The following is a 72089-nucleotide window of genomic DNA, read 5'->3' on the forward strand; positions in this document are numbered from 1 at the left end:
AAGAAAGTGATATCCCAAAAAAAGAGATTGAGTATGACATGATAAGTTGGAATTGATATTGATGGTACCTTTAGCCTTATAAAAGTAATCAATAAACTAATCAAAACAATATTACAGTACAAAGCAAAGTTACCTAGGTGCTGTATATGTTTTAAGTGTAACTGGTATTCCATAACAAAACCCTTATCGCATTATGCTTTTAAGGTGATATTGGTGAGCAACTTCCTATCATCAGAATATTAAATTATTTTCTGGAAAATTGCTTAAGCTATAAAACTGACATTTTTACAACACATGGGCACGTATCTTTTGCTTATGATGTAACAGTATTTGCTTTGTTAATTCATTTCCTTACAAACAATTTCCATGCGAATATTTTCAAAATTTTCAATACACTATCTTCAGTAATACGTATATACGGTATATTAGATTTACGAAAACATTCTGTAAGGCCACTAAATAAATAGGCCTATACCTGAAAATTTCACTTTTCTATGCGAAAAGTTGAGAAAATATTTCTTTTGAATAAAAAATGAAACTTGTGAAAAATGAGCATTAAAATTAAAACTTACATTCTTATAATGCACTTATACTTCTCAGACAAATCTAAAAATTAACATGGATACAATTTTAATAAGTTCTCTTCTCTTTATCTATTGAACCAGTGCTGGCCATCCCTGGATATAGCTCGACCAAGCGGCATATACTACCTCTTTCGTCTGTCTCTTTCCTTTCCGCTGTAAAGCGCTCAGTGTCTCCTGAGCTCTAAAGCGCGCGTTTGTCCCTTTGGGCAAAAATTGACATGACTGCCATAGCAGATGCTCAACTAGCGCATGCGCATAAGATGGTACAGGAACCATACACGAACTGATCCATGAACTGCTTGTTGGAACGAACCTTATAGAACGGCGAAGAAAACATTTATCTTCTGCTCTCAATAGCATTTTAATGTGCCAGTTGATTATAAACAGCAATAAAACGAAATATTAACGCTTAGTATAGACTTTCGAAATATAGATTATCGGTAAACATTTTCAATTACTTATGAGTTAGGTTGAATTAGTATAGTTGTATTTACTAAAAAGTGAAAATGGTTTGAACGATAAGAAACAAAACATCGAGATTATATTTCCTGCAGATAACACATACTCTTTCCCTTCTTTCGGCCTTTCAGTCATTGTCTAACTTTTATTATTGGGACTAAGCTTTAACAAATTCACACAATGATAACTTGTAAAATATTTTAAATAGAACTCCGGAGTTCTCATATATTTCTTCATCATGTGGCTGCTATCATAATTAATTTGTCGATCTATTTCTGAGCCGCCCTGTATTACACCTAGGCTTTAACAAATTCACAAATTGACAACTTGAAAATTATTTGAAATAGAATTCCGGAAATCTCATGTATTCCTTTTGAGTTTATCTTATGGCTGCTATCACAATTAATTTGTCGGTCTATTTTTAGCCGCCCTATATTACACCTGTGTTGTTGAGCACTACAGTAGTAAAAGCAATACTTTCTTTGTGTAAAAGTTTTTATTATTATTATTATTATTATTATTATTATTATTATTACTACTATTATTATTACTAGGCCTCTATTATTACTACTTTGTTAAACGTTCGCGACGATAAATTAATTAAGATTGTCAGTTTATATCTCTATTTTAATTGTGATTAATTGATACCACTCTTTCTATCAGACACTGATTGTATTAGGTTTCACACACTTGATTTATTTCAAATTACATTTTATATTTTTTAAGCAAATAGTCGTGTAAAAAAATTTTGTACATTAAGTTGTGTCTCACCCTGTATAATTAGCGACGGTTTAGTACGGCTCTATTTATAAGGATTTCCTTTTATTTAGTTTTATAATACTTCAAACATTTCAAATTGTAGTCGTTTCTTTGAAGCAGATTCTCTTCATGTGAATAAATATTGAAAATTAAGTTTTGTCACATCCGGTACAGTAGACCTAAAGGTCTAATGGATTAGTATGACTCTGTGTATAAGAATTCCCTTGTACAGTATGTAGACCTCATACACTTTTACTTCTTCAAATAGCATTTATAGCACGAACACTCTATGCGACTGAATTTTGTAAATTAAATTTTGCCTCACCCGTTATAATGATTGATTAGTACGAGTCTGTGTGTAGGGTTCTACACATTCGTGTATTAACTCCAACTAGACTAGAGTAACCTCTTTGAAGCAGGTGTTCGGACTTTTTGAAATGTCGGTGATGTTGGCATCACTGATAATGTCAATTAATTTGATGATTTTAGCTCACAGAGAGAGACTTAGCGTGGATCACATTTGTGTAGTGGTAGTACTGGATATCTTCAAAGGCAGGGCTGCTTTAATCATATCCGTATGCAGTATACACCGTTCCGACTTAATTTGCAGACCTCGTAATGAAGTAGTGTTGCGGATGGATCACAGTGTCCCAGCCTCCACTGCAAGGTGCTCTTCTACGTTTCTCTGTTTCTGTTTCATATGCTTTGAGGTTTATGTTTAATCCACATGTCAGCCAAACTACTGTCTGTCACAGAGTTGGAACGAAGTTCGATTTCTGGCGTTTCTTTGGGTTGCTACGGTATCTCGGAAGGTAATTCCTTCTATTTTGTAAATTAATTGCCTGATGACCAGGCTTCGAGACTTTGGACCGATACAATAAGTTTACTGTGCTTGCACTATAGGTTGTTGACTCGCTGCAGGTAGTGAAAGGTAGAGATGTGTTGAGGTAACAACGTTGCTGTTTAGAGTAGAGTACGGTAGTATGGGGAAACACACACACATGCACATTCTGAAAGTAAATATGTACATTACACAATGATAATGTCAAAAGAATGTGAAAAGCATTTATTCTCCTGTCTTTTATAAGCATTTGTGTTTAATTATACACAGTGTTAATGGTGAAAATAAACATGTATCAATTTTAATATCTTCATCTATCCTATTGGTCGTATTTAGAAAGTGCAGTTACAGTACCGAATTGCAATGTACTACAAAATGCACTTTCAGTGTCTCAAACGTAAATCTTTTTCGATTATCTGCCAAATACAGTTTGTACTGTGAAAAGTTGCGCATGACGTGATAGGAGCAAAACGAAAGAACCTGACATCATTGCAGTCTCTAAGAGACAGTCCTTTATTCTCGGGTGACCCTATGCCCACTAATTTGCTGTTTATGTTACACAATGTTCCATATCCGTTATTTTTTACATAAAATTGATTTCCACTCATGTTTTACACGTTCAGTAACCCATGTACTTGGTGTCTCATTAATTCTCTGCGTCATTTCCTCAATTAATTTGAGGGCTTCCGGCTCTCTTGCTCTGACTTTTCTAACCATGTAATAATTTCAGACAGTTTGGAAATGGGTTTGTATGAAAATCAAATTATTCGTCAGAACCTTCAAATCCAGAGCGTTTTTCTTTGCGTATTTGTTGGCATTCATTCTACAGTACCCCCACCTACTATATGCTTTACCATTATACTCAGTACGCCGTTATGCGAATTTCCCACTGAACTGCTCTATCGGGTCCGAAGTCTCGAAGCTTACTGATGATTATTAGTCTGAAGTGAAATAAATAAACAGATGTTTGGATATAGAAAGAGGTCTAATTATAATTATTTGAGAACAGTTACAAAACACTAGGATACAATAAATTACTGCCACTTACGCTATCTATTCTCATATCAGCTGAGTCAACCTTTCGGGGAGACAGTGCATAACCGTTCATTCATTGTAATGTAATAGTTCGGTACAGTATTAGGTAGAGTATTTTTAGTGGAAATTTATCTACAGAGTAAAAACTCTTTAAAATGTGTTGAAGGATGAGTAGGGCGGAGAAAAATTCTCTCCGACACCGGGACTCGAATCTGGGTTTTCAGCTCTACGAGCTGATGCTTTATCCACTAAGCCACACCGGATTTCAATTCCGATGCCGGATTGAATCCTCTCAGTTTAAGTTACACCTCTTAGTTTTCCCTTTAGTGGCCAACCCTGTGTCACAGATGTGAAACGAAGAGGTGGAACATAAACTGAGAGGATGAAGCAGAACGACTGATACAAGACTTTATTCAAGACGAATTCGCTCTGATGATGAATAGTTCACCAAATGAATCAACAAGATGAACTATGAAAGCTGTTATAGGTTTGTTTCTTCAGCAGTTTCCAACGGTTTGAAACCGTCATGAGCATGCGCACTTCAATTTTACACATAGTAAATTCGATGTGCGCATGATCATGACGTTTGCAAACTAAGAAACTGCTGCAGAAACAAACCTTATGTCACGTAATTTGGAAAAATATTGCAGAGTAGAATTTTCGTATCATATTTCAGTAATCATAAACCAATTACTTCATTTTTAAATTCTGAAGAGTATTGAGTGTAAGTGTTAAATTGAATCCTAATGTATCGTCTCTCGTAACACAAATATTTCACGAACATTTAAAAAGGTTTAAATTGAATTTAGGGAGGGGGGGGCACTGCGACCCAGCACTGCAACATTTCAAGATCTGTTCTCTACGCTAACCCTCCAGCTAGGCATATTTCCAAACTGATTCGGGCTAACTAAGATATGCTGCGTACCCAGGTTTCGAGTAGGCAATCCCAGTCGTTTCTAGGCCAGTCTCCTAAGTGCGTCGCCAGCCAGCGTTGGGTAATGCTATGGAATAGAGAGATATTGACGGAGTCTAATATGGGAAAGTGGGAGAACCCCGACAAAAACCTCAACTGCGACCTTGCCCGCCACAAAAATTCCAGGTCTGACAGGGACTCCAACCCGGACCGCCTACGTAACGGGCTGGAGGTGTGACCACTGGGCCACCGCAGAGGTTGTTTGGAAAGGTTACTAACATTTGCTGTTTAAGAAGTCTTCACTTCTGTACCGCGTAGAGGCTACACTATATATATATACATATATATATATATATATATATATATATATATATATATATATATATTCCCCACATTTAATAGTGAGTCAAGAAAAGCCATGCTTCTAAAATATACCTCAGACCTTAAAATATTCCTAAATTATCAAAAATATTACGTCAAATTTTGATTGTAACTTTTATATAGTTGCAGTTTGTTAGAAAATTCATAGTTTATCTTTCCATAAGTTAATGTATAAGCCTCTTAAGTTTCCATGGAAACATTTACAGTTTAGGGCGTAGCAGTAGAGAGACATCTTAACAATTTCTAAAGGTTGGTCGTAGAAACAGTTGAAGTTGTGCCGTTATTCAACTGTTTAGTGTTTATTAATGTAACACTTTGAAGGAAACGCACTCTAACTGTAATGTTATTGCGTATTCTACGCCGTACATCCCATTTTGTTCAGTAACATAAAACTGAACACCTCGGTAAAGTTCAGATCGTGAAAAACAATTTGCATTTCCAAACCATTGCTCTAACATGAGTTTATTTTCTTTTCTTTATCCGCTTTTATTGGATATAAAGGAAAGCTGGTTATTTACTCCATTTTACCGGAATAGAAGGAAGGTTAATAAAGACTCCACCATGATTGCTAATAACAGTGGGGTATTACTGCATCCCCTGATATAAGTGCCACTCTAAAAACTATCCCAAAACACTTTTATATAGCATTCCGCCTGCAAAAATCATAAAAGCAGCAGAAATAGGACAGTAAAGGCGATCAAAAAGACTTGGCAGTAAAACTCCTATTTCTTTTTACCTCCTTCAAAAAGAAGTAAACGTATTATTCTTTCACAGCCTTCTTGATAACAGGAAAGAGAGACATTTTTCTGCGACAATGAGGGGGAATTTTACGGACCCAAATTGTAGTCAGCACAAGGTTCAAAAGAGGAGGATATTGGAGAAGGAGGGGGGAGGGAGAAAGGAAAGGGATTCCATTGCCCTGTAATATTTTTGTCTGGACGCGAATTGAGCGACATCCCAGAAGATCGTTAGTCTTTGGACGTCTTTGTTGTCCCACATTCCTCTGAAAAAGCGTTCGATAGCTGAGCCTAGCCCTAGAGGGAATGGATCGCTTGTGCACAACAAGAGCCATCCAGGAATTCATACATAATCCTGCTACCTTCATAAACTATCAGCTGAGAGATGGCTCTCCGTTCCGAAGATGTTATGCAGGTCTTTTTCTCCAGGAACTGGAACGAAAATAAGTCCTCTTACGACTTGTGAATCAACGAGCCAAGAGTTCGATAACCGGTGTGATTTTTATGAAATCCTGTGACGACAGCGTTGGTTTCCAGTGTCATCGGCTCTTTCCTCTGATCTTCGATTATTTTGTACAGTAGAACGCCTCGTTTAGACACAGTGAAAAATGTAAACAAAGTGTAGGTGACGTGAGGGGGGGGGGGATGACGAGCCGTACGATAAACACGAGAGATGCACAAGGTTTTAGTAGTTACAACATTTATGGCGGAGCATTAATTGAAATTGTATTTTCCAAAAACACACAAAATAAAAGAACACAAATTGCATAACGTCATCATATACACATTTTAACAAACAAGCAATTATAACATTGAAATAATTCAATGTAACAAATAACATTTTGCTACTTATATGATGTTGCTTTCAAGCAGCATTTTTACGGTCATGAATTTCATTCTCTGTATGACTAACATAATATCATCGTCTGTTTTGGCCGAATTAACAAATGTACAGTATAGGCCTATTGGTCTGAAATGACAACACTATTTCCTAAACATAATTGCAGTATTGTTGTTTTGTTAATTCAGCCACAGAAGACGGTGATATTATGTTAGTCCTACAGAGAATGAAATTCATGATAGTAAAAAATGCTGCTTGAAAGCAACATCATATAGGCCCTAAGTAATAAAATTTGATTTGTTACATTGAATTATTTCAGCGTTAGAATTGCTTGTTTGTTAAAATATGTATATGGTAACGTTATGCAATTTCTGTTCTTTTGTTTTGTGTGTTTTTGGAAAATATGATTTCAATTAATATTCCGTCATAAATGTTGTAACTAAAACCTTGTGCATCCCTCGTGTTTATCGTACAGCTCGTCCTCCCCCACACGTTACCTGCACTTTGTTTGTGTTCACTATGCCTAAACGAGACGGTCTACTGTACTTATTTTCAGTTTCTTTCCCTTATATACAGCGAGTCGAACCGAAGGCTTGTTTTGACTTTCGAATGATGGATCCTCTATCTTACAAGCAAACATTCTCATGGAGACAGATAAAAAAGTTAAACGTTTTTCTTCCGCTATGCTAATAATGTCGAAACAAATGCTTATACAAATTTTGGCCACTTGAACGTAATTACAAGGACCATATAGGAAGTTTCCCTGGGGCCGTTTACAGAAAGAAAACAATTTCATGGAAGGATTTATTAGAACAGATGCAACAATATTGTTCAGCTATTTTTCAACATATAGACCTACCCCACCGGAGGTGCAGACAGCTGTCACACACTGGTTGGAGTTCCAGGCGGCAGACTTCTACGACACAGATACAACATTTGATCCCATGGTGTGACATATCTCAATTCCTTGGGAAATGTGTTGAAAAATAGCTCAACAATTATTGCTGTATCTGTTCCAATAAATCTTTCCATGAAATTGTGTTTTTTTCCGTAAACGGCTCCAGGGAAACTTACTTTCTGGTAGGCTCTCGTAATTGCTCTCGACTGGGCAAAATTTTGTATAAGCATTTGTTTTGACATTATTAACATGGCTGAAGGAAAAAAAAAACTTTATCTGCCCCCATGAGAATGTTTGCTTGTTAGATTTACATTGGTCCATTGTGCACCTTAAATATATATTTGCGATGATTGTCCAAGTTGTGGTAGCATTCGTGACTCCGACGCTGACTGGTGGGCCATCCTCCTTCAACCCTAACACAGAAAGGTCCCCTTCACGAACTAGTACTAATAAGCTCCAGGGCCCGAGGTCCCAAGCTGTTCTTGTATCAGCAACGAAAACTCTTACTACCCCCCAGAGTTCACTCCATTCTACTTTGCTATTGCATATGATGAAACGACGGGGGGTAGAGTGTGTTGGTGGGACGATAGAACGGAAGTACCTCGAGAAAAACCTCTACAACGTCTGCTTTGTCCATCACAAATTCTATCACAACCTGGCCGGGGATCGAACGCGAGCCGTCTCGATAGAAGAGCAGAGCGCTAGAACTTTACCCACAAATATCGCAGTCTATCAAGAGGCTTTCCTGCTAGAACGCCTCAACAAAACGTTATTGAAACATTGTCTAATTTTCATTGATAATACCCTTGTCCTCTATCCGCGACCCTTGATCCACGATGGGCTAGTGCAGGGTGCTCACTGTTGACGCGATTGAGTCACAAACACCACTCCGCCTTTTCTCCTACCCTTTCTCAGCGCAGCCAGTGCAGTTGTTTGTAGCGAACCGTAGGAGAACATCATAAACATTCAGTGCTGGATTCATCATGGCAAGTCGATGTGGGCACAATTTCCGTAATGAGTGGAAAGTGCAATATGTTTTTGTGTACAGGAAGGATTGTATGGGACCAGATGCCTAATATGTAAGACATTAATTAAATCGTTCTCCAGTTTCAACATTAAAAGGCATTTTAGACAGCATGATCGTGATTACGGAAGTTGCGTTTCGCCTGGTAAGTGTAGTCATATTATGTGCAATAATTTATTATCTCTGAACGTTATTAATATTATTGTAATTTATCAGTTTGCTACTGCTGTTGTTAATGTTATGTCGTAAATCGAGTAATAATTATATTGTTATTATCGTATTTTATGTACATTTATAGCGATTATTATCAGCACTTAGTCATCAGTGTTCGATAATAATAATAATAATAATAATAATAATAATAATTATTATTATTATTATTATTATTATTATTATTATTATTTATTTTCTTTAGGAGAAGCGAGGACAGCGAAACTAGAAGATCTGAAATCAGAGAATGCTGACACCTGTTCTGATACAGTGCCGATAGAAAACATTGCCAGAGCTAGTTGTCGTATATCGGAGGTAATTGCCAAACATATGAAACCGTTGTCTGAGGGCGAATTTATTAAGAAGTGTCTCATTGTTGCAGCGAAAGAAATTTGCCCCGAAAAGTTAGTCATTTGAAAATATATGTCTCTCTCGATGTAGTGTCACAAGGAGAGTAGAAAAAATGGGGGGGGGGGGAGCGTGTCTCTCTCGATGTAGTGTCACAAGGAGAGTAGAAAAAATGGGGGGGGGAGCGATATTGAAAACCCGCTATAAAATTGGAACATTTTCGTCTCGTTTTTCTCCGTCTTTCCTTATCAATATATGAACCTAACATCAACAAACTTATAAATATGAAAAAGTGGCGTCTATGTTCCAGTGAGTGTCAGGAAGATTAATTTATTTTATAAACAAATTTAACGTATACAATTTGATACAGTTAATTACGAGAGAAAAAAAAAATAGTTCATTTTCGTTATATAGGCATACCTTGTTATCTAACTGGAACACCATCTGTTTGAGTTTGAAAGATTTAAACTATTATTTGTTTGCCTTGAAGTTATTTATACTTACGTTCCTTAAAAGAAGAATTGTGCATGTTAAACCTATAGCCAAAGTTTCGCCACTGATAGCTACGTCGTCTCGTTCAAGTAATAAGCGGTTGCTTTGCTACGTATAAGAGGGGTTGGGGACACCAGATACTTCCCCTATCGTCTGCTTGTGAGCGTGCCTGCCCTTGAGTTATATAATGTAATTGTGAATGTCTTAAGGTAAAAAATGTGTTTATCTAAAGTGGTGAATGAGCACAATATTTTATGGAAGAGTAATAGGCCTACAGATCAAATAATTTTAATTGGACATTTTTTGCTCAAAGAGAAGTTTTAACTAGAGATGTTATTGTGTAAATCGGGGTGTGGAAGAAGTTGTCGATGTATCCACAGATTCGTAAATCCTCGTTAACACTGTGATAGTAATGACTTTGTATTATTTATATATTCCGGAAAACGAACAGCCATTTAGAATATACATACATTCACTATTACATCACAACAACAGTGTCCGCAAACGTGACACTCTCTGAACCGTAAATAAATATTAGGCCTATAGAGAATTTGAGCTGCCTAATTATCTTTCTAATTTTTTTAAGCCAATCATTCTTCATGAACGCAACAAAGTAAGCCATTCCTTCAAATGTCGAGCCATCCGAGTCTGATGGCTGAACCGTAACTACACTGCTTCCCGGGTTTAACATCAGCGTTTACTCATATCGCGGGTTTAGCTAGGCAGGGCTGGGCACCAAGAGCGCATTCTACTCTCTCACGGGGAGCCATATGACTTCTCTTCAACCCCTTTCTTCCCCGCCGAACACCGTGCAGCGTTGATGCCGTAACGGATGAATATTAAGCTTCCCCGTTTAGAGTTTGGATATTTTGTTAATTTGTCCTACGGAATAACATCTGTAATATTGACAATTAATATTTGAGGAGAAAAATTGTCAATATTACAGATGTTATTCTGTAGGACAACTTATAAAATCTTAATATTCTCATATCTAGCAGTGCATATTTCTGTACAGATTACTGTGCACTTAACTGCGGAATCCCGGCCAAACAAGTCACTCAGCTGAGTGCGCCCCTTGCATAATGACAGTTGATTTGGCCATAATGTCAACACATATGCCTAACTTGGAGTGAGGCCACAAAGGGAAACATGGAAGGAGGAAGGTTCGATCCGGTGCTGTGGATGGAATTCGGCGTAGCTCAGTGGTAAGAGCGCTTGGTACGTAGAATCAAGGACCCAGTTCGATCTCCGGCGCCGGAGCGAATTTTTCTCCTATTTAACTATCGAGTAGGCCTAATGTTGGTCTTACTACATGCCCAAGGATTTTTTTGTCTCCAGTTGCTTAAAAGATTTAATGCACGGAATTGAACGATAACCATTGAAAACACGATCGAATTTCACATTCATTTAAGTATATTTGTATTGCTTTCGGAGGTCGAATCAGTGTACTATTAGAGAAAATTTGTAGGCACTGATTTTAGCGCGGTTGTCTTAATAACGCTGGTCACATTGCTCTCTCCCTTCACCTGGGGCTCCTAGTACAATTGAAGAGCGATTAGTTCGGAATATAATAAAGCTAAATACACGGTTCAGACCCCAAAATCTGCTTAAACTATTTTATTCTGATGGGAGGAATCAAGAGTCAGAATAATATAAGAAGCTCTAAACATTAAGAGATATCTGAGGTCTGTGGTCCTGATATCGTCTCCTAAAGGCTCCCCTTTAAGAGCAGGGTGTGTCCAGTACAAACACCAGCGCTCCAGTGATATGACGGCTGCATAAGCAAATATAAAGCATGTGGATGGCATTCCATTTGCTTAATTAACAAACAACAATTTTGTTTGTTAGAGAATCTGGGGCACTTTGAGCACTTTTAATGCAATCACGAGACGGAAAATGACGTCATTTCCGTAGTCTACGAACGTCGTCATTCTCTGATACTGATACTGTGTCTGTATACTGATATCTTGACGTCACTGATTTGTTGATACAATAAATTTTGTACAACAGGTGTCTTAAGTGTTCCTGTATCAGGAAGTCGAATGTTCAATTGCAGACTCTTAGATATTCTGACTGAATTTCCTGTTGTTCGCGCCCACCCGAACTCTAATATTTCTCTTCCCCTTTCTTATCTTTCTTTACGTATTTCTTAGGCTCTTCATTGTTATTCATCCTTCTCTACTTTCCTCTACTATGAGTCGCGTTTTTTCACCTTTTGTTTAAAAAGAATTGAAGATCGTGAACTAAGTTCGCATTAAAATCACACTAAAACAGCTACATAATATCCTGTATCACATCGTAATCTCCATTTTCTTCTTCTTCTTCTTCATCATCATCATCATCATTTACGTCGTTTAGCTTATTGCAGACTGTTTCATCTGCAAGAAGTTGTCCCCATTAAATGTTACACGATCTGAAATTGGCCATTTCGATATTTTCGTGATTTTTTTTCAGTTCGTTTCTCTTCGGATTTGTATTTGCTATCTTCTTGCTATTGTTTCCGCTTCTTTCAGCTGTTTGAATATCTTACCAATCAGACGAATTGGTATTAGTTTGTTTTTATTTACTGATTTTCAAATGACACTGTTATTGATCTTAGGAATTTCATTTCTGTAACTTATAGTGGGTTAGGGTGACCAGATCAAGAAGTTCAAAAGCAGGTCATTTGAAGGAAAATCCACGCCTTGTATAATGGCAGTTGACTTAATATATGTCACCATAGCTTATATGTCGAACTTGGAGTCAGGCCACAAAAGGAAAAACACTAGAGAAGAGGGGTTCGATCCGGTGCTGTGGATTGAATTTCGGCATAGCTCAGTGGTTAGAACAGTTGGTACGTAGAACCAAGGACCCGGGTTCGATCCCAGGCGCTGGAGTGAATTTTTCTCCTCTAATAATCATTGTTACCATAACAGATATATTCTGTAGGACCAAAAATTAATCTCTACGTAGTGCTACTAGACCTAATGCCAATTTGATTTTTTTTATTTTGAGCTTATACGTATTTAATATACATAGTTTGCATCCAAAAGAGCAAATCCTCGTGCTTGGGGCAGTCCTAGTTTTGTAATATAGTGCTCTAAGTTAATTGATATAATTGAAAATTTTAAGTAGAAATTAAAAAAAAATATTAGTTGAAAAAAATAATAAAATAAAAAATGTCTGTACGAAAAAGGTTAAATAATGGACAGTTTCAATTTAAAGAAATGATATATTTAATTCTCTTACTGAAAATATAATTAATATTACTTAATTCTGGATTTATTTTAATAAACTGATTGTATAATCGTAATATCTTTATATCTTCTGTATTCTAGCAGCGAACTAAAGAATGAAATATTACCAGTACAGAAAACATACGTATACTATAGGTATTGTACCTTGACAAAAAAAAGAAAACATACGTACGAAACATAAGAGTATTCTGTGGACCTCCAGGGTTAGTAATAGGGATAACTTTACTATTACAGAAAATGAAACTATGTATATATTGCATCCCCGCAACCATCTAGCGAACAGACATTATCGAATATAAATAAAATATGAATAAAGTTACAGTATTCTGTAGTTTGGTATCGAACTGGAGATCAAAAATAGTAAGAAGACTAGAAAAGAATGAAACGGTATACTGTATCTTAGAAACGAATTAAAGTATGTGAAGGATGCTACAATACAATTAAACAATATTTTATGTGCTAATAAGGAATCAGAAAGCAAAAAAATATGAAGAACATAATAAGTGAGAACTTGTCAGCAGCATGGACCACCATGTAGATATTTGGTGTGACCGTATTTGCGTCGTTTGCTGTAGTTAAGTGACATTTTTTCTGTGTATCAGCAATGAGCGAGAGAATGGAACTGCTGTGAGGAAGGAAAACAAAGTAATAATTGTGTATTCTAACAACAGGCTCGAAAATAAATATGAAAAGCAAATAAAGGAGGGAAATATTTTCTATCTTGGCAATCAACTAGACGAACTAGAGAAAAAAAATACAGAGGCACATAAAGCAATGAAACAGCATTCTGTATCAAAGCTATGCGTATAATAAAGTAATGAATCGAAATATCGATGACTAAGAAGATATAGGGTAAAGGTTGGTAATACTGTGATAGAGTAATATTGTGATAGTTCTTTTTGAGAATTTATTATAATTGTACTGAACAAGAAAAGGACCGGTTTTATGCAGCAACTTGTCCACGAACATTGTCTTAATACGTTGACACAAAAAACCGATCTTCCTCTCGCTCAGTAAATTTGTAATAAATTCTCAAAAAGAACTATCACAATATTACTCATATCACAGTACTACTAACCTTTACCCTACCTCATATCTACAAAAATGGTCATTGAATTTAACTGCACTATTATTTAGATTAACTGCATTATTATTATTATTATTATTATTATTATTATTATTATTATTATTATGCTCACAAAATTGGACAGTTGACTAATATTTTGTTGTCGAGAAGAAGATCTTGCAAAGCAGGAACATAAGTTATACAAAAGTTTGTATAGTTTGAGATACTAATTTTTGAAACAGTTCTTTGATTCAGCTTCAGATTTACACATACAAGGTATCACTTCTTAGTAATCGATATGAAACATTTAATGTGTAACCTAACACCGCATGTTGAAATGTTGAAAAGAAAGAACGTACACTACCAGAAAAAGGTAATGCACCAATTCTTGATGGCAGTTCTCCTGTATGTAGGCAACAAGTTTCGCAAGTCTGTACACAAGTACCATATATACAGACGCTCTTGTTTACTGCACATACTAACATACTTTCTGTGTGTGGAGTTTTAGCACACTGTTCTATCAGCACTATATAATTGAACAACGATCGAGAAAGCAAGACTAACAGCGCCTGCAATACCGAAAACCCGCACGACAATGTTGTATACGTCGCGTCGTTAACGTAAAGACTGCTTATGAGTGTTTCAAGATTCGGAACTTCGGGAGTGATCAACTCTCGAACGTCAAGCAGCCTTGAATCGCCACAGTTGTTTATACTTGACTGAACTTTTATCTACTTTGGCAACTGTTATATATGTATAAACAATCAAGTAGCCTATTTGAACATCATCTCTACCTTTCAGTGTATAATTACCCGTTCCCCAATCTATATAATTACTATGCCCTAATTAAAAGGCTAGGAAATTTCTTTTCGTATCTTTGAGATCAAGTGTACAATCTCAAGTAAAAAAATATTAACGTTTTATTTAACGTTTTTTTATATTTCTTGAAAATGCAAATTTATTTGAGAATTGTTTTTCTTCTGTTTATATAACCGTAAGTAATATCATATAATACAACCAGTACATTTTTATTAGTATGATACTGTTTTATTTTGTCTTTTTGTATTAAATAAACATCTATAATGTTATTTATTTCAATAATGTATGCTATTCAAAGTTACGAAATATTTCCACGCCGACCAAATGCTATTTCGAGAATGATGAGCAAGACTCGAAGCGCACGAGAGTTACGAGACGAGACTCGAGACAAGTGTAACGAACAGAGCTAGCGAGAGCGGCAGTTAGTTTTGTTCATCTCAACAGTACTCGTATTTGAGTTGCTGCGAGAGAGGAGTATTATGTATTCTAGGAACGAATAAAAATATATTATGGGCGCCACTATGGAATGAAACATTGTGTTGTGTTCTAATAACGAATCACAAAACAAACGAGTAAAGGACAAAAAATATATTTTTTTTATGCCCCAGCAAGAAACCAGAGACTGGAACTACTGTAAGTAAGGAAAACAAAATAATAATTGTGTATTCTATCAAGAGACTCGGATATAAATGTGAAAGGCAAATAAAGAAGGGAAATATGTTTTTTTTTTCTCTTAGCAACAGACTAGGGGGAAAAAAAGAGACATACATGAAGCAATGAAACAATATTCTCTATCAGAGCTGTAACAAAATAATGGATATAAATATGAAACACTTAATTTGTATCCTACCACCGTATGTCGAAATGTTCAAATGAAAGGGCTTAACGTGCGTCCTAAAATCTAGACTAACGTGGGATGTGAGCAGTGTTTTAGCACTCCGTTCTGCGTCAGTATTTGAGCTGCTGCGAGAGGATGGTACAGTACGTACAATTTGGTTTGCAAGGCGTGTAAATAAGTGATCATAGAGTGCTGATTCTGTGTAGCACGGCGATGGCGCGTAGCTTCGTTCTGAAATTTTAATCCTTTCCAACCACACCAAGTCCTCGTTACAAGTAGAAATGTTTGTATAAGAGTGAGTATTCTGCAGAAAAATTTCCACCGCATGTTTCAGTAATGGACTGTTATTGCAGAATAAATGACTTAATTTAATTGGTAATTGTAATAATTCATTTCAGAGCACTTTTCAACTGCAAGACTCTTCACAGACGACAGGATGCTGTAATGTAGCAGGGACATGTTAAAATCTGCAGCGTAACTAAATGATTTAGTGACCCTGTTTTTTTTTTCCCCGCAGTGAAATTTAAGCGTGCCCCCGACCTCTATACACTGTGTGTGTGGTAAGTATGTTGGAAAACTTCCTGTGCGTGTTTCTGAATACAAAAGAAGAAAATATACTTCTATGACCCTGGGGTTACAGTTACTAGTTTATTTGTAGAATGATGGCCACAAGTTACTTTCAATTAATAGCTGTTTCGAAGTGTGCCGTCAAGTTTCATTTCTGTGTATAAAAGATTCTCGAAGTAACCTTCTTTATTCTTCACGTGGCTAACGAGAAAGACACGCTTCGGCAGGAATCGAAGTCACGTGATTATCATGGTCTGATCATAGCCATCTTGACAATCGCCTAATATACATGCATGTTCAAAGTTCTATAAAACAAAGGAAGATAATTTGTAGAAACAAAAGCCGCCCTAAATAAGGGTTCGATAGATCGGCCTACTAGTCAATTCATAAAGAATAATAAGTAAACAAAACAATTCTGTGACACTTGGAAAGAAAAAGAAAAAACATTAAGATAAGAAAACGTAGGAAATCATTTACAATAAAAATTTTGTTGGGTACAAATGATTACTAATTATAGCTAAGGATGATTTTAACACGTGAGATCCTATGGCATCAATCGTTGCATCAGAAATTTTATATTGTTTAAGTTGATTTAAAGTTTCACGTGGGATCGTGCCACGGGCACCGAACATGAGCCCAAAAATTGTCCAATGTGTAATGTGGTATTGTGCTCCAAGATGCTGACAACAAGGCTCATATATGACTTGTTTTTCACGACACACCTCTTATGGCTGTTGCTCATGCATCTCAAAACGGATTGTGGGATCAAGAATGACACCCTTATCCTTCTGCCGATCAATTATGATGATATCAGCCCGTCTAGTAGAGCCATCAGAAGAGACGCAACCAACCCCCTCATAAACCTCATAAGAAGCATTCTGACGGATTGAAGCTGCGATGAGAGAACAAACCGTATTATGTCTGTTGATTCGGAGCAATTCTCCATGATGGCAGAAACCCAAGACGTGAGGAAGCGTTTCTTGCTCGTCGCATCTTCTGCAACGGGTTGAGTCAAGAGTTCTACCAGGGAGAGTACGTACAGGTATTGTATTACAGTTCATCTTAATGGCTTGCGTCCACTGACTGCTCGAAAGTCCCTTTTTGGTTGAGATCCACGAATTACCTTTCTTCCAGTGAGAATAGAAAACAACTCCCAAACCTTTACTTTTCAATTTGCTCCATTGATGAAAAGAATCTTCACGCAAAAACTCATGTTAAACGTGCATTTTTATACACACTTGTTCAATGTTGGCCATGTTATGACTAAGAATGTGACGTCGCTCCGTAGTCTGTATTTCTCGTTAGCCATGATTCTTGACATGTGACGCACGCAGAAATTACGAGGGTTGTTTCAAAAGCTCATAGCGTGACATAAATTAAACTAGGATTATTCTGAAACAATCTTTATTTCTCAACATAATTCCTCCCGAGATTAACACACTTGATCAACCATTGCTGCAATACTGCTGTACCCTCGTACATAGATTCTTCGAGGTCTGCAAAAAAAAAAAAACCTCTGCTTTGCGATAACCTATTCATTTGATGAAAATTTCTTCCCAACCAAGTGAGTTTCGAGCTGCAGATTGAATGTTTCTCCTTTCTTTCTTTCTTTCTTTCTTTCTTTCTTTCTTTCTTTCTTTCTTCGTTATAAATTCGTCGCACTGATTTTCGAGAAACGCCAGACCTTTGAGATTTATTTGAGTTCCGAATTCAGTTTCTTTCTTCACAAAAGGATACAGATTGGCTATCCCCTCTTGTGTTAGCTAAAGATTGCTTTCGCTTACGGGGTTAGATACTGCTTACAGCAGTAAAATGTTTGGAAATATTCAACATTTTTTTCCTCCACTACTGTATCTTGTCAAAAATGAAAATTGGTATGTGTGAAACAGTGTCCTGCTATTACTCAGTTACATACAAATGTCTTTTAAGGAATCCGCAAGTTCATTGTCGCCTATATATAAGCCAGCCATCTGTCCCTATTCTGTGCAAGATTAATCCATTCCCTATCATATCCCACCTTCCCCAAATCCATTTTAATATTATCCTCACATCTGCGTCTCGGCCTCCCCAAAGGTGTCCTGCTATATGAAAAATATATTTAAGATTAAAGAAAATATTTATATATTATATCTTTTTTCAAAATTCAAAACGATGGCAGTCCACTGTGTAGTGATGAAGTGTTTCCCTCATAACTTCTAACCTTGTTAACTTTTTCATGTTCTCTCTCTTTATTGCTGAAACGCATGTTTACAATATCATGCTCTTCCAACTACATTGCTAATAAATATATATTTTTTATTTTGTGTTAGAAGAAAGTACTGATATTTGACTATTTTAAATGAATTCATTTTCTATCAGACAATCTATCAAAGGTAGAGAAGTGATCTTGCATCATATTGTAGATATGACATACATAAATAGGCCTACACACAAAAAATTTCATCACAGAATGTTGGATATATTTTGAGTTATGTGGGAAACGCTTCATCACTGCACAGTGAAATGAATTAAAAAAATGTATATAATGTTTTTTAAATCTTAAAAATATTGTTTTCGTATAGCAGAAAGACAGTGTTTTACACATACTAATTTTCATTATTGTACAGGTTACAGTAATGGAGGAAAAAAATGTTGAATATTTCCAAAATTTTACTGCAGTAAGCTGTACCTAACCCCTTAAACTTATTTCGAGTTTTGCAGTATAACTAACACCCCTATTTTCCTTATCAATGTTAAATGAATTCGTCCATGAACCAATGCGCAACGTGTCATAGACCAAGCTAAAAAAATACACCTGTTCGTTAAATATATCATTTGTGTGCATGCTGAAGCCGTATCTGTGACCCAGTGCTAGGACGCTGAGTTCCTCCCCAACCTGGTCGTGATAGAATTTTCGGTAGACAAAGCAGATATGTAGGATATTCCCGTTTCTAACTTCTATTTCAACAACACACTTCAACTTTCCCCAATTTAATTTATCGTCTGCAATAGTTAATAATTTGGGATAAAATTTTGGGTTTAGTACGGATTTCCGGTAAGTTATAAAAGACTAAAGGCCGTATTCATAGACATTCTTAGCGCGGGCTTCCGGTAGATGATCAGTGAACTAACGTTTTTCGTATTCATAAACCAGTGCTAGCGATATGATATGATATGAATCCCGTACAAGTAACCAGTCGATAGCCGGGGCTATTTTAGCACGCTCATAGCGCGGGCTAGCGAAATGTCCATGAATGTCACCCTTAGGGTTCAAGACACTGGAGCTCTAAGGTCTCATTTAGGAATAGGACCTTGCCCTACGAGGCTGATGAAGGATGGCCCGCCTACTAGAGTCATCTTCATGACCGTCTAATTTGGGAAACTCGTCGCATATAAGGCGCACAATGACTGATGTGGATTTGTTCTTAATCGGGACCTCTTTGAAGAAAATATATGATGGATTTATGTTTAAGAGGATATGGAATTGCCTAGCTTGACAATATTAAATTATGTCTTATGTATTATAATGAACTTTTTTTTTTCTAAAAAACTATTGAAATTAAACAACTATTTTTTTTATAGTTTATGTACATATAATTTGACTTCATGCTGAAACAGTAGTTTTGTTTTAATTTATTTCTTTACTGAGAAATAACTTTTCCCCAAATCGTAATTTCTTCCGAAGATTTTCAGTGCATTACCCCCTGTAACATCTCCGAAATTTAACAAATTTGAAGAACATTGTTTCAGTTAACGTGAAAGATACATATAGATAATTCCTGAAAACGTCAGATTTCTAGGCTAAATAGAAGCTGAGAAAAGATTCCTTTCGTGTGAAAAAAACAAATTTACTGAAAGTGAGCGTTAAAATAAGGCATCCTCATATATACATAGACTACGCGTACTTCTCAGAGAAACGAAAAATTAATATGAATATAATTTTAGTATAATTACATTATGTGATGTACAGTAGTGGCAAAAAAATCGGAATAATCAGTCCCCGAAATGAGCCACTGCGCATGCCACGCCCGCATTCACAAGATAGCGAGTAATCTATTGAAATTGTTGTAGTTTCGACTGTTGACGTAGCCCATTTCGAATACCGTTAGAAAATAAGCTTGTAAAATTCATGTTGTGAGAATAGTAAGTTAATTAAGTAGTAAAATATCGCTGCAATCGAAAAATATTGGGAATAAATTTGAATAAGGAACAAAACAAAGTTTCCTTCCCAGGCAGGATTTGAACCACGAAAGTCTTAGTTACCAGTCTATCGTGCTCTGGAGTGAATAAGGCTCTGAAATCGGCTACAAGGATAGGACCGGTTCTTTTTCTTTTTTGCCACTACTGTACCATTTTAAAGAGGAAAATCCAAGGAACAAATTTGAAACATAAAAAAAAAAAAAAATCATAATGTTCCGCTCGAAATTTATAATTTAAAAAATTGAGCATTGGAATTAAAACTTCTATATGTTAAAAAAACACTAGGAAGCATAATGAATGGGAGAAAAGTTCGGGGCAAAGAAAATATCAGATGATAGACGATATTAAGATATATGGATCATATTCGGAGACTAAAAGGAAGGCAGAAAATAGAAAAGACTAGAGAATGTTGGGTTTGCAGTGAAAGATCTGCTCTTGGGCAGAACACTACGCATGAATAAATGTTTCAGTTCCATATCTCTTCTCAGAAAATCGAAAAATTAAAATGATACAATTTTAGTATAGTCATATTTGATATAAGTTGCAGCTTTAAAGAGGAAAAACCGAGTAATAAATTGGAAAAATAAATAAAAATTTTCACTCAAAATCCAATTTCATTCCCCCTTAATCATGCTGGATGTAGGTGAAAGGTATAGTCACATAAGAAATACATTTTCGGTGCAAATTTTCATTGACATATTCATTGCCGGCGGCGAACATTGATTTATACTTTTAATTAGAGCTTTTCTTGCAATTGGAAACTCTGCTTAGCTGTTCAAAATACGTGGTATAAATAAAAATTGATATTAATTGAGAAATCATTCACATGTTTGGTAGGCTTATACAATTTCATAAAATATTTCCTCATCCTTTCTTTAGCATAGTGGAATCTCTTTTGAGTGTGTTTGTATTTTGTACATGTTTGAAAATATTCTACACGTTTTTATGATAATTATGTCTTTCTTATTCACATTATGCATCCTTTTTTTTCCGATACAAAACAATTTTCATTGACTAGTTGTCTAAAAAACTATTAATTCATATGTTGCTCTTTGGGATAGTACGTTAATTTTCCCTTTGTGATCACTTAAAGTTGTGTTATAACTAGACCTCGAATTTTTAGGCTCGTTTAGCGTAGACTGTAACATACGTTCATTAATGCACATAGTTTAGGCAATATCATCGCTCGAGAGTTTCTCGTGTTGCATTCATTTAGGGATTTTTACATAAAATTGTTGCAATCTATCCTATTCGAGACTAAAAATCCGAGATCCAGTTATTACATAGTTATATATATGTATGCTAAACAGAGGCGGTGGGAGCTGAATATGAGGTGTTCTACTGAGCGAGTCACCGTGTACATGGCGTGCAGAGTGGCGGGGCATAATCCTCCGGATTACCGCATCCATCAGCATTTTTGTGATCAGGGTTGCGGGTGTTTGTTTGTTGATTGTTAGCGGTTGCAGATTAGTGTAGTGAGTGGTGAGGGTATGCAAGCTCGCCCTGCACTATGGCATTTAACTGCCACGACTTCAGCTAGAGCTATGCCAACATAAAGCAGCATAACATAAATTCACGTGGTTATTCGTTCATGCTGGTCTAATGGTTACAGTACTTGCCACAGATCCGACGCTCGCTGGTTCAAACCCGGCCGAGTGCGATGGACTTTTACGTAGAACTACGCCCTTTACCGAGTGTAGGTGAGTGGTGTATGTACGGAGTTTCGGATGTCCCAAATAGATCGCGTTTTGAAACGCTTACTGCATAGAAACTATAAGAGCTATAAGTGGTTTGTTTAGAGTTGGATAGGAGCGTATTCCGAATCTCAGCGCTGAGCAATCTGATGGCGTCACGGTGTTCCGAATTTCAACGATGACGTCACTGGTGCACCACCGGTGTCGCACCGGTTTCATCAGCTTGCAGAGGGGTGGCAGTATCCATCAGCCGCCATCAGTGAATCTGATTGGTTCTTGTATAGGGCGGGAATTGGCAGACGAATGACATCGTGCACTGTTGTGTCATTGCTGTGTGTTCTGCTGTGTTGTTTGTAATGAGCACAACGTAAAAACAATATGTTAATGGATTATGAGCGAACATGTCAACGGACCAGTTATTACTACTGATTCAAGAAATAATTTATGTTCTCTTTTCTTTGAACGAGATGACAGTACGGAAATTTCGCAAAATCTTGCTAGCGTAGCACAGACAATAACTTGTACAGCCGCCATGTTAGCCATCGAACCTTCCAGCAGTTTTGTTCCTATCTCGCTGCAGCGTGACGTCATTGTTGTCCACCGGTCCGATGAGATTCGGAATACGCTGTAGAGGACAGATACCCTTTTTTAACAATATGTAAGCCGGTTGTTCGAGACGCTTGAAGGGAGCGCAGCGAAAATGGTCTTCTGTAGCTACCTCGGCGGTACTCCGCGGTGTGACTCAAGGCCGATAGCGTCAAGGTGACTTGACATAAGGAAGCGATCAGTATCTCGTTCTATATCGTAAAGACAACGCTATCAGTGGATGAAAATATTTTATCTGCGAGTTAATTTACAAGAGTTATGAGATCCAATTTGTGAGAGTAGTGGTGTAAATTTAAAAAATACCCAAGAAAATTGGGGCATAATATCATCGCCACCGGCGAATTGCACTAAAGAGAGATGGCTGAGGGTTCAGAAAAGAAAACACATAGCCGGAAGAGAAGAGACAAAAGGAGTATAAAGGGCCATTTTGTAGGCCGTGAGCGAGAGTGGAAATTCGCATCATTGTGTGTTGAAAACAGAGCTACTGTAAATACATATAGCTTTGACATGAAGTGATATTCAGATGTTTCTGTGATTAAGATTTTTGTAGTTCTTGATTTCTTTTATTATCAACAGAGAAATTAAATAGAGAACAGAGTATTCCATTACTTTCGGCATCACATAGTAGCTCTACGTTTAATAGCTCGCAGCATATGACAACTATGAAGCGAAATCCTAAGAATTACAAAACTCCCTAGCCTTGCTTTTATGCAAGAAGGGTAAAGTAGGTATCTCCTAAGCTAAATTTAAGAGTCGTAAAAGTCATATGTGAAATGAGAGGTTTTCTGTCAAAATTTGCCGGATAAGTGCTTCCATTGTTTTCGAAGTTCACTTATTCAAACCTGACAGAAGGCAATGGATTTTTTAATTGTGGTCAAATTACTTAGCTTAAGGGGAGAGGATGGTATTTTTTAAAACTTTTTTCCTATTTGGTTTAAATTATTAATTTTTTGTATGTAGAGAGCTCATAGCTGTAGCAACTCAACCAAATAAAAATATTAAAAAGAAATATATATATATATATATATATATTTGGGGGCCCAAATTTGAAAAAAAAATATACCCAATGCAGGATTGTACTAAAACCGATATATCTAAACCGTTTTTAAAGATAGATTCAAACAGTTTTTGAAATCTATTTGCAAAAGTATGTTCTACAAACTGTCTGTAACAGAATTTTGATATTCGTCCCTACGTTTGTAAAATAAACAATTAAAATTTAGTAACAATTTTCTGATTTCCTTTCTTGCAAACAAACGGACGTATTTTTAAAATGAAATCAATTAACAAAATTCTGTTACAGAGAAAAGTTTCCTAATAGTCTAAGGAATGTGTGTTCTAAATTTCATGCATGTATCTTTAATAGTTCAGAAATTATATCCATTTCTGTCTCGCAATGTAGCAAAAAAAATGAAGTTACTGGAAACCGATAAAAGCGGGCGTGTGATTTAAAAATCCATAGCGCAGGAAATTTAAAAATGACGTCTCAACATTCGATAAGGGCACAAATACCCACAAAATGTTATGCAATGCATTCCACACATATCAAAGGGTATTTTAAAATTGAAAATTTAATTTACCGGAAACAACAATAAAAGTGGCCGAGTGATTTAAAAGTCCATAATGCAGGAAGTTTAAAAATGGCGATCCACACATATCACATGGTATTTTAATGAATATTTCTTTTTTGAAAATTTAGTCATTTTTCATCAAAAATACCATCCTCTCCCCTTAACTTCAGAATTGTGTGAAGCTGAGCTGGACTATGTGTTGTGTTGTACAGCAAAACAGCCTTGTTTTGCGACACTGGACTTGGTCTGCTGAATACACAAGGCTGAATGTAATCCGAGGAGGAGGATGATATGTCGTGCCTTGAAACTGTAGCAGAGTCCGCCACGCTCCATGCTCGGCAGCAAGGCCAGCAACCATCACTAATATAATAATAATAATAATAATAATAATAATAATAATAATAATAATAATAATAAAGACTAGATTCCCATGCAAATGCATGTTTTATATAAACTTGCTACACTTCACAAACTTTGTAAATATCCGTTTCATGGCTTATTGAGTCGAAATAAGTAGATACACTTTTCCCGTGCATTTTTGCATGTTTTGGTCTTTTTAAGGATGAATTCATGCATAATGAATGCTTTTTTTAGGTTTTACCTTTAACAGAGCATATTTAGAAGTTTATCTAATATTTCATCCATTTAGTTTCTGCTCAAGGGCAGATCTTTTACAGCAAATCCAGCTTTCTCCAATCTTTCCAATTTTCTGTCTTCCTTTTCATTTCTCATATGATCCATATATCTTAATGTCGTCTACGATCTAATATCTTCTTATACCCCGAACTCTTCTCCCGTTCACCATTCCTTCCAGTGCATCCTTCAGTAGGCAGTTTCTTCTCAGCCATTGACCCAACTAATTCCTTTTCCTCTACTTCATCAGTTCCAGCATCATTCTTTCTTCACCCACTCTTTCCAACACAGCTTCATTTCTTACCCTCTCTGTCCACTTCACACGTTCCATTCTTCTCCATATCCACATTTCAAATGCTTCTATTCGCTTCTCTTCACTTCGTCCATATTCCTGCCCCATACAATGCCACACTCCATACAGAGCACTTCATTATTGTCTCCCTTAGTTCTTTTTTCAGAGGTCCGCAGAAAACGCTCTTTTTTCTATGAAAAACTTCCTTGGCCATTGCTGTCCTTTTGACTTCCTGGCAGCAGCTCATATTACTGCTTATAGTACATCCCAAGTATTTGAAGCTGTTCACTTGCTCCATTGCCCATTTAAAATTCGCAAGTTTACCTTCTTTACTTTTCTCCCTATGACCATGCTCTTCGTCTTATTTGCATTTATTTTCATCACACACAGCTATCATTTAGCTCCAGTAGCATATCGTTTACTATCATTTCTATTACGTTATTTTTTTATTTTAGAGCATATACAGGGTGTTCTGGAAAAAGGTTCTAATATTTAGAGAGGAGGTAGCTAGTATGCATCAAAACAAGAAATAACAGTCCTACAAACATGGGTCATAAAATTAATATCTGCTGAGAAATGAGCAAATGTTCACCATCACTATAAGAGCAGCATATCTTCCATTGTGAGCTCTTTGGCAAGAGGCAACAATGTAATTATTTGTCGCTACGTATTACACAGAATACCTTTGTTTGTGTTTGTATGAAGGGCATGCTTAAGTAGACGGAGTACGTTAGAGTACGTAATCGTATTACTGCAGAAGTATTATTGTACCAATCAGGTGGGCCTAAGTTAGTTTTGTATGTGTTAAATATGAGCATGTTTTGTTTCTTGCCCAAGAGCTCTCAGTACGTAAAAGATACATCGCTCTTGAAGTGATGGTAATATGCTTCTATTCAACAGATACCAAACTAACTTACCTGACTGGTACAGTAATACTACTGCAGTATGCTCTAACGTATTACTCGTTGCACGAATGATTGCCGGCGGCCAGTAGGCGAACTAAAGCATAAACACTGGTTCGTATCGTATAACGCAGCGCCAATGCCTCTCTCTAAATCGGCAATCATTCGTGCAACGAGTGATACTGCTGTGTGCTTGTGTCCTCTAGATAGAATCACAAACAAAGGTGTGCTGTGTAATATGTAGGGCGGGTAAAACCCGCCCTTGTATAACGATGCAAACATCTCTGATATTTCTCATTTTCGGTTTGTACATTGTGATACATTTTTGAACTCGTCTTAATATGTGTAATCAATGTAACATGATTAAAGTATATAGTGCTATTTGAGAAAATGATGACGTCACGTGTATCTCGTACCATAATGTAGTTATATGCACCAAATCTCTACACTCATGTTAGCCCCTCGTTCTAGCATAACGCTCAAAAACAAAAATTCCTATACCTATCCAAACAAAAAAGTTATAATAGGTGCACAAGATAAATGGGTCACCCTGTATAGGCTATATGTATATATGTATATTTGTAAATCCAAGAATGCGTTCTGTATTATACGTCGCTTTTCCCGTCACTGCTAACTTAAAAAAACAAAAAACAGGAGTCATCAGACTTACACAAATTAAGCACTCAGAAATCAAATTACTAATATTTTTAGAGAGAAGGAAGCTAGCAATAGTGTGTAACGGAACTCATTTGTACAATGACACAGGTCTCATGTGTCGTAAATCCAGAAATAGATTGAACAGTATGGACATAGTGACGCAAGATATCTTGGAAATGGCGGAATAGTGATAAATATTATTGTATCACATAAAACTGAGACGAGGTCTTCCGTCATAAAAGTCTGTTTATATCCTTCCACTTGACCCAACGAATGTAGAAATCGCATATGACCACTCAAAGTATGGAACTCACAAACACCATAAGGTATTTTACCTTCGCCAAATTTCCTACTACGTTTTATAGACCCTGAAAGTATTTTGGAATTTTATTGATTGAAACGTTTCTATATTGATATTGCTTTCAATTTAATAATCAGGTTTATGGTAGATATTTAAGAACATCTTTTATTCTTTTGGAAACACATTCTGATTTCTGGTTATGATACACTTCGAACAAACATTCCCGGCTCTGCCTTAAAATTGCTTCTATTTGGTAGAAATTGACTAGAAGATTAGAAACGACATATGAAATTTAAGAACTGAGAAGATTTGTGTCTTTTTTCATTTTTATTCCTTCTTGATTTAATGTTTAAATCAAGGGTGGAGAATGTGGGCTACCTAGGGCTGAAGACAGAAGCTTCGCTTATACTTTCGTACATTTAACGAGGTAGAGTCAAAAAGTAACCTTAATAATTGTTTTATTAATTGAATATGTAGAATAAGACTACAAACACTTAATCACTTTTCAATATAGTATAGGAACACTTGCATTGAACGTAGTGCGGATAGTGCGGTCTATGTTGAAAAGTGATGAAGTGTTTGTAATCTTATTGTACATATTCAATTAATAAAACAATTATTACGATTACTTTATGACTCTCCCTTGTATATTGTAATGCTTCTATTCATTACAAAAATACTTCTTTTTATTCTGCTGAGGTATGTGGGGTAGCTCAATTGACAGAGCTTACGATGACTGCGTGTTCGAATCCCCACGATCGCGGTGCAGTATTTGTGGCGGACGAATCCAAGGTTCCTGAGGGATTTTATCGGGTTTCTCCCGTTTTATTTCATTCCACCGTCACTCAACTTGTGTCCATTATCAATTATAATTGCAATAGCATTACTCGAAACGGTGTCGTCAATATGTTGTAGTGCGACTGCGTGCAGGTGGCTTCAGTTTGAAAAGGCTGTACTACGCTTTCGGGGATGTGAAGGGCACTGTAGTGAGACTCCGTCGAAACGTGTAAGAGAAAATGAATAGATGGAACCACACAATTCACAATACCTATAAGAGCGCGACCGTTCGGATTTCAAACATTATTCTTACGATAAGACACAGATTATTGCAATGCCTTCGGGACCATCATTCGTACATGAGAGGCGGGGGAAGGTTCAAGGTTTATATGAAATGAACATATATGGCTTTATTAACCGGTATAATCCACCTGAGTAGCTCTACGATATTGTGCTCGGATATGTGTTCAAATTTAGCATCTGAGATTAATATCAGGTAATCTCATGGCGTATCCTCGGTATTATTTCGACAGAATATGATCTATCACCAGTTCTGGATAATATCGTAATTGATACAGCATCCTCAGATAAATGGTTAAATATTAACAGTTTTAATTAAAGTGCGAGAAAAGATTGTTGTTGAAGTGAATAATAATAATAATAATAATAATAATAATAATAATAATAATAATAATAATAATAATAATAATAATAATCTTTCGGCTTTTAAGGAACCCGGAGTTTCATTACCGCCATCACATAAACCCGCCATCGGTTCCTTTCCTGAGCAAAATGAATCCAGTCCATAGCATCATATCCCACCTCCCTCAAATCAATTTTAATATTATCCTCCCATCTACGCGAATTCGATTATGCGCAATGTTCAAAACATACAGAGGTGAGCCTGCCTGGAGCGAAATAAAAAATAGGTTGTAGCTGCCAAATTACTCTTCAAGGAACGACCACTCATATAAATTGAGGGAAAGAAGACAGAGGACGGACACTGGAAAGTTTTCTTTTCTCAATCGTACTATCAAGGACTGGAATGCTTTACCCGCATACTTACTAAAGGCTTTACCAATAACCAAAAATGTATTTAAAAATAGGCTTAAGGACTTTACTAATAGACGGTAGTATATTATATACACTAGTTAAAGGGTGTAATTCATATCTTGTTATTTGAAGTGTCCTATCAGTGAGTGAGTGTGTTGTGTCAGTGAAGTGTGTAGTGTCAGTGAAGTGTGTAGTGTCAGTGAAGTGTGTAGTGTCAGTGAAGTCTATTGTGTAAGTGAAGTGTGTTTGTGTCAGTTAAGTGGCTGTGCAAAGTATTCGAACAGTGAAATGGTTAGAAGTGTTAGTGAAATCAGGTAGAATCAGTGCAGTGAGTGAGTTGACAGCGAAATAAGTGTAGTGCCGAAAGGTATTTGTGCATATATGAACCTGTCAGACTCGTGGGTCTTGGTTCGAGCTTAGGGTTAAGATGCAAATTAGATTTACTTTAAATGTTATTTTAAGTGTTTAGAATGCTCCTTGTTAATATTATTACTTTATTATTATTATTATTATTATTATTATTATTATTATTATTATTATTATTATTAATTATTGTTTTTTATTAGTTGTTTATTATTCATTGTCATTATTGACTGTAATTAGTTACCACTGCCACCGGGTATATACCCATTTGCAGTGTGAATAAATACATACACATACATACACGTCTCGGCCTCCCCAAAGGTCTTTTTCCCCAACTAACACTCTATATGCATTTCTTGATTCTCCCAAGGGCTAACAACCCATCACCATAAAACACAGCTTGTTACGAAATCCCAAAATAAGCCTCGGAATGGGACTGATTCTCTTGCACGACCACAGCAAAGGAATAAGTTTATGAGATTTGGTACTTAGAATGTTACAAGTCTATATAAAGCAGGAAGGGTAACATTAGTAGCAAAAGAACTAGCTGTAGAATAGACTTTGTGGGAGTACAGGAGGTTAGATTACATGGGAATGGCATGTCACAAATAGGAGATCACTTGTATTATAGGGAAGGAAACAATAATCATCAATTAAGAATAGGATTCTTTATCCGTAAAAGAATAAAATCAGCAGTAAAAAAAGATTGAATTTATCAGGTATCGTATTTAGTACTTAAGGGTAGATGGTGTTATATCGTAGTTATAAATAGTAATAATAATAATAATAATAATAATAATAATAATAATAATAATAATAATAATAATAATAATAATAATAATAGTAGTAGTAGTAGTAATAGTAATAATAATATCATCAGTCTTCAATAGGATTTCCGGGTTTTCGAAATGCAAACAAGGGACAAGATGCAACATTCAACTGGAGTGATATACAAGGAACTTTTAAGACAGACAGAAATCTTTGAGCACCAATATTTCAGAGGATAAACTAGCATATTAGTGCAGAGTATACAAGGAACTACCTTAGTCGAAAATTTAAAAGGCATGTAAACTACATCTGGAATTTAGGTCGGTTATATTTTATATTATGTTATTGTAACGGCTCTGTTAACAAATTATTCTTAAAATACATGCCATATTTTTCTAAACACACGTTTTCTTTGTTTCATTCGGAGTGGAATCACTCATTTTGATTTCAGATACTTTCCACGTTTTCACATACACTACACCAATCCAACAGCGAATGATTAAATTATAGCGATAATTGGTGTGTAACTGAATCTAGAGAGTTAAATTTATTTGCTTCGTTTGTCAAGTTTCTAATAGACTTTGTCATTAATGAGATAGTGATTACTGTGTTATTTCTACATAACGATATCCATAAAAAAAAAAAAAAGCAATTGTCGTCTACGACAGAGTGTCCGTACATATGGAATTTTTGGTGTTCCATAATTTTCTCTGGCCACAAATACGGGATATTCCGTACAATACGGGACACCCGGCATTCTTGCTTTTCAATGTTTTGACACTTCTGCCTGTTCCTTCCCCACTCCAATAGAGATCGCGAACAAGCATTAACATATTTTACTCCGAGGTCTTGTGATGAGATTGTACCAAGGTTACTCAGAATAGAATACGATAACCGCTTGACAAGGAACACGTAACAAGTCGCTGTGGGTGGGAGATAATTCTCTACTTTCATATCGGAAATCAAACTTTGGTATTGGGTTTGTGGGCAAGAAGCTATGGAGTTCACGATAGGCTACATTGTATGAAAATGTTTTTTTTTGTCCATGTACAAAAATTATTAAATATATGTCATATGGCTTCAACGTATTTTCTCGCATCTCGAATAGCGCTTGTATTGTATTTGAGAAAAAAAAACACACACACACCACAGGGAGAGATACGTTTCAATTTGAATAAAATATATAGGTGAAAACTACATCAGAAGGTGAAAGAAAAGTCATTTTAGTAACAATGCGATGATATTGTAGTGGAGTTTTGTATGGATTTGTGGTTAAAACAGGGATTTCGTTTAGAATATTCTATCATATCATAATGCTAGGGAGAAAAAATATTTATTTTGTTTGTCTATTTAGTTTTTTCGATGTGTTTGTACATTGAAATAAAGTATACTTATAGTTTTCATAGCTGATCGAAAACTTTTCACCGGTAGTGTATGTGTGTGTCATTTAGACCTCGGATTTTTAGGCTCGTTTAGGGTAGGCTGAAACATAAGTTCTTTAATACACCTATTTTTAGGCAATATCATCGCTTGAGAGTTTGTCCTGTTGCATACATTTAGGGATTTTTACGTAAAATTGTTGCAAGCTATCCTATTCCAGCCTAAAAATCCGAGGTACTCATTATAAGGTTCGACAAATTAGTTAATCAATTGTGTGCCAAGTATCCATTATTTTTTTCTTTGAAATTTGATATGTGTTGAAATTTCTTTATTACTTACAAGTGTTTTTCTTTGCAGGTCAGTATTTACCCGACTTCGGTGAATGAGATTGCATGCAGGGGAGAATTACTTCGTAGAAGCAAACGTGTCCCCACTAGTTGCAGATATAACATATGCAAGGTAAGACAAGACATTTCTCTGTGTTCACCTGCAAGGAAAGGATTATCCTAAAGATTGTATTACAGATATTGAACAAAGCAATGTTATATGTCAATATCGTTCGAGGCAATACAATAAACTGAATCTTTTACAATTTCTATATTGTTATAGTATATAAAAAGAGTATATATAGGAGTATTACCTTTCGCCAAATTACCTTTCGTCTCGTTTCTCTTATCTATACTCTAACCACGACGTAAATACCAGATCACTTATCTGTGGCACGCTAAATATACCTCTTCATAGAACATCTTGTTATTCCTCATCTTTTACAATATCCACCTCGCGTCAATGGAATTCCTTGTCACAAAGTATTAGGGGCTGCAAGACAACAAACACCTTTAAGAACAGCTTAAAAGATAACCTTATTAGCATTTCACTCCAATCATACTGATTTAAAATATTACTGACTACACTGTTGCTTTTTTTCTTTAGACATCATCCTGATTGTGCTGCATTTTCAAAATTGTCTCATAATAATCTCTTTCTATTATCTAATATAATTTGAAATATATTAACATTCTATGTATTTTAGTTTAATTCTGCTACCCAGTTTATTTCAGTGTTTAATTAATAGTTCATAGTATTTTGTTGTTTAATTCGTAAATAACTCTTGTATACATGTAACTCTCATCTAAATCAAATTGTTGAATTCTTTGTAAGTTCATGCATATGTATATACACTTTTTGCTGGTTGTGTGGAAGAGAAGGCCTTACGGCCTTAACTCTGCCAGCTAAAATAAATCATTATTATTATTATTATTATTATTATTATTATTATTATTATTAATATTAGAAACCATCAAAGGCATCTTAAGTGTTATCTTCCTCGTTGATTTCATGGTCATCGGTATCAAAAGCATCATTATTTATGTATTACCTCGTCGTCTTTGTCACTACAATCATCATTTTCATTAGAGACTGGATTTTTACGTAGGTTCTAAAATTTAAGAATAACACTAAGTGTGGATGAGTAGATGTGATGGGGGTTAGAACCGTTCTGAGGCCTTTATCGCTACACTGAGAAATCCTAACAGAAGAGAGATGGGTCACAATGATCGGGTATTGGAACTAACGAAGCGCGCTTGCCGAATTTTGACTCGTAGGTTGAGACAGTTCAGTTGAACTTGTGAGGAAAAGGAGCACCACCTAATAAAGGAACCCTCAAGTCTTAATTCAGCGGAAGCTTCAGCTAGTTATAATGAGTGTGCGAACTTCCTTCCCCATCAGGGTTTGAACCATCACGCATTCCGTAACGCGAGTCCAGGAAAGTGATGGCTTAACTACGACGCTACGGCGCTGGATGAGCCTACAACATAACATTTAAATCTTTTCCATAAGCAATGTTTTTTATTGTTGGACGCGATTTTTAGGCATAACACACTTTACCCACGGGAGATCTTGAAACGAATTTGAGCTATGCAATTTGTTCAGCATTTCTTGATTTGTAAACAGAATTAATGTGTTATAGTAATTATTGCATAGGCTACGGAAAATAAAGTTTTAATTTTGTAATTTTCAGTCGGCATATGTCTAAGAAAAACGACTTGGTATAAGTTAGTTTTATGTCTTATATGTTAATGTTCACATGTGACAGAAGGGTTAAGTACTATTGAAAACTAAATAAATAAATAGATCGTAATCAATCCAAAATTATGTGAAAATTATATTTGCAAAGGCCCCGTGCTGTAGCGTCATGGTCCAAGGTGTCATTCCTGGACTTGCGTTAAGAAATGAGCTATGGTTCGAGTCTCATTGGTGAAGCAATTCTCTCTTGAAATTTCGGTCAGTGTATGGACCGGTGCCCACCCAGCGTCGAGATAAATTTGGGGAGCTACAATAGATAGCCAAGTGAAGTGGGTGGGAATTGTATACACACACACACACACACACACGCACACACCAGATAGCGAAATCCGTTTCCGCGAAGCAGCTTTGAGTGCCGGGCTGATCATCGTGATAATCACATGCTATCCCCACGCTGGTAGGATGATCGTTCATTTCTGCTGTGGACGTGAGGCAAGCAGACAGTTGGTCGGGCTTGGTCTTGTATGGGATGTCGCGCACAAGATTAATACTTGCAAATAAGAGCATATTTATCAAAGAACGTGCGTTCTGTTTTCTTCAAGATCCTTACCGTTAAATCCTCATTCTTGCCATGTTAAAATAGAGCACAACATGCTTGGACGTATTTTGCGGATTTTGCCTAGGTAAGTATTATGAAGTTGTTGTTATTATTATTGTTATTATTACTATTATTATTATTATGCCTATTATAATCACTATTAATATTATTATTTTCATCATCATTAATATTGTACTGGAGGGATAGGACGAATCTAGTGCTATGTCCATTTGAGAACTGTTACGCTCATCTTCGGCTAGTCGCAGTTCCAACCCACACAGCCTTACTACGCGAAGGTTCGTTGATTATCCAGATTTCTATTACACAACTCATGTGGTCCCTATACCAGATCTCTTCGCTCATAGCCAGCCGGCGTTCGGAAATATTGCTATAGAATGATAATGTAGTGGATAACAGAATAGTGGTGATGGCTGATGTGGAGAAATGGAATAACTCCAACTACACCATCGTCCGCTGTATGTATCACTATGTATTTTTCAATTGAAAATCCCAGGCTGATCAGGAATCGAAACCGGACTGCCAGGCTGATGTACTAGACCACGCAGCTATCTCAAGGGATTACTGTAGGTAACATTCTATAAAAGTTTGGAACACAGAAGAAGCGTTGAAGGAAATCAGTTTAATCTTCCGCCTTAAATAAAACAGAAACAGTAACGTTGTAGGCCAAAGGCGATGAGAAAGTTGCAAGTTTACTTTTCTGAAAACGACTAACTTTCTTGAAGTCAACATCATCAAGTAATGTTTTGTTATATAATGTGCTCTTGTTACTTTTCAAAGTGCAGCCATTTTATTCCTCCGCGCTTTAATTTTCCTTGTTTGTTCCGCTGTCATACTTGCTGAGGACCTTCGCAAAAAAAAAAAAAAAAAACACTTTAATATTTAACGATACAGTTTGTTAAGAACAAAAGGCTTCTCCTTCGCATTTCACTTGATGAAATCATGACAACGTTGTGCTTATTATTCTTTTTTTTATGAATATAAGTTTAAAACATGTTATGTTTTATTTAACGACGCTCGCAACTGCCGAGATTGTATCAGCGTCGCCGGTGTGCCGGAATTTTGTCCCGCAGAAGTTCTTTTACATGCCAGTAAATCTACTGACATGAGCCTCTCGCATTTAAGCACACTTAAATGCTATGAATATACGGTGATATGAATGCTGGCAGCTCATGTTACTGCTTACAATACACTGTAAGTGAAGTTGTCAGCTTGTTCCATTGCCTCATTTTGAATTCGAAAGTTTACCTTCTTTGTCCCTCCCCACCCCGATAACCATGATCTTCGACTTGTTTGCATTTCTCTTCATCCCATATAGCTCACAGCTGTCATTTAGCTCCGGTAATATATTCCTTAGTATCATGTCCTTTTGCCATCACCACCATATCATCAGTTACTATCTACTGTAATATCAATGATTTCACTTGTTTGTAATTTTTTGAAGTTGGATTTAAAAAAGGCAAAGCTTTACAATTAGGGATAGGGTCGGTTGCAGCCGCGTCTGTCTTACAGTGGTCCTGGATCGATCCCCGGTCGGATTTGGGTAGAATTTATGGTGAACAAAACAGACCTTTGCAGAGTGTTTTCGCGGGGTACTTCCGTTTCCCTTTTTCATTTCAGTGACACACTCAACTTCGCCGTCATTTCATCTATCGTCTGTAATATTAATAATTGGCTGGGGTGATATCTATGGTTAATAAGACTTTCCGATCCTGATCCGGATTCTAAGAGCCTGGGGCACCGGGATGTTACCCACAGGGCCTCGGAAGGGTGGTCTGCATGTCAAAGTCGGATTCACGAGTGCCTGGTGTCAGATATTCGGTTGGATGCTCAACCTTGCCGGTTATTCTGCCACCGGTTGAATATAAACCGATTCTAAGCGCTGTTCTGCAGCTCTCTGATATGTCTATTTTTTTAATTTGTTTATTTTACAACGCTTTATCAACTGCGATGCTCTTGTACCGTCTTAGTAAGAGGAAGATGATAATGCCAGCGAAGTGAGTCCAGGTTCCAGCGCCGAAAGTCCCCAACATTTGCTCTTAATAGGTTGAGGAAAAACCCCGGAAAAAAACTCAACCAGGTAACTTGTCCTAAGCAGGATTTGAACTCTGTCCCGCTTGGTTCACGGTCAGACTTAACTTGTAGTTCTGCGATGTCTATGCAGTGGCTATGCATGATAAAAAAAATAGATCGCTGAAAATACCCATCTTGTAGAAATAGTTCCGAAACGTTTGGGATATTTGTGACTTTATAAAATGTGGGATCTTGATCGTTTTTCATTTGTTCTACTTCATACATACGTTTTGCTAATTACAGTTACAAGTAGAGACGAGACTTCTAAGCAAATGCATGTATCTATAGGAACATAGGACATGGCTCAAACTTAGTACTTATCCATTTCATTACTTTCCGGTTCCAAATATGTGTAGGCCTACTTTTCCGTGCATATTTGCATGTTTTGACCTTTTTGTGGATAAAAACATGCATAATTCATATTATTTTAAGCAATTTTTAGCTTAATAATGCGTATAATATACATTATATTCAGTTTTAATGGTTTAGAGTGGACATCTTAGTTTCTCGATTTTTATGTCCCTTATTTTAGCTTCAAGAATCAGGTTTGAAGAAGGAAAAGAAAACTAAATAACAGAAAAAGGCTCATTCAAGTTTGCACTTTTGCATTTTTGCGATGTAGAGAGGTCATTCTCTGCCTACAAAACCTTATTAATTATATGAATTATATATGAATATAAATTAATTAACAAATAATTATTGTAATTTCCCACATCTAACACCTTCCACATAAGTTAAATATTTAGGAATTATTATAGATCAGCATTTACGTTGGGATAAACAAATTGATTTCATGTGTACAAGTATAAGAAAGACAATTTATAAATTCATAATACTTCGAAATTTTATCACTAAGGAGGCATTGAGAATAATATTTTTAGCTTTGGTACAATCATTAATACAATATGGTATAATAAATTGGGGTGGAGTAGCATCATCTGTCCTTAATCCATTAATTTTATTACACAGAAGATGAATAAAAATTTGTCTGACCAAAAATATGGATAACCCAACAAATTTAATTATACAGATTTTAATGTACTGCCGATTGAAAAATTTATAAATATAGTTTACTAACTTACTATTACAGAAATCAAATAAAACATAAATCTAATCGACATGAATATCGTACTGGAAGACAAAAGTCTACTTTCCCATTAATTGAGCCTAAATTGTCATACAAGTGCAGCATTTAAACATGGTGCTAGTTTCGGCCCAAGACTTTATAATAAAATTACAAACCATTTTCCAAATTTGAAATATTTTAAAATTGAAGCTTGTAAAAAAGAAATATGTAAAATTATCCATGATATATAATATTAACAAATGTATTTTTTATCTTTTTATTTCTGTCGACTATATTCATGTTTTTATTGAACATCACTGGCTTCTGTCGGATTGTCAATTTATATTAAATGTGTATTTTTCTCTCTTTTTCTCTTTCTCTTTCTTCTTTATTCTTGCTCTTGTGTTGTATTAATTGGTTTGAATTAAGTTACTTACTGTATTTAGTAAACTGTCCTTGTAAATTTAATGTTTCATTGACTAAGATCACACCGTACTCGAGCCTGGCTCTTACGCTAGTGGCTAGAAACATTTTTGTTTTATAAATTTGATTTGTACTCCCTAGCTAGCTAGTTAAATAAATAAATAAATATTGACTGACAAGCGCAGGAATCTCACAGAAATCAGTTTAATGCTGTCAGGTTGTTAACTGTGCAAAAAAAAAAAAAAAACGGTTAAGTGAAATAAGACATCTGGCACAAAAATGAAAGTGCATATGTTAATGTATTTTTCGCTTGATCGTGCATGTTTCATGCATATTTTGGGATTTTATAGTGCATGAAATTCTCGCTTTTAGTTACAAGTTATAAGCTATATTTAGTAAAAATATATTAAACGCAGTTCTTTGTTATTCTGGTTGTATGGTGTGTACGCACGGACATACAGTCACGAATTCTTTTTCTGGTAAACGTGAAAATTTACGTGCCTCGATGTCCGTATATAATTCGCGTACACGGAAATATCTGTTACGCATATCTCAACAATGCATGAAGGTTTGCGTGGGAACCTGTCACGTGACAGTCGAATTGCGTGTGTGTCGTGTTTCCTCTACAGTTCCCCATTGAACCAGCTAGGCGACCCAAGTCTTGATTCCTGCAATATTTACACTGCTCTATGTCAACAATGTCCTTTATTTATTCTGTGTTCAAAGGACTCAAATTGAGTGGTACTTCCACGGGGTGGCACCATAGAGGGGACGTTAATCTCTGTAATGAAGATCTGTTTATGAAATATCCATTGCATGCGCTCTCCAGGACAGACGTTTCAAGGAATTTGTTACTCATGCTGTCTCTACAACTGCGAAATGCGACCCTATAAACATTCAGGTTTAATTGATATAATAGCCGCCACAGTGATTCAGTACTAGCGCACTGGGATTCTAAGTTAGGGGTTCCGGGTTCAAATCCCGATTGATTTACCCTGATTATATTAATTGTGTTGGGCAAGCACGTGATTCAGACAATACGAGAAGTTTCTCCAGTTATTCAGATTTCCTGTGATATGCCGACACTTTTCCATAATTGAAGGGTTCAGAGCCATAGTGGGCCAAGCGCCATTTATTAGAAACGGAGAAAGCAAGGGTTAAAGTTAAGTGAATACTCTATTTTAATGAAGCATGACATATCATTCAGTTTTAATGTGCATACTTAATATTCCTTGCTATATGCTTCATTGAATTATGGTACTTACTGAATTTTAACCCTTGTTTTCTACGTTTTAATATATGGCGCTTGGCCCACTATGGCTCTGAACCCTTCAATTATCAACATTCATTACGATTGCAGTGCACACTCACTGTCTGTGTTACACTCTGGATAGTCTCTGACGAACTAAGTGATCTATGCTTCTCGTCACTAGTGACATCTGTGCTCCAAGGTCGTAGAGTAGGGCCGAGTAACGGTAAATTAAGGCTGTGCCATTCCACCAAAAAGAAAAGTTGGCTGTGTTGGTGACATATTCACGAGGTTTTATGTACTTAATAGGGCTGAAGAAAAGTATTGATATCAGGATAGTAAATAATTTCTATATACATTGTTTACAAAATGAGTCTCGTTGCCGGGTGTCTCTACTGTCTGAAGGAGCAGAGAGAATGAACATCCGACTCTCCTCAATAGTAGACCTGCTCAAGTGACGTGAGGTTGTATCAGAATACCGAAACAAAAATACAGCAAAGAACAACAGACTGAATTCAGAACATGGGGAAATTGTGTTTGACTTAATTGATAATGATGCTTTTTTCTGTAAATTTAATATTTGTTCCGAGTTAATGTGAAACATAAGTAATCCTGTAAATATAAATTCTATTATGAGTCCATTTATACGGAGCGGACTGTACAAGCAGCCGCTACAGTAACTAGTAGTTTTGTTCATCTCTAACTGGCGCTCTCGTTCGCTGTGTTCGTTGCACTTGTCTTTCGAGTCTCGTCTCGTAACTCTTGTGCGCTTCGAGTCTCGCTCATCATTCTCTAAATAGTATGTGGTCGACATGGAAAGATTTCGTAACTTTGAATAACATACATCATTGAAATATATAACGTTAGAGATGTTTAATCGATACAAAAAGACAAAAGAAAACAGTTATCAAGATGTTCTGGTTCTTCTACCAGGTACTACCTATAATTATATAAATAAAAAAATCTCAAATATATGTGAATTTCTAAGAAACATAAAACATAGCGTTAAATAAAGCTTCTTTTTTTTTTACTTGAGATTGTATACTTGACCTCAAACATACGAAAATAAATTTCCTAGTCTTTTAATAAGGGTCTAGTAATTAAATGAAGATTGGAGAACGGATTACTACATTGAAAGGGAGAGATGATGTTTCAAATAGGCTACTTGATTGTTTATACATAGAGTATATAACAGTTGCTAAAACAGATAAAAGTTCAGTCTGGTATAAACAACTGTGACGATTCAAGGCTGCTTGAACGTTCGAGAGTTGATCACTCCCGAAGTCCCGATGTTTTGAACGTTTGCTTACAGGCAATACTGTCGTGCGGGTTTTCGGCTTTGCGGGCGCTGTTAGTCTTGCATTCTTGCTCGTTGCTCATCTCTAGTATTACTCGACCAAGACCAGTGGAGTCCTGCAGCCCGGAGCCGTGGCTCTACTGCTCCTGCGTTCGTAATACTGCATCGCGATAGTTCACATTACGCCCGCGGCTCCACTCGCCTTGGTCGAGTAATAACTAGTCGTGCATGCACACAAGCATTTTGAAAACAGAGCTCTACGTACGATGCAGGGTAACCTATAGCCAATACTTTTTTTTTTCCAGTCTTAGTACTTAATGTGCGTGGATGCGTGTTGGCAATAAGGACGGTGTTATGAGAAGTAACGAACGTAGGCCTGTACTTTATTGCCCTGTAATTCCATTTAATTCATTAGTGTTATATTTTCTCACATTTTTCTTGAGTTCTAACCACGTTTATCAACTCGGTATGTGCGTTTGCTTCTGTTGAATCGTATTCAGTGTCCAGATCCATTGGTTCGCATTTACTCGCGGTAGAGGTGCTTGATCGGGGCTCTTCGAATTGCGCCGCTTCGGTGTTCTTCCTCTCAATAAGCTCTGCATGATCGGCTTGGGTAATTTTTGGCTTAATCTATTTCTTTTGAGCTCTTTCAGCCGATATGCGTTTCTTATATTTTGACTTTGACTTTTGCTGCAAATATTTCAATATTTCGATTTGTTTGTTTGTTTGTTTTTTTTGTTTTTTTTTTTTTTTTCGGTATTCATACTTATAACTTTTCACTATCCATTTAGATGCTTATGATTTAGCGTTTTATGGTTAGATATCGTTCAGACGTGTCGTTTGAAACCATATCACCGTCATACCACGTTCCAATCTGGAGATACACTGACTTGAAAACGCGTGACGCTATATTTAAAGTTCTATAGTTTTATTTTATATATATATATATATATAATAAATATATATATATATTACTTTTCGTAGGAGGATACCGATTTCAAAGGCGTATCCACTGCAAAATCGTCGATATTAAATATGAAATAAAAGTTGCTTTGGTCTACCAATTTACTACCAGCCCAGACGAAAAGTTAAAATAAAAATACTGGAATGAATAGTGCAATACTTCTTGGAAACTTTGTCAGTAAAGTTGAAATGTAAACATAAGAACAAATTATACTTTTCATTCTGGGGTAGGAAATATTAGAACGAAACATTTACCATCCAGTGTAACATGTTCAATACAGCATAGTTTAGTTAATTTTGATGTGAGCACCCCATATTTCAGAACACTACTCCAGCGTTCCTTCATTTCACGAAAAAAAAAATTTGCGTTGTATCTGGAGCAGCAATTACAACAGCATCCCTAATGCGAGTTTTGAGGTACTCAAGGTTATCTAACTTTCCCATAAGTCAATCCACGCAATCCTGCGCTTATAATGGCTGCTCATTCTGCTGTAGTAAACTTGTTTACAATTCAATATATCGTCGACTGCATAGGCGGAGAGAGAACCGTTTCTTTGGGGGACAAAGCAAAACCGTAGATTCGCCATATAACGGGCTTATGGGAGACGTCATTTACCTTCTCCCCCCATTATAACTTTTACGGTCTGTTTGGAAAATAGCCTCCCCTAATTAATAACACTAATATCCACTATATCTAGAAAAAAACCGCAAAGTTGGCAACATTGATAATTCAGCGTCAATCTCATTTTTTGTTAATACAACTTAAAGGTCATCTGTTGGTAGTGGTGAGTGTTGTAACTAGTACTTAATCTCTTACCGGTCCGCCGTGTAATATTGAAGAGACTGTGGTACAATACTATATCGGAATATGATCATTTAATAAAGGTATTTTTGGGGGCATGTTTCTTACAGTGTTACATCCATCCGCGATGTTTCGGACCGAGTTGAATAGGGCTTGAACTGTAGGTCTACTACAAATTATAATAGGGCATAACTTAAAACAATCTCTCTCTTTTTCTCTCTCATATAGAAACACATGCATACATCAATAAAACTAAGTAACAGTGCCAAAAGAAACCTTTTTTCTATGAAATTTACCTTCCTGAAGATATCATATGAAATATAAATTCTAATTATTTTATTTAATCTCGTCTTTAAGTTTACATATACCGGGATCACTTTTCTTTTTTTCTGCATTGTTGTGGATTCATGTCCCGCGCCGTGGCGTCGCGGTCTAAGGCATCCTGCCTAGGACTCGCGTTACGGAATGCGCGCTGGTTCGAGTCCTCATGCGGGAAGAAATTTTCACATGAAATTTCGGCCAGTGTATGGGACCGGTGCCCACCCAGCATCGTGATGCACTTGGGGAGCTACGATAGGTAGCGAAATCCGGTTGCGAATGCCAGCTATAACGGCTGGGGGGATCATCGTGCTAACCACACGATACCTCCATTCTGGTTGGATGATCGTCCACCTCTGCCTGGACATGTGGGCGTGAGGCCAGCAGCCGGCTGGTCGGTCTAGGCCCTTCACGGGCCTAGGATTATTATTATTATTATTATTATTATTATTAATATTGTTATTATTATTATTATTATTATTATTATTATTATTATTATTATTATTATTTTGTGCATTCATATTTCTCCAAGTGGGGTCCTGAACACCTACAGACTTCTAACACATGAATATAGGCTCTTACCAAAGAAACATTACAGTGCTTCCAGTCTTCAAATGAGGTATAGCAATTCTTATACATTCAGAAAGTTAAAATAAATATTGTACTCCAGACACATGATCTCAAGACAATAATTCATAAATCTAAGCACAGAAAATTAATCATAAACAATTGCAAAAAAAAAAATCTTTTGAATTCAATATTTCCTAACGTTAATAAAAGAAAAAGAGTTGAGAAAGTTTTGGGGGGCAGTGCCCCCCATGCCCCCCCCCCATAACTCCACCTATGGTGGACTGTCAATGGACTGTTAATTTACTACCAACCCAGATGAAAAGAAGTGTAAGAAAATACTGAAATAAATAGTGCAATACACCTTGAAAAGTTTAATAAAATACCTTACTATAATAAAAGCGGACAGCTGTATACTAGCAGCATTGATGTGAGTGTCCACACCTGTGGATTAATGGTTAGCGCATCTGACCGCGAAACCAGGTGGCCCGGGTTCGATTCCCAGTCGGGGCAAGTTACCTGGTTGAGGTTTTTTCCGGGGTTTTCCCTCAACCAAATATGAGCAAATGTTGGGTAACTTTCGGTGCTGGACCCCGGACTCATTTAACCAGCATTATCACCTTCATCTCATTCAGACGCTAAATAACCTAAGATGTTGATAAAGCGTCGTAAAATAACCTACTAAAATAAAAAAAATTGATGAGAGTGCGAAATATCGCGGACCTGGAACCTAGCGGAATTGCGTACACAAATAGTAGGCCTAAATACAAATATTTGACATAGCGGGAATCGGACTTGTTTAAAATGTGAAGTACTAATGTGGAGTAATATACGAGGCACTTAAGAAATGTAGAATACCGGTAGTATTTAATGTAACATCATTATCTTGTATCAAAACTAGATATTATGAGAAATGTTGTATATTTCGTATTACTTTCCGTAATTAATTGTTACATATTTTTTCTTTGATTTAGTGAGACAAAATTAATTCTGACATTAAGAATGAATTTACAATAACGTTTTGTATACGCATTGCTGACAACTGCAAAGATAAAATTGGTAGTAATCTGTTGTTTGTAATAATAGTAAAAGGCATGTGGACAACAATAAAATTTAATTTGATAAAACCTTAAAATTTCCAATACAATTTAACTTTTATTCATTTATTAGGCCTAAATAAAAAAAAAATAGGGTGCTATGCATAGACATTTCGCTAGCCCGCGCTACAAGCGTGCTAAACTAGTCCCGGCTATCGAGTGATTACTTGGATTCATATCATATCATATCATATCATATCATATCATATCATATCATATCATATCGCTAACACTGGTTTGTGAATACGAAAAACGTTAGTTCGCTGATCATCCACCGGAAGTCCGCGCTAAGAATGTCTACGAATATGGCCCTTAATTTTTATTCTTCTATCAACACAGAGCCGAAGACATTAAGTCTACTAAAGAATGTTGTTGACTTACGTTTTATAATCCCTCGGAAATCGAAAGTACGATTTGGAGCAGCTCGTAATGCTGTAATTGTAGCAGTTATAAACAGCACATATACACCCTGACATTTTAACACAGCACTAATTAATGAAACTATTTACTAGCACAGTTACAATCTATATATAGTAGATTACAGCTTGTGTCGCGGGTTTCAGCACACCCTGCCGCAGGTATATAGGAGCACATGCGCCGTTCGCGTGCAGAACTGCTAGTTGTCCAATATTATTATAGTAAGGTATTTGGTTTAATTTTTAGTAAATCTAAGAACGAATTACATTTTTCGTTCTGGGGTAGGAAATATTAGAACGAAACATTTACCATCCAGTGTAACATGTTCAATGCAGTGCATTTTAGTTAATTTCGATGTGAGCACCCCATATTTCAGAACACTACTCCCAGCGTTTCTTCATTCCACGAAAAAACATTTTGTATTATATCTGGAGCAGTAATTACAACAGCATCCCTAATGCGAGTTTTGAGGTACTCAAGGTTATCTAACTTTCCCATAAGTCAATCCACGTAATCATGCACCTATAATGGCTACTCATTCCGCTGTAGTAAACATGTTTACAATTTCACCTTGTGTAGATTAATATCAGAAAAAAAAAAGTAGTAATTATTTCACAGAAATGGATCGGGACATTGTAAACGCCCCCTATTTTATACGACACTTATGAAACCCATAGTTGAAAATATGATCGGCACCAAGATAAGATAAATTACCAAACTTGGTAAGCAACAATTGTGTTCACAAATGTGAAAAGAGACAGTGAAGTCACTGTTAAAGGGAGCTATGTGAATGCAGAATTTGTTAATAAGAAATCTAAATGTTTTAGTGAAAATAAAATTTGAAGATATGTCTCGTGAAAACCGCTAAATTCGTGTGTGCAGGTAAGTTTCAAACTTTCATAAACAGTTCCTTGTGCAATACTATTACTGAAAGAGTTGGTGACAGTGCGACAATTAAGTGAAGAGTTGCTGGCAGAAGTTAAAAGTTTTATGGAATTTTCTGTTGCAATCGATGAAAGTACAGACATAATTAACTCTTTATCCGTGTCTGTGATAGAGGCTTGAGAGTAACTGAAAATTTATTTGACATGATTTTCCTACAATACCACAGCCAATTAGGACATACAATCTCTTTGGAAAAAAAAATGCTTCTATTATTTGTAGCAACGGATGAAGCTTCTTTCATGACGGGAAATAACGGATTTGTCGGTAAAGCTGCTGTCCAAGCAGAAATAGATCTCTCCTGATAGCAAGTTACGCTGTGTTCGCTATACAGAGTGTACCGAAAAACTGGATAAAATTTCAGGTATTGATTTCTAATATACATAGAAGAAAAAATGGTTATATAAACATGGGTTCGAAATTGCTTGGTTTGTGGGCAGGGCTTGCAAGTATGATTATAGTGCACTCCAGTAAATTTGATTTTTTTTTTTTTTGGAATTACAGTGATGCAATCTATTTACATTTTTTCATATCAATTGTTCAAAATGCCGACCTCTGCGTGAATAATGGCTGCAGCTCGTCTTCTCATTAAGATCCGAACATACTTGGCCTCCACGCTCACCAGATTTCAGTCCACTGCACTTCATTTTTTTGGGGGAACTTATAGTCGTTGATGTATTTGACTCGTGTGGATAATAAACGAACTCTCCGTCAGCGGATACTACAAGGCTCTTATGAAATGAAAACGATGCTAGGAATTTGAAAGCATATTGGGATCTCCATGAGAAGACGAGCTACAGCCGGTATTCATTTACGAGGTGAACAGTTCATCTAAGGAAATGTAAACAGAATGCATTAAAATAATTCCAGCACGAAAGCTTACTGGAGTGCAAAATCATGCTTGCAAGTCCTACTCAGAAACCAAGCATTTCCAGACCTATAACCATTCTTTCTTCTAGACATGTGAGTAATCCATTCCTCAACTTTCGCTCACTTGTTTCGTTACAAATGGATCACATTTTGATATTGGTAAAGAAATAATACATTTTATTCGTTTTAGGGAGTCACTGACGTCAGTTTTCTTCTTAGCTCATGGACATGGGGAATGAATTTCAGAACTTGCTGTACTGCGCACGAGTTCGCTTTTGACTTCTTCGGGAGCAGATTAGAGTTTTGTTTAAAATGAAATGAATCGCTATAGCAATACTTGGCTTCAGGATTTAAAATTTATGGACATTTATATGACTTGTATTTAAATCTACAAGGATAGATCAGATTATAATTTCACTATGTGACAATACTGTACGCCAACCAGGAGAAAGTCTCAGGGGAATAAGACGCAGCGGGGTAATGCTGTGAACGAATGTTGATGTCACAAGGTCACACACGTGGGTACACGCATCTCCATTGGCTAACTCTCAAAACACAAACGATAACACTGATACACACATACTTATACTATCCTAGTTACAAAATTAGATCACGCTTAATTTCTTGGTCTTTTAATCCCTCCATACAGGAAATAACATATGCAGGAGAGCGCATGTTTTTTAAACTGACGTTATAATGGTAATATTATCTATCTGCTTCGCTCCAATAGATGACGTAGTAGTAAGTACATTCCTTTCACGGTTAATCTCCTGATTGGAGAACAGTATTAAGGCTTTCAAATCAAAGCTCAGGCTACGGAAATGATAATTTAACAGTGGTAGTTTAATTTTATTTTCCATATCTGAAGACTTCCAAAAGTATTATAGTCCTTCTGGTGTTAGTCATTATGTTTCAAAGAAAAATTAAATACTTCACGGGTTTGAAAATAGCTTCGAAGATTTCAAATAGTGTGAAGGTGATTTACCTTCTTTATTGCTCGATTGCTCTTCGATGTTCACAAGACAAAAACGTCGGAATGGAACACATCGAACTCAAGCTTCATTGTGAGCTAAAAAGTAAATGGATATAGTTAAAGTAGGAATCTTTGGGGTTTTTGTTTTTACTATTTACCAAACCATTACTTTAAAATGCACCATCTTACTCCGAGAATACCAACCAAGTTTGGCTTCACGATGTCTGTGAACAGTTTCATTCACTTACGAAAGTAAACAAAACTCCTCATAAATCATGACTGACAGCACATTTTATCCTCCATGCTGAAAATGGCATCATCACAAAATCGAATGGCTGACAGTGGGACTCAGTTTGCTGTTTATTATGATTTCTCAATCTGCACTTACTCATAGTCATGTAATTAGTTGTCTAGGTACTACTTTGTCTTTCAAGAGATGTACAGAGACAGCACTTTATTTTTACTAACATTTCTCATATTAACCTGGCTGTACCTTTAGATTAACGGTTGATAGCCCCTTCCACGACTGGAGTTCTATGATACTGGCGTAAAATACAAACAAATCACTTTACTAGGTATAGGAGGGAAGAGCAGTAGTTCAAACATTTACGTAAACTAGGAAATATCGCGATTTTCAGTTTGATAATTTTCATTAGGTTTTTGTTTAATCAAAATACAGCACTGTATTTTACTCACGAACTGAGCTATCCATTCGGACGTATTCATTCAATGTATATTATACTATCTACAGCACATTACCATACAATTTAGAGAATGAAGTTGAATTGAAAAATAATCATAATATGAATATGTAAACACACTTTTAAAAGTGGTGGCCGTTCCTTTCGATACAGCCTTCAGTTCTTTTGTGCATATTATCGCACTATAGACTATTGCACCTAATTCCAATTACCAGTTTCGTCCTTCGTACTAATAATTCATGTTGAAATAATTCTGTACCTATTCTATAGATGAGTACCTTACGTACTGTAAATTCAGTTTTCACTTCTGCCCGATCCGAAAAGATAAAGTTACTCAGACATGCTATCTGCTGTCCGTCCAAGTGGTTTTGTCGCAGGGTCGTAGAAAGGGGGAAATCATGTGACAATTAACGAGGCCCTTTTATTTAAGTTCTTTTAAACAGTTGTATAATATTACATAGACGTCCAATTCCTAACAGAAATTAACTAAGACAAACCAGCCAATAGCCTTTGCAGGGAACGAGCAGAAGCGGTTGGGGGAAACCAGGATGCGACGTAGGCAAACGGACGACAGTACCTGTGCGAAAATACGATTCAATATTGAAAGCTCTTTAGTCACTGGAAAACGCGTACATGTTTCTGGAACGTACTATACTCACTAACTCAGTACTGTTTACTAGACCGTAAGGAGAGTTTGACTGCATACACGGCCTTGGTTCTGTGTGGAGGACGATTGGAAGTTTATTAATAGAGGGAGTGGGAGTGAAGTATATTAAAAAATTCAGATACAATAAAAATTTAATTAAAAATAAAATGATGTCCCTGCACATTTCCCGTGTATATAAATGTAGGCGTATAGTAAACCGTTAATAATAATAATGATTATGATGATGATAATAATAATAATAATAATAATAATAATAATAATGTAATAAGAAATGTTTTATTCTCTATTGTATGCAATTTTAAAACTTTTTCCTACTGTCCGCATTTCACTGGAAGATCCGAGCAAGGAATGCGGGTTTTTCCCCCACTCTTATAACCTATGTCCGACACGGAACCGGCCGGCCATTGTTTGTCCGAGCCGGCCAATGACACACTCCCATTCACCTTCTCCTTCAAGAAAGCTAGTTATTGGCTTACTCTCTTCTCTTACCCCCGCAAGGACTATACTTCCCTCGCAGAGCCCCACTTGTGAAATTTGGACAGTACATAGGCCTAGTTCTTTTTTGCCACAAAAATAGTCAGCCGCCGGAATTTTAACATCGATTTCTGATGGAGATGTAGACCTGCTCAGCCTTATAAACATAATGTTTTATCCGCTTAGGGAGAAAAAATCAGATTATCACTCTGCAACGACTGAATAAACAAAATGCCGTTTACTGCTAGGCAACTGGCGAAATGCGTATTGCTGTTTGAAAAATTTGAAAGTGTAACATCTGTTTACGTTTTGACTTTGAGATTGATGTACGAAAAGTTCCGAATTGTATGTATGTATTGTATGCAAGTATTTATTCATACTGCAAATGGGTATATACCCGGTGGCAATGGTAACTAATTACACTCAATAATGACAATAATAAACACAATTAATAAAAATACAATTAATAATAATAATAATAATAATAATTAATACTACTACTACTACTAATAATAATAATAATATAATTAATACTACTACTACTACTAATAATAATAATAATAATAATAATAACAACAGGGAGCATCCTAAATTAAATGAAGCACGATCACTTAAAATAACATTTAAAGTAAATCTAATTTGTATCATAACCCTAAGTTCGAACTAAAACCCACGAGTATGATATGTTCATACCTGCACAAGTACTTTCAGCACTACATTTTTTTCGCTGACAACTCACTCACTGCACTGGAACTACGACACATTTCACTGATACTATCTTGCTTTCACTAACACTTCAAAAACATTTCACTGTTCAAATTCTATCCACTGCCAATATAAACTATAAAGCTTCAGAAACACACTTCACTTAAGCAACACACTTCACAGGCACAACACACTTCTTCACTCATACAACACTTCAATAACACATATCCATTACACCCTTTAAACAGTGTGTATAATATACTACCGTCTATTAGTAAAGTCCTTAAACCTAGTTTTAAGCCTATTTTTATGTATATAATGTAGTTATGGTACCGCATGTCTGATGAAAGCGAATCTGTTAACATGCAAGACAATGGTGGCCGTGTGTGTGTTCTCAACCTGAAGCCATTATTAGCTATGGTTGACAGGAAGTCCCAAGAAGAAATTCAGGCGACTGTCTGCAGAGGTCATACACCACTTGTGAACTTTACCTGAAATTTTACTTCTATCGCATGCAACATATTCAGGCATTACGCAATGTAGATCTTCAGAAAAGGATTGTTTTTCGTGCCATTTTTTTAGTGGGTTAATTTACGACACTCTATCACATCTGAGGTTATTTAGCCAGTGAAATGAGTCCGGGGTCCAGCACCGATAATTACCCAGCATTTGCTCATATTGGATTGAGGGGAAAACTTCGGAGAAACCTCAACCGGGTAACTTGTCCCGACCGGGTTTCGAGCCCGGGACACCTGGTTTCGCGGTCAGACGCGCTAACCGTTACTCCACAGGTGTGGACTTTTCGTATCATAGCTGCATCAGGAAAATAACATGAACATGGTTTTCCAGTACTTCACTAAGCAAAAAGTTTGTGAATAACATTGGGTATCATCTGGTGAGATCGTAGTGGCAAATTATATCACTTTCAAATTTTCAGGACGTGACGCCATGCGATTTCTTTGTTTGGATATTGTGAAGAATGATTTCTATGCACAGCGATCTAGAGATTGTGATGATCTCAGAACAAAGATTGTCTTTCGTAACCTTCGGAGAAACTACCATATGGAGACACTAAGCTTCACGATTGAATTGTGTTGTGTACACAAAGATGGCACATTGAGGTCTAATCTGTTTACTTTGTATTGCATATGTTTGTATAGCTTGGCTGATGAATTGTATATGCTTTAAATTGAATAGTAATCTGTATAGCTTTATTGATGAATTGTTTACGGTTGTAATTTGAAGTAATTTGCATGATATGTATTATCAATTTCTGTATATCACAACTGGTTGAATTGTTTATGCCTTAAATTCAATTAACTCACTTGTATTGTATTATAAGTTATAGCTCAACTGATGAATAATCGTTTGGATTTGTAAATTTAATAATCTGATTGGCTATGTACTGTATAGTTTTAGTAGAGCCATCGATGTAGCTCAGTCGGCAAACTCGCTCGCCTGCTGATCCGGAGCTGCGCTCGGGCTTGGTTTGGGTACCCCGTTTGATCTCATTGAATTATTTCTTCCGAGGTTTTCCCCAGCCGTGGTACTGAAGCCGGATGGTCTGTGATGAGTCCTCGGCATCACTTCATTTCACCCCCTTTGGATTTTTTCCAAAGTTTTTCCCAACTATAAGTCAAATGCCAGGTAATCTTTTGGCGAATCCTCGGGCCTCACCTCCTCTCACTACATATCGCCAAAAAATTGTAGAAAATTGTAGAAAATTACAAAATTGTAGAACTGTAAAAATTGTAAAATATTGTAAAAATTGTAAATGTTATTGTGATACTGTAAAATTTTGACTTGTTCCACATCTTAAAGCTTTATTGCTAATGTGAGATCTACGGAATATAATGAAATGGAATGAAAAAAAATAATGTGGTCATAACTCCCATCCTTCTAGAATGTATTTACAGATTATACTGAAATCTTAGTAGCCACTATTTTCATGTTACAGCGTTTTTGTTTTGTCTCTACAAACGGATCATCCATTAGTTTCAAATATGTGGCGAGAAGGAACGTGAATTTTAATTTGCGCCCTTCAGTTCTAGAAGCCGAAAGTAGTAGCTTATTGCAGTTTTGTAAAATACGCCGACAAAGACATGGGAAATGAAGGTAATTCTGTTCTCATTGTTGCCACATTTCTGTGACGCATTTCCGGCGTCATGCATGAGTTCGCCGTCATGTTTGATGGCGCAACCTTCACTCTCACATAGGATTCGCGGAAGTTCACAGAGAGCATCGACATGGCCAACTGGACGTCGGAACACAGCTGTTGGCGTCCGACGTGTAGCTTGCCACATTCTTACATACCCACAACCCGTGTGCGGATGCAGCGCAGCCGTGTGGTTCGGTCGTTATACTCACGATTTCTCTATAAACGAACCGTGGTTCGACTCCAGGTGCGTGAAGTGACGCCTATGGGGTGCAGCACAGTTCTGTAGCAGGCATTCATTCATTACATGAGTCTCCTTTCCCAATCGATCAACTAAAAAATTCGATTGTTTAACCGGATGTCTTTAATCGAATAATCGATTTTAAACACTTAATAATTTTCAACAGAAACAATGCAATTTTATACATACATACATACATACATACGTGCATGCATGCATGCATACATACATACATACATAGATACATACATACATACATACATACAGGTGCGTGAAGTGACGCTTATGGGAAGCAGCACAGTTGTGTAGCATGCTTTCTTCCATTACATGAGTCTCCTTTCCCAATCGATCAACTAAAAATTTCGATTGTTTAACCGGATGTCTTTAATCGAATAATCGATTTTAAACACTTTATAATTTTCAACAGAAACAATGCAATTTTATACATACATACGTACATGCATGCATACATACATACATACATACATACATACATACATACATACAGGTGCGTGAAGTGACGCTTATGGGAAGCAGCACAGTTGTGTAGCAGGCTTTCTTCCATTACATGAGTCTCCTTTCCCAATCGATCGACTAAAAGTTTCGATTGTTTAACCGGATGTCTTTAATCGATTTTAAACACTTTACTATTTTCAACAGAAACAATATAATTTTATACATGCATGCATACATACATACATACATACATACATACATACATACATACATACATACATACATACATAGCTACATAAGTGTTTTGCCCTAGGGCAGGTTTTTCACTGCATACCCAACATTTTCTCCTCCCTCTTTGTCTCTGCATAATGATCCACTTATGTTAATGTCGTCTATCATCTGATATCTTCTTCTGCCGCGAACTCTTCTCCCGTTCACCATTCCTTCCAGTGCATCCTTCAGTAGGCAGTTTCTCCTCAGCCAGTGATCCAACCAATTCCTTTTTCTCTTTCTGTTCAGTTTCAGCATCATTCATTCTTCACCCATTCTTTCCAACACAGCTTCATTCCTTATTCTGTCTGTTCATTTCACACGCTCCATTTCTTTTAATAGAAGAAGGAGCATCTTCTGCTGACCTGTGGATAAAGAACTAAGTAAGATACTATTGGAGTGTTTTGTGTGGAGTGTATGGGGCAGAAACTTGGAAATTACGACGAAGTGAAGAGAAGCGAATATAATTTTATTATAGCCCCCAATTCCATATTCTAAAAAGTACATACGTTTTCGCAAATATATGTCTTCTTCTCAGATAATCGAAAAATTAATATGGATAGCGGTAGTCGTATGTGATTTGAACAATTTTAATGAGGGAAGACAAACTAATAAAATATAAAAATAAATAGTAAATCAAAATTTTCACCTGAAATTCAATTGCATTTCCTCTTAACAGGTACACATCTTGCTGTGTGCAACATTTATTGCATTTTAATATTCCTGCTCCACTCCGTTCTGTCTGTCCAATCCTTTTCTCCCTCATTGGTATTCTTATGTCATCCTCCCATGTGTTGCTAGGTAGGCTCCCTTTCGTGTATCAAGTGGGATCCGTTATAAAATCTTCATTGGCAATCGTTGCTCTGACATTCGTCTTGTGTGCCCATATCACTCTGTTGTACTTCATAGAGACTAACAGCATTTTTGGAACATTTATTTCCTCTCTGATGAGCTCGTTGTCCATACCACTCTAATTGTCTGTATTTTACGAAGTCTAACAAGGAACTTGAACATTCATTTCCAGTCTGATGATCTCATTTTTTATCATTTATAATCTAGCATTTCTCACCAAATGCTCAAATAATCTACTTTCGTTTAAAGTAATTTGAAGCTGTATTTATATTTATTTGCCATGTTTGTTATATATAGGGTGGAAGTGAAATAACCCTGCATATTTTTAGAGCGAATAGCTCATGTTGTAGGGTAAAGTTGCCTAATTCCGTGATACGTTTTTTCATTGAATGTCACGGGTTGGGCATCTTGCTAGGAATTTCACCGATGTCTCGAAAGTAGCTGAAAGATGCACTCTTTAGAGAAAGATGTCTGGTGCTCTGGTCGAACGGCAAAGCTTTGACTGACATTCAATTTCAAAAAAAGTGTCACGGGATTAGGGATATCACGGAAATAGTCAACTTTACCCTATCTAACAATAAAATAATACCATATTTGTGGAAAGTTCATAGTTTTATCAGAAATAAGTTTTTTTTTACTAAATGTTTAATAAAGAATTATCCCTCCGGCGTATTTCAATAGCGTGGACGGTTTTAGTACAAATTTAATTTTAAAACCACTAATTTCAAGCCACTGAACGATTCAAGTAGATTGCAACGTCACGTCGTAGCCAGGGAGGGAGGTTCGCGTAGAGAAACAGACTGAGTTCGTTCACCTCTTATATCTGTATTACATGAATAAAGAGGACTGTGTTGGCGGCGATGTTGTCAGACTGCTGAATCTTTCAATTTCTTTTTATAATTAGCCGTACATTTAATCACGAAACGTAATATAGCTTTTTTTTTCCTGTAAGTGTACCCTATTGTCCCTTTGAATTTGTAAGATTATTTCGATTTCACCCTGTAGGTTGAAAACATATGGTAAGGTACTAAGAATCGAAGATGGCTGGCACTTCAGTGCTACCAATGTTGAATGTTAAGCACTAAATATAGTAAATGTTACTAAATAAATGGTTATTTTTCTTCTTAAAACTTCATTGTATAACATTGCATTCTTATGTTATAATTATTTTAATCAAAATATAAGATATATACATGATATGCCGTCTCAGTGAATTTAGTTTCTGATAGTCGCTTACGTGTGAATCATCTTAAATATTGTGCCAATCCAACAGTTACAAGATGATTATCATGATATTTATAAGATGCGTGCATTCGAATAAGTGTTGTTAGTGAAGTGAACCTAATATCTAGAAAATCACTAATTTTAGGCTAAGCAGGTAATCAAATAATAGGGGACAAATTTTGAAGTTATAGTTTAGGACCCCACGATACATTTAGCTGAAAGGTATGTGTTAAATTTGATGCGTTATCTTTTATTATAGTTTTATGCCATAATTTAACACCGTTATTTTTGATCTCCTTGTAGTGAATGCTTAATGCCATTCTTTTTAAATACTGATTTAATATTTCTTGACGTATTTCTGATAACTTTATTACACACCATTTTCTGTTAAAACTAAAAATTGTTACTAAAGTTGCTAGTAATATTCCTCTTGTTTCACTTCCTTTACAACTTACTAATTGGTGCTTCCGAGAGGCATGGATACGTAAAATAATTATTACTGGAGTAATAAGATTCGATTTTTTGAGACTTATCCCAGTATATCACGAAACAGTGACTTATTCAAAAACTTCTCACAACCTTATCAAAGGCTGTTTTACTAGAATGAGTAACTTGTTTTCACTTCGGATTGTTTTGGTTGTAAGTGTAATCAGGTAGAGAATGTCATTTATGAACTGGTACAAGAAAGGTATAATAGAGAATCTGAACTTGACAATATTTACACTTAACATTAAACAGTGTCTGCCTTAGTTACTGCTTTATATGTGTAAGGAATCTGTTTCGCGGAGATGACACATTCTTTCTCATTAGCCTACTTTTACGCTACGCGTTTCGTAACGGTTCAGTTACTTTGTCATTTTGCTAATGAATTTCCAGTCGACAGTCTGCATGAGAAGCCCTGGTAAATTGTTTCATTTTCTATTTGTATAGCTGTCCTCCGTTGTCGTGCAGTTACCGTGCCAGTTGTTGGAACCAGGGTTCCCATATTCAAATCCCCCAGAGGATAAAGGAATTTGAAGGGCGAAAAAATAATGAGCATTATTTTATCAAATTTCATAACCTGAAATCTGCCTTTATATTTATAAAGTATACTGATTGAGTAGATGCATACGCCTACCTTTAAGTCTGCACAACTGTGCAGCCCCCCTATCCCTTCTGGTAGTTGCGCAGTTAACTACCAGATGGTAGGCCTCACCTCGGCCTTCGCCCATTGTGTGGCTGTAGCCCTGTGAAGAGGGAAAGACAGACAATCTGAAATTTTAGAGGAAATGGCTATGCACACAGAGAGAATGGAAAGACTGGCAAATGGGCTGTTTCAGTATCAGGGACATTAGAAACGTATTTACATGAAGATCTCAAAATCGATTTTCGGAGTATCACTATAAAATGCCGTTTATGTTGCTCAAGCTGTGGTCTTCCATCCAGACGGTTCACATTCGGTCCCTGTCCAAGTCATGGTGGAATTTTCGGTGGACAAAGCAGATGTTTTGACATCGGACTACGTATTTCTCCTCACTATATGGTGAGCAACATAGAAATTGACCGCCACATAAAAATGCACTCCTTCCTTGTTTTCCTATTCCCATTATTCTGCTCGTCTTCCTTTTGTTCTTCTTGTCGTCCCTTTGTTCACGTCGTCCCCCTGTTTTTCTTTTCGTCTTCTTTTTCACCTTGTTTCCTTGTTTTCTTTGACGTCCCCTTGTTTTCCTTTTCGTCCCCTTTTCCTCCTTATTTCCTTGTTATCCCCTTGTTCTCCTTGTCTGCTCCTTGTTCGCCTTGTCGTCTCCTTGTCGTTCCTAGTTTTCCTTGTCCCTTGTTCTCCTTGTCATCCCCTTGTTCTCCTTCTTGTCCTCTTGTTCTGCATGTCGTCTTGTTCTCCTCGTCCCATTTTTCACTTTTTATTCAATTAGCTCTCCTTGTCGTCCACTTGGTTTCCTTGTCTCCCCCTTTTTCTCCCTGTCTTCCCCTTTTTCTCTGTCTTCCCCCTTTTCTCCCTGTGTTCCCCTTTCCTCCTCGTCTTCTCTCTTTTCTCCTTGTCTTCTCTTTTTCTCCTTGTCCACTTGTTCTACTTGTCTTCCCACTGTTGTCCTTGTCTTCCCCTTGTTGTCATTGACTTCCCCTTGTTGTCATTGTCTTCCCCTTGTCGTCGTTGTCTGCCCCTTGTTGTCCTTGTCTTCCCCTTGTTGTCCTTGTCTTCCCCTTGTTGTCCTTGTCTTCTCCTTGTTGTCATTGTCTTTCCCTTGTTGTCCTTGTCTTCCCCTTGTTGTCTTCTCCTTGTTGTCATTGTCTTCCCCTTGTCGTTGTCGTTGTCTGCCCCTTGTTGCCATTGTCTTCCCCTTGTCGTTGTCTGCCCCTTCTTGCCATTGTCTTCCCCTTGTTGTCCTTGCCTTCTCCTTGTTGTCATTGTCTTCTCCTTGTTGTCATTGTCTTCCCCTTGTTGTCCTTGTCTTCCCCTTGTTGTCCTTGTCTTCCCCTTGTTGTCCTTGTCTTCTCCTTGTTGTCATTGTCTTCCCCTTGTTGTCCTTGTCTTCCCCTTGTTGTCCTTGTCTTCCCCTTGTTTTCCCCTTGTTGTCCTTGTCTTCTCCTTGTTGTCATTGTCTTCTCCTTGTTGTCATTGTCTTCTCCTTGTTGTCATTGTCTTCTCCTTGTTGTCATTGTCTTCCCCTTGTTGTCCTTGTCTTCCCCTTGTTGTCCTTGTCTTCTCCTTGTTGTCATTGTCTTCCCCTTGTCGTTGTCGTTGTCTGCCTCTTGTTGTCATTGTCTTCCCCTTGTAATTGTCCTTACCTTGTCATTGTCTTCCCCTTGTCATTGTCGTTCCCTTGTTATCCTTGTCTTCCCCTTGTCATTGTCTTCCCCTTGTCGTTTTCTTCCCCTTGTTTTCATTGTCTTCCACTTGTCATTGTCCTTCCCTTGTTGTCATTGTCTTCCACTTGTCATTATCGTTCCCTTGTTGTCATTTTCTTCCTCTTGTTGCCATTATCTTCCCCTTGTTGTCCTTATCTTCCCATTGTTGTCCTTGTCTTCCCCTTGTTGTCATGTCCTCTAATTATTACCCGTGTACTCTCCCTTGTTCTCCGTGTTCCCTTTTGGATTTCCTATTCCCTTTATTCTGCTTGCGTTCCTCTTTTTCTACTTGTATTCATTTCATATTCTCAATGTTCTCTTTGCATTTACCTACTACTAAGGAAGACATGGAGAACAATGTTAGTACTATCAGAACCAGGGTGGGTTACTTTACCGTGTAGGCCTAAGTCACAAGTCAATTCTCAAGATACCCCCCTCCACCCCTATTTAGTGTGAAGAAAGACGTAGTTCTACTTCGAAATGTATTGTAGTCAAATTTTTTTGCTCAATTGTGTCGTATCACTTTACAAAACATGCCCTAGTTTTCTTCCCTTATTCTAATGTCTTAAAATTTAGCAATCGGTGTGCCTCACTGCTCGCTTGGACTTCATCTTTAATTCAGTGTTCCAGTTGTATTTTAAAATGAAGTCACTGTTTAGAGACCTTCGAAATTTTTCCGTTGAAAATATTGTGACCTTATTAGCATATTTAATCGCATTTGGTTTCCCAGTGAATTGTGGATCTAATGAGATGTGTTTGGGGAGGGGAAGTCCGTAATAAATGAGTGCTGTATTTTATGATCCCTCTGAAATTAATTACGAAATCTCATCAATCAGCGTTTGTGATGAAACAAGTGTTATAATTAAAAGAGATAAAATGGGAGCGTTCAGAACCTTTTTTATTTATTTTTTTACAATTATTATTATTGTTATTATCGTTCCATCTAAAACATAATGATGCAATTTTACGCATCACTTGGTTGATTTTAATACCATTCGTTTGTTGAGAGATGAATATATTTGATTACTATTATTTTCGCGTTTTCGTGTTTGTGCGTGATATGCAGTTCACAGGTTTTATAATTCATTTTTTTTAATTTGTACCCTACATATAAATGTTATTTATTTGTTCATTTGAAATAAAAACTATATTTTGTGATTACATTTACCCTTTATTATAACTCTAGCGGTGGCATATCGGTTTATAAATCAAATGGAATCAGGTTTGGTTACGAGGCAGATATATGGAAGTTGAACGCCTTCGTATAGAGAATTGACTGTGTATTGAATGTTCTTTCGTTATATATAAGCAGTGACTTTCGACGTAATTCTACATTCTAATTTAGCCCAAAGATTGCAGCGCGTTCATAATGCCTGCATACGTTTCATTTGCAACATCTGCAAATACGACCACATTACACCTTCCCTTGAAACGCTCCAATGGGTAAGATTACAGGAACGAAGATATAACCATTCATTAATTTTCCTATATCGCATCATCAATACTTCTTCGCCTAACTATCTCTCAGTGCGTTTTAATTTCTTGTCCTCATATCGTAGCCTGGGTACTCATTCTAATAATGACCCTTTACTACCTATGCCTTGCCATAAAACAGCTCACTATTCTTCCTGTTTGACACCATCAGCAATTCGTTTCTGGAACTCCCTACCCAGCTTCCTCAGGAACTGTCGAACGATATTGCAATTTAAAAGTAAATTATTCAAATACGTGACCAGTACTAAGCCACATAACTCCTAGCTTCAGATTGTTGTATTTACATTTATCATTGAAATTATAAATATTCATTGTAATCTTAAAAATTGTTAGTACATATTTCATTTATTTTCCTGAAAAAGTTTTCTTTCATCCTCAATCATGTTTAATTTTCCTTTATGTGTGTTTGTGTGTATGTAATTATTCTCAATGTTGTATAGTTATATTTACATTTGAATTTGTAATTCCTGTAATTTGTAATATCGTTATTTCCCATAACTATGGTCCTGTAACACAACTATGGTCCACGATACAACCATTCAAAGAACATTGTAGAAGTAACATAGACCGTTCGTAGATACCTGCAGTGACTTGACTTCAAACTACAGTATAGCAAAAATACACCGTGTCCGAAATGAAACCTACAGATAAAGATACTAAATAATGTATTCCTTAATTATGACACACAAAAACAAATTAGGGGAAAATATTAATCAACTCAAGTTTGTCACCATCAGTAAATTTAAACATGTCCCCCTCTAGTAGCACGACACACATCTAACCTGTACTCAATCTCTCTCCAGGCATTGTGTAATATCTGCGGAGTTACAGATCTTACAGTGTCTATAATCCTTTGACGCAACACTTGAAGGTTATCCACTCTAGTGTTGTAGACACAGTCTTTCACGAATCCCCAAAGAAAAAATTCCAATGGTGTAAGATCAGGAGATCGTGGGGGCCATGCAATAGGACCACCACGACCAATCCGTCGTCCCGGGAAATGATTGTGTAAAGTTTCAAGGACTGGTCCCCAATAATGAGGAGGAGCTTCGTCTTGCTGGAATCTGGGGAGCGCAAAATTTTCAAGCATATCGAGATATACCGCACCATTCACTGTGTTCTCTACGAAGAAAAAAGGTCCGATCACTTCAGAACGGTTAATCCACGCGAAACATTTAACTTTGGAGAGTTACGTTCATGTTCAGAAATAACACGAGCATTCTCAGAACCCCAGATCCTGCAATTGTGGCGATTAACATAGCCACACACGTGAAACGTTGCCGCCACCATGTCGCTGAAAGTCTTCATTTTCTAGCAAATGTTTGTGCCACTGAACAATGGTGTGCCCATCAGGAGCTGCACAGTCGTATTTTTCACGAAATCTCCGCTGAACTGTAACCAAAAACTTAAACTTTGCTAACCAATAACAGCACTGCACTTTTTCTTGCTGTGTGAATGGAGCCATTTTGGAAAACAATCTGTGTATACACAACAATAGGAATAACAGGTTCGCCAATTTCACGACATAAAAACTTGAGTTTCTCTACATTTTAGTGCAAGTTGGCCGTATGTAACTTTTATGGATGTCTAGTTAGTTCATTTCTTTATCGGTAGGTTTTCATTTCGGACACGATATATAGATAAAGGAAGTAGTACGTTATGGAGTACAAAATTTGAATGGTTGTATCGTGGACCATACTTGTGTTCCAGAACCATAGTTATGGGAAATGACGGTATTGGTTCACTTACCACTTGCATATTCATTGAGTGTAACTTCTAAGCCTTATATTATTTTGTAATTATTATGTAGTATGTTTACATTATTTTACTCAACTTGTGCTTGTATGACTATATCAATTTTAATGTTCTTTAAATATTAGTATGTAATCATTAATTTATATTATTGCATTGTAAATTCTCCTTGTCATTACTATTCTCCTTTCGAATTTGTGATAAGAGCTCATGTTACAACTTATAGCACTCTTCAAGTATTTGAAGTTGTCCACTTGTTCTACTGTACCATTTCGAATTCGCACGTTTACCTTTTTTATTTTTCTTCTGGTATCCGTGGTCTCGTCTCGTTTGCTTTTATCTCCTTCTCATACTGCTCACAGCTGTTATTCAGCTCTAGTAATAGGCTACATCCCTTAGCCTCGTCTGTCCTTCGGTATCATTATATGATATCTTAGAAATTTATTCATGTCATTCGTTATGCGCTTATATAGGTCCGTGGCCTGAAGTATCTTATCTACGATTTCTGGTTATCATTCGAGTTTCTTCTATTCTCTTGTCACTAGATGCCTCCAGTTGATTGAATTTATCATTCCGTCTAGTCAGCAGCATGGCTGAGAAAAGCAAATATACTATCTACCAAAAAGTAATTGGGCACTGTTTTTGCCCCTTTAGAGCCCTCATGGTATTACCTCTTGTTGCTATAACAGCAGCCACCCTGTCAGGTATGCTCTCCACTTGTTTGTGTAGGATATCCACTGGAATGTGTCGGCATTCCTCTTGCAACATGGCACTCAGTTGGACAATGGAAGTTGACCTCATGTTTCTGCGGCTACTATGCAGTGATATGCAGACAATAATGTTCACCGGTTATACTGGCCTGCACAGAGTCCTGATCTCAATCCCACTGAGCACCTTTGGGCCGTATTGGACCGGCGATTAAGGTCTCGGGAGATGCGGCCAACTTCCATTGTCGAACTGAGTGCCATGTTGCAAGAGGAATGGCGACGCATTCCAGTGGATATCCTAAAAGAGTGCTCAATTACTTTTTGGTAGATAGTGTATAATTGGCGATTTGTTATATGTTAAATTAAATAATATTAACTATTGATACATTCTTACACATTACCTATTCACGTAATAATAATAATAATAGTAGTAGCAGTAGCAGTAGCATTATTTGGGTTCTCATACAGGCGTACAACACTACTATTTAATAGGTATCATTGGCGATACCTTTGGTCACTAGCATGACTTTTCATAAATCACATTACTATAGTTTTGTGTAATGAGTAGAATAAATAGTATTGTATAAACGTGATAGCTGATGTTTCATGCTCGCATCATTTTCATATAATCAAAATATTCTTTACAATATAATACGCTTCACTAAAAAGTGACACTGATTTGAAGAAAGAAGGTAGGGGTAGTTACGAGTAAGTGGTGAGAAATGACGACAAACTAGCTCTACTAAAGTAGTTTGACAATACGTCCATTTTTATGGCATCGACTGAATTCGGTGTGGAACTGAGTATAAGACCGCAAGTTCTGGTCAAAAAAAGGATACTGTGCCCTGTATTGTATAGTACTCCAATAGATGGACAGGTTAGTAAAAAAATTATGGGCAGAAACAATTTATATAAGTCGTTGGCTGGTATAGGAAGTGAGTGAAACTGCCAATCATATTTGATCACTGTACCCGTGTATTGTATAATACTCCAATAGATATTCAGTTTAGTAAAAAATTGTGGGCAGAAATAATTCATATAAGTCGATGACTGATGTAGGAAGTGTGTAAACTGCCAATCAGATTTGATCATTGTGTCATGTATTGTATAATACTCCAATAGATGGACAGTTCAGTAAAAAATTGTGGGCAGAAACAATTCATATAAGTCGATGACTGATATGGGAAGTGTGTGAAACTGCCAATCAAATTTGATCATTGTGCCCGCACCTGGAGCGGATACGGTCAAGATGGATTAGGTATCTTGAAACAGTATAGGCTTTGGTTTAAGACTGGGTTCGTCTGTATAGCCACAGGGAGCATTTTGCAATATTATTTTTGCAAAATGCCTGTTACATATATCACGCAGTGTTGTTGTTGCTGTTATTCTGTTATTATTGTTCAGATGTTTTTTTTTTTTTTTTTTTTTACCGGTAGTGTAGTTCCTGTTTCAGAGCATCTTTACAGAACATCTTTTTTTCCAGGAAGAAAATATATATCCCATATAATGTAGGCCTATATATTTAACGGGAGTATTATATTTCCTATGATTTCTAAGCTTAGTGTTTCTGCTGGAATACAGATACTTTCATTTAATTATTTATAAGCAATTGTATGCATTTTTTAAAAATAGAACTGAATGGATACCAAATTAAGTCCCCATAGAATCCCAAGGTATCGTATATGATACGTAGTATAAAACAAGAATAGAGGTCATAATATTTTGATTGATTAGTGTTTGTCTTTATATCGCCAATTATCCAATAAATTATATTTTAAAATTTGTTTAACTTTAAATTTGTCTCGGGACTGAAGAGGTTAGTATCTCTTACTCTTCTAACAACGTCAATGTACAGTAGTGGCAAAAAAAAAAAACCGGACCGACCCTTGTAGCTGATTTCGGAGTCTTGTTCCCAGTGACGGTACGATAGACTGGTAACTAAGACTTTCGTGGTTCGAATCCTGCCTGGGAAGGAAACTTTTTTTTTTGCTTCTTATTCAAATTTATTCCCAATGCTCTCCGATTCCAGCGATATTTTACTACTTAATTAACTTATTATTCCCAGAACATGAATTTTACCAGCAATCGAAAAGTATTGGAAATAAATTTGAATAAAGAACAAAAAAATGTTTCCCTCCCAGGCAGGATTCGAACCACGAAATTCTTAGTTACCATTCTATCGTGCTCTGGAGTGAACAAGGCGCTGAAATGAGCTACAAGGATCGATCTGGTTTTTTTGCCACTGCTGTACTTTATTCTTCCTCATGCTATCGTCCCTCCTATGTTCATAGAATTGTTTTTCACTAAGTCTTTCAAGTAGATGTTGAAGTGGATACGTGATAAAGGACATCCTTGTCGTACCGCTCTCCCTAATCCACTTCCCTTTGACTTTGACTGGTTTCACACAAAGATTACTCAGTTACTTACTTAGTAGCTTCCTCTCGTGGTAAGCAATTTAAAGCAATTAAAGAGAAATGAATTAGGCCTGCGAATTATGTAACATTTATGCCTTGATTACTACTCATATTTATTAAAATTTACTTTTAAAAGAAACGTTAGCAGCTGTTGTCCTAACTATGAAACAAAATGCAAATCGAGTGTGGTACAGTTTTGAAGCACTATCAAATATCTTATTCAATAGAATTTTGGCTCTGTGACGACAGACTTCAAACTTTGCGGCCTGCAACTTGAAAGTTTCTTCAATGAAAATTGTCTGTGTTCATTGTATTTCGGAATAAAGTAGAGATAATTAGAGTGGAACTGCAGAGTGGTTGGTAGAATCGAAAATTGAGGAAAATTTCCAGGTTACCAACGTAGCATTTTCAATCCTTGTTCATTTAAATTAATAGCTTGAAACGTTTTAGTACATTTATGTCTTAGGTGTGTCATTCTTTTCTATTAGTTTAAGAATTCGAGAATGTTTCTTTAATTGATCGTAACCTGAAGTCATAAATTTTCTATTAAGAATTTGTGCATCCCGTAGATAGGGACTGTATTTGTGGGTTTGGAGTATCACTTTTTATTTTTTGTGATTGTATCAATATCATTTATATTTTCAAGAAAGATAATTTTGTCAATATGACATTTTGGCATCAAGCGAATCCCAACTCCAAAATTTAGTTTTTTTTTTAAATTAATGTACTTAAAAACATAAATGTGCTGCATTCAGGATCCTTGTGGTCACCCTCACTGAAGGGCTGATGATTTAATCAAATTCTTCTCTTTTAATAATGGAAGGCTGAAAAACCGTGTTAAATTTATATAAGATGTATGCAAAGTGGTGTCAAATATTTAGATAGGTTTTACTAACAACGAAACAATAAACATGGACCAGAAAATTTTTAGGTTCAATGTGACGCTACTTTATATTTAACAAATAAGCTCATATGCAAGTGATACTTAGGTACTTACTTACAAATGGCCGGAGGTACATTGTCACCCTCATAAAAGCACGCCATCTGTCCCTATCCTGAGCAAGATTACTTCAGTCCATAGCATCATATCTCAGCTCCCCAAAGGTCTTTTTCCCTCAAGTCTTCGAACTAACACTCTATATGCATTTATGGATTCGCCCATACGTACTACATGCCCTGTCCATCTCAAACGTCTGGATTTAATGTTCCTAATTGTGTCAGGTGAAGAATACAATGCGTGCAGTTCTCCATTCTCCTGTAACTTCATCCCTCTTAGCCCCAAGTATTTCTTAAGTACTTTATTCTCAAACATCCAATCTCTGTTCCTCTCTCAAAGTGAGAGACCAACTTTCACAATTATACAGAACAGTCGGTAATATAACTGTTTTATAAATTCTTACTTTCATTATTTTTGAAAGCAGACTGGATGACAAAATCTTCTCAACCGAATAATAAACAGGCATTTCCCATATTTATTCTGCGTTTAAGGGAAGGGGATACTGAAAATTTGAAATTCCTTGTTTTCTCCATGAAACATAATTTTTGTGTGCTGCACAACCATACGTATAAAATCTAAATTTGAATGTTAGTTAAGAAAAAAGCAAAAGGGTCCAAATTCGGCAGTTAGCACCCATTTGTAACTATTAACAAAAATTGATATAGGTAACGTTTTTTTTTTTTTTTAGATATTTGAGAAGTTCTTTATCATTAAATTCACAAGAAGATTTACTACAAAATGGCTTCACTTGATTTTTAATATGATTTACAGAAACATTATAACTGATTTTAGAATATCATGCATTTCAATTTTTTAGTGCACTTCTTTACATATTATTAATTGTTTTCATATTCAATTGGAACACCAATTTCAAATTTCTAATAAAGCCAAATCTTTTTAAGTATACGTTTAAGATCTGTTCAAAAATTGAGCTTCCTATTGTTAATAGTCCCTGAATTATATGACTTTATGTCGAGCACTGTGACCAAAAAAGCAATTTACGGAAAAACACATCTAAAGAATCATTTGATATAAACTCTCACTTGAAGGGCCAGGGAATGAATGTTGTGGGTTTACTATATCTACTACCTTTTTTTTTATATATATTTTCTGCCTTATTTTTTGAGCAGTTCCTCACAGTTTTCATATTATTTACAAGTCTAGTTTTCTATTTGCTACTCCTGCCCACGATGTGTAACTATTTACGTCGCCAGTTAGACATACTGTCTTCCGAATTCCTCTACCAATTTCTCTACTTTGTACTTGATTTACACACCTTTGTTTCAACTAGTAGTGCATATCATAAACATCGCTAAACTGAAACATTCTGTACTTGTTTAGGAGTAAGGAATCTATTTAGAGTGACTCTATAGTGCGCGTTGCTTGTGTTTGTGAGCAGGGTGTCTACTGAAGTACACGTATAAAACACAACTACACTAACTGCAACCTATATAACACACACTATTTACATATTATTTGTTTTTCAAACATTACAACAACTATTTCTATGAAGATGTAACAACCACATTTCTATACTTAAAATCAAAACAATTTTCAAGCATGTCTGACAACTGAAGGACTAATACCATCTCCTGCTAACTAGTCAATTAAACAAAAACTATTGGAGATAGGGCCGCCACACTATTGAAGAATGAAATTATATAAAATAAACAACCGAAATCAGATGGAGAATGCGGTAAATTTGAAACAAATTAGATTGGAAAATGAAATGGGCGTAGCCTTTTAAATATCCGGCTAACAGAGTTTTAAAAATGGCATAATTAAATGTCATAGCACTACATCAAAAGATTATTTTAGGTTAATTTATTTTTTTTAATGTGAATTTTATTCAAATTATAGTATACCCTCTTCCCTTAAGTTCATCTCGAGTGTAATTGCTCCAAGGTAGTTGAATTTTTCCATGTTTTCGAAGGATTAATTTCCAATTTTTATATATCCATTTCGTAGCCCTACTATGTTTTGATCACGAGACAATCATATAGCCTACTTTGCTTTTTTCTCGATTTATTTCCAAACCTTTCTCATTACTTGCTTCAATACAAGTGAAACGAAGGAACTTATTACCAAGAAAACAACTTGTTACAAAAATTATCAAAGCGGCTCCTACTGCGTCATTGCATCCCTTGACTCTGCGTTCCATGGCTTGGTTTACTCTGTTGAAAACACCTGAAGTGTTTCATATTTTGTTAAAATCCATTTAGTGTCTTTCAGAACATCGACATTAGGTACAGAATTTGCATAAACTTAGACTTCTAATGTCTCCAAAATAAAAATCTCCTATTTGATTTAAATCTGGCGATCGGACAGGCCATTGAATGGATCCCACACAACCAATCCTAATTTTTGGAAAACTCTGATTCGTATGATGATGAACTCTCAGACTAAAATGAGATGAAGCGTCATGATGCAGGTACTACATTTGGCGGATATCCAGACGTACATCATCCATTAAATGGTGCAATTCGTTTGTGAGAAACCGCCAAATAACGACTTCTGTCAGATGTAAGAAATAGGGACCAATAAGATGACAATTAAAGGAAAGCAAATCTCATATCCTGTTTCTAGAGAAAACGTTACAGAATGAAAGAAATTTGAGTTGATTAGCCTTCAGGAGTCAATGTAAGGCAAATTCCTTAGTAACTCTGAAAGTAAGCATTTTCAGTACCATGTTTTTATGAAAGTGTTTTAATGTTTAGTTGCTAGGAATACGTCCTCAAAATATTTGACACAAATTTGCATACACCTGGTATTTAGATTGCATTTTGAATGGGTTTAATTCTCTGTATACAGTTATTCAAATTGTTTAATCACATTCTTGGTGGCATATTTTGTTCGAAAGTGATGTCATAATAACACGATTACATTTAATTCCATGCTTCCAATATTCTGCGGTTGTGAGGCTTCCGATATATTTTTTTACTGCAGTTGGCTATAAACCCGTATTTATTCATGTATGATTGATTAGTAGTAAAGTCATAATATATGGTAGGACTGTGTATTTTGAAATTATCGTGTTAAATTGTTTCCTAAGGCTCACTGCTTTTATTCCTAGGCAATTTCTATTTTAGTAGGTTATTTTACGACGCTTTATCAACATCTTAGGTTATTTAGCGTCTGAATGAGATGAAGGTGGTAATGTCGATGAAATGAATCCGGCGTCCAGCACCGATAGTTACCCAGCATTTGCCAATATTGGGTTGAGGGATAACCCCGGAGAAAACCTCAACCAGGTAACTTACCCAAACCTGGAATCAAACCAGGGCCACTTGGTTTCGCGGCCAGACGCGCTAACCGTTGCTCCACAGGTGTGGACCTTTCTAGACATTCATTGATTGATTCATTCATTTATTATATTCCATAGATCTTACATGAGCAATGAAGCTTTAAGATGTGCTACAAGTCAAAATTTTGCAATATTACAATTAAAATTTTTACAAATTTTTACAATATTTTATAATTTTTACAGTTTTACAATTTAGTAATTTTCTACAATGATGAGGTGAGGTCCGAGGATTCGCCAAAAAAATTACCCGGCATTTGCCTTTTGGTTAGGGAAAACCTCGGAAAAATCCAACCAGGTAATCAGATCAAAGGGGTGAAATGAAGTGATGCCGAGGATTCGCCGTAGACCATCCGGCTTCAGTCCCACGGCTGGGGAAAACCTCGGAAGAACCATTCAATGAGACCAAAGGGGGATCCAACCCAAGCCCGAACGCAGCTCCAGATCAGCAGCCCAGCGAGTCTGCCGACTGAGCTACATCGATGGCTCTACTAAAAATATACAATACATAGTCAATCAGATTATTAAATTTACAAACGCAAACGATCATTCTTCAGTTGACCTATATGTATAATACAAAACAAGGAAGTTAATTAAATTTAAGTCGTAAACAATTCAATCAGTTGTGATATACAGAAATTGATAATACATATCATGCAAACTACTTCAAATTACAAACACAAACAATTTATCAATATAGCTATGCAGATTACGATTCAATTTAAAGCATATACAATTCATCGACCAAAGCTATACAAACATATAATACAATACAAAGTAAGCAGATTAATTCAATTTACAAACATACTTTCATTAAGCTATACAAATTTGTGCAATTAATATCAAGTAGATTAATTCAATTTATAATCATAAACAATTCATTAGTTGAGCTATACAGACTACTATACAATATAACACCATTTAGACGTTTTCGTCTGTCTTTGAACTAACACTAGACTCTCTCGTATGGCAGGTCTCCCTGACCGTGTGGTCAGCATGATGTCACCGGTGCCACGTCACAGGACAATTACAGGACAAGGGGCATAGCACTCAGTACCGTAAAATGGAGATAAATCTCAGCTTACTACGGGAATCGATCCACTGATCGTTTCGTTGGGAAGCGAACAGGTTATGCAGTGGGCCATAGCGAAGGACAACGCTTACTGTTAGGAATATATATATTTAAGTTCTTAGGGCCTAACTACGTAATAAATCTGTCCGCTCTTTCTTTAGACCTAGAGGCTCCATGAGAAAATGGTGAGACATTAAGAACGCTATGAACCGAGAAAGTTTGGGAACGTATGTCTTAAATGTAAAGTAATTCGAAGATTGCTTCCGGTAAATGTAAGGACTTAGTTTTCTGTTCTGTATTTTTTTTTAAATTTCTTTTTGTCTTTCTTACCGTCCTCCTTTCTCACTGCGTTAGACAGCAGTAACGTTTTAAATGTCATTAAGAATAATTAGCCTACTTTTCGAGCACTGTATATTTTTATACGAATTGTTCGCCTGTATGGACGGACAGAATAGAAAATGAAGCTGTGTTGGAAAGGATTGGTGAAGAAAAAATGATGCTGAAACTGATCAGAAAGGAATTGGTTGGGTCACTGGCTGAGAAGAAATTGCCTACTGAAGGATGCACTGGAAGGAATGGTGAACGAGAGAAGAGTCCGAGGCAGGAGAAAATATCAGATGATAGACGACATTAAAATATACAGGATGGAAATGAAATAACCCTGCTGAGTGAAAGGAACGCTAGGATACGTTGAAATGAATAGAAAACTTACAGTATGTTACGTTTTGTGATTAAATGCACGGGTAAGAAAATTAAGTTCGAAGTTCCAGCAGTCTGGCAACCTCGTCGCTAAAAGTCTCCTTTCGTATCGCAATACAGATGTAAGAGGTTAAGGAACTCAGCGTACGTGTACTTCCTCGCGCTCCCTTTTCTAGCTACAACGTTGCAATCTGTTTGCATCGTTCAGTGGTTTGAAATTAGTGATTTTTAAATTAAATTTACACGAAATCCGCCCAAGTTACTGAACTACGACAGAGGGATAAATTATTCTCTATTAGATTTTCTATCGATATGGATAAAAATCATGATCCAATTCGCAATAGTTACCGAATAAGAGGGTGTTAAGACTGCCTCCGTGGTCTGTTGGTCAGCATGCTGGCTTCCAGATCAGGAGGTCCCGGGTTCGATTCCCGGGCTAGGCTCTCGGTGAATTTTTCTTGAAGAAGAGGAATTCCCTGGGTGTGATTGTGATTGTGAGTGTGCCGGGTTAATATAAATTAACCAATCATCACAATATAAAAATACGTCAGGACTGTCACTGGGCAGTAACCTGAACACACGTTTCAGCGTCACATTGTTGACAAGTAACTCCATCTGTTAGCACAACCATAAAGCATTTAATAGATGCTATAGAATTACCAACAACGGAAAAAAAAAAGAGGGTGTTAAACATTTAGGGAAAAAAGAAAACTCTTTTCTGAGAAAACTATGAACTTTCCACCAATAGGGTATTACAGTTTTTTTTGTTACATACAACATGAGCTATTCACTATAAAATCTGCAGGGTTATGCGGAAACTAAGAGGAAGGCAGAAAATAAGAAAGATTGGAGAATGCTGGGTTAGCAGTGAAATATCTGCCATTTGGTAGAACTATATGTATATAGACTGATTTGCTTCTCTTAGTACAAGCTATATTACTCTACACTGTGGTATTATAGGATGGGGTGTCGCCCTCGGTAGCGCAGTTGGTATTGCGTTGGCCTTCTATGCTCGAGGTTGCGAGTTCGATCCCGGCCGAGATCGATGGCATTTAAGTGTGTTTAAAAGTGACAGGCTCATGTCAGTAGATTTACTGGCATGTAAAAGAACTCCTGTGGGATACAAATTTCGGCACACCGGCGACGCTGATATAACCTCTGCAGTTACGAGCGTCGTTAAATAAACGATAATTTTTTCGGAATATGTATTATATGTCTTTCTCGTGTTAAGTATTGCTGTGCCTTGTTAACATGTTTCGGTCTGTTATTGACCTTCAGAACTGGTTGTTGCTGGTCAGGAAGTGATATAGTGTTAAAAGTTGTGTAATCAAGATGCATAATTCTTTTTAGGATGGGGTTGTGCGTACTGTATATAGGGCCTAGTACCTCCCTCATGCCAATAACACTGCTGCAGAAAAGAATAATAAAAATACTATCTTAATAAACCTCTTGATTATCCCTCAAAACTGTTGTATTCTGAATTTAAAGTAGTTGATATCCATCAAATTTATAACAATGTCTTAAATATATTTATTTTTTATGTACGAAATTCAATAATTTGTAGTCACATAAATATAAACCTTAAAGTTCAGACAACATAAGCTTGACGGAACCGAAAAGTACCACAACTGTAGCATATAATCCCAGTAGCTACTTCGGTCCAAAGCTTTGCATTCCCCAAACATACAGTACAATATACTAATGCTCTTTATTAAAAAGAAATAAAATAAAATAATTGTGCAGAGAGAGAATTTAAAGTACCAGTTATTGTGAATGTTTTTTGTTTTTGTTTTACTTTTTATTCTGTTATTGAATAAGATATTTTAAAACGTTGTGCAATGCCCCATGAGCACGAATATGTACTCTTACCGGGGTGCTGGAAAGAATTTTTATATAGAAATATGTATCTTTGTTCTGGCTATAATTATTATTATTATTATTATTATTATTATTATTATTATTATTATTATTATTATTAATTCATTCATTCATAGTGTTCTGCCCAAGGGCACGTCTTTCACTGCAAACCCAGCATTCTCCAGTCTTTCCTATTTTATACCTTCCTCTTTGTCTCCGCATATGATCCATGTATCTTAATGTCGTCTATCATCTGATATCTTCTTCTGCCCCGAACTCTTCTCC

This window comes from Periplaneta americana, chromosome 6 (assembly GCF_040183065.1).
Source record: "Periplaneta americana isolate PAMFEO1 chromosome 6, P.americana_PAMFEO1_priV1, whole genome shotgun sequence".
Taxonomy (NCBI): domain Eukaryota; kingdom Metazoa; phylum Arthropoda; class Insecta; order Blattodea; family Blattidae; genus Periplaneta; species Periplaneta americana.